Source organism: Triplophysa dalaica, chromosome 1 (assembly GCF_015846415.1).
Source record: "Triplophysa dalaica isolate WHDGS20190420 chromosome 1, ASM1584641v1, whole genome shotgun sequence".
Taxonomy (NCBI): domain Eukaryota; kingdom Metazoa; phylum Chordata; class Actinopteri; order Cypriniformes; family Nemacheilidae; genus Triplophysa; species Triplophysa dalaica.
The window spans coordinates 34,108,138-34,180,226 of NC_079542.1; the positions used below are offsets into that span (position 1 = coordinate 34,108,138).

The 72,089-nt window shown below is 40.9% G+C and overlaps 2 protein-coding genes and 2 long non-coding RNA genes across 12 annotated transcripts; 2 read left to right on the plus strand and 2 right to left on the minus strand.

The window, feature by feature from the left end:
* Window positions 1-6,687: 6,687 nt before the first annotated feature.
* Window positions 6,688-30,670, minus strand: LOC130411880 (NACHT, LRR and PYD domains-containing protein 12-like). 4 transcript variants are annotated; one of them, XM_056736911.1, is made up of 15 exons: window positions 30,535-30,670; window positions 28,044-28,139; window positions 27,891-27,948; window positions 27,534-27,738; window positions 25,683-27,444; window positions 21,372-21,545; window positions 20,891-21,067; window positions 16,846-17,019; window positions 16,367-16,543; window positions 11,657-11,830; window positions 11,115-11,288; window positions 10,793-10,969; window positions 9,071-9,244; window positions 8,592-8,768; window positions 6,688-8,300 (listed from the first exon to the last, which is right to left on the minus strand). In XM_056736911.1, exons 3-15 carry the CDS (start codon window positions 27,906-27,908, stop codon window positions 8,288-8,290), a joined length of 3,576 nt encoding a protein of 1,191 aa, XP_056592889.1. In that variant the 5' UTR covers window positions 27,909-27,948; window positions 28,044-28,139; window positions 30,535-30,670; the 3' UTR covers window positions 6,688-8,287. The 4 variants fall into 4 exon arrangements, with proteins under 4 accessions (XP_056592889.1, XP_056592969.1, XP_056593130.1 ...); XM_056736991.1 differs by having other exon boundaries at window positions 30,499-30,539; XM_056737152.1 differs by lacking the exon at window positions 21,372-21,545.
* Window positions 30,671-34,288: 3,618 nt separating this feature from the next.
* Window positions 34,289-45,411, plus strand: LOC130414724 (uncharacterized). Of its 6 annotated transcripts, none has more exons than XR_008905724.1 (7): window positions 34,289-34,467; window positions 42,899-43,403; window positions 43,483-43,533; window positions 43,640-43,912; window positions 44,343-44,476; window positions 44,623-44,711; window positions 44,915-45,411. It is a non-coding gene; the product is annotated as an uncharacterized LOC130414724 (long non-coding RNA). The 6 variants fall into 6 exon arrangements; XR_008905816.1 differs by having other exon boundaries at window positions 43,640-43,698; XR_008905718.1 differs by having other exon boundaries at window positions 43,640-44,476.
* Window positions 45,412-46,621: 1,210 nt separating this feature from the next.
* Window positions 46,622-47,574, minus strand: LOC130414327 (epidermal differentiation-specific protein-like). Its single transcript, XM_056740211.1, has one exon. The coding sequence runs from the start codon at window positions 47,529-47,531 to the stop codon at window positions 47,013-47,015; it is 519 nt and encodes a 172-aa protein (XP_056596189.1). The 5' UTR covers window positions 47,532-47,574; the 3' UTR covers window positions 46,622-47,012.
* A 21,872-nt stretch (window positions 47,575-69,446) lies between these two features.
* On the plus strand, window positions 69,447-70,066 carry LOC130415679 (uncharacterized). Its single transcript, XR_008905958.1, has 3 exons — window positions 69,447-69,564; window positions 69,719-69,757; window positions 69,952-70,066. It is a non-coding gene; the product is annotated as an uncharacterized LOC130415679 (long non-coding RNA).
* The last annotated feature ends 2,023 nt before the right edge of the window (window positions 70,067-72,089 follow it).

Genomic DNA, 72,089 nt, shown 5'->3' on the forward strand with positions numbered 1-72,089 from the left:
GTGTCAGGGCACGTCCTGCGTGGCAATATGTAGGACTGGCATCCTGCGTCTGCCTGCGAAAGCACCTCCCCACCCTCCAGCAGGTTGGGTCAGTGTGCCATCTTCCTCTAACCACAACCAGAACAGGCATTCCATCCATCACTAAGAAAGCACCCTGTGGGTTTGGCTGGGCAGAGCAGCCTTCCCCCTTAGGCCGGGAGAACATATGAACTATCACAGATAGCTCTAACCGGACCTAGTGCTACCGGACGTCTGTAACACCCCCTCTGTGGGCTGTTCTGTCTGATGTATCCTCATGATACATCACTCCTGGTAACCCATGACCTCCCCCAGATGGACCTCCACCTGGCGGTTAAATACTCAGTCCGCATGTTCCATGCGATCTCCCCTAAGGGCCAGACCATATCTATATCAACTGTATTCCTCCCCCCGGGAGGAAGTGGTCTCTGCAGCGTATCCCTAATTAAGGAAGTTGCGCTCACCTGGTGTAAGCCCGATCAAGATGGCCTCTCTCCAGTAGAGAGCTACTACTCCGTCCGTGAAAGGTTACCGGTCAGGGTGTACCCATCTTTCTCCAAGAAAGCACTGGGACCCCCCGACCATCACACTGGAAGGTTACAGTTTTGCGAAAGTCTTGTGCTGACCTGCTACCGTCGCTTCGCTAGAGATTGTGACACAATACAACGTTGTGGCATTTTCCATAGGAAATGCCACAACACGTATCATCATCTGCTGTAGTCGTGAGAGGCTTTCAGGCTCTTCAGAACAAGAGGTAAATGAATGCTGCACGCCGTCTTCCTTTTATACCGGATATCGAGGGTCGGAGACCGGCATGCAAATTTCATTAACGAAATTTTATTGGCCTCTTCTATAGTAGTCAGAATTGATAGGTTCTCAAGGGCGAACCCCATCTGTCGGCTCGACACAACGTTTCGTTCCCTCCATCAGGTGATTATAGGTTAGGTCTATATGTAGTGAGTGATGCAAAATTGAGTCTTCCTGGCAGAACTTGCGCTGAAGCTTAGATTACCATCTCACATAAGAACGGCTTCCACCTTATCAGAGTCCAAAGCCTTTTTAAAAACCCATCATTTTTCCTCTGCTTTTAATACATAGGATTATTGGTTATGTTGGTTGAGTACCTTATATTGTTTTCATTCATTGTAGACATTTATTTATATATTTGCTTTATTTTCTCTCTCACTTCTTATGCTGTGAACAATTGTACACCTCTTTGGTTGACTTGGGCCATGCTTAAATGTGCTTTATATATAAATAACTTGAACTTGAACAGGGTTTTTGGGAGATTTCTGTAAATTGAAATGCACAAACCTAAAGAAATAAAACCCAATGTATGGAGAACGGATGCCCCTTCACACAACATAAAATAGTTACTTTTTTTTATTTCATGTGTCCATTTATGAGGAATATTTACCGTAATGGCTGTGACGAACCTGAAAATGGCACTTATTTGACTATGACTACAGAAGTTAGGCTGTAGTTACGATGGCACAAGGACTTCGCAAAATCGACTCCCTGGTCTTTGACGAGAATAACGCGGACAATTGGATTAAGTTAAAGCGTGAGTGGCGCATATACAGCAACACTGGTCTTTCAGCAGCAACTGTAAATGTCTGTAAAGGTCTGTCTCCAAACAGAGGCTGGCGCATTGGATTGTGGACGACATTTCCTTGCCTTAGCAATCCAATGATCGCCCGTGCCCACTGGCAGTGAGAGCCCAATCCACCCAGAGTATGGCCTCCTCGTGGGCACTGATCCAAGGCGCCTTTACAACCTCCTAGTGGAACCAGTATCAGCCCATGTCTTATACCCTTCACTGTAAGACAGGCATCTGTCCTGGGCATACGCCTGCGGAATCGCTCTTCAGGTGGGTCCAGTGCGCTATATAGGTCAACAGGGCAACAGGAAAGTTGGTTCCAGTAACAGATACTCAGAAATAGGAGAAATAATCCAACACGTGAATCGTAGTTTCACATCTCCTTCACAAGCAAGACAACACAATGATCTTCTAAGCTCCAAAACCGTTTATCACACAAATGCATCAGGAGTAGTAGTGAATAGTAAAACGAATAAAACGGGAGAAAGGAGCGGCAGCCAAACGCGCCAGCCTGCCCTTTCAACTGGAAGTAGAATATGGGTTGACCCATAAAGTAAGTGAACTGGATGCACAGATTGCATATGGACCAGCAGACCTATTCTACTGTGAAAGTGTAGAAGTGCCAGCTGATAAAGGTGAGATATTTACTGTTCTGTCCACTTCCAACACAGGGAAGCAACTTGAGGTAAAGATTGACACTGGAGCCCGGTGCAATGTATTGCCCAGTGGAGTTCTCCACCAAATCGACCCAGGCGCTCATGTGGACCACAACCATGTTGTCATCTTTGTGGCTTATGGCGGTAAGATAATGAAGACTCTAGGTGTTACCAATGTCAACTTCACATACGGGACATTACAATTCCCTGTTGTTGACAATGATGTAAAACTGGGCCTCAGAGACAGCGTTAACGCTGACAGCGTTAACGCAGGCTTTGTGCAAATTGGTCCAAATGTGCATGCTCTCCAGCAGGGGGGCCCTGAGCTCGCAGAATACAAGGATCTCTTTGACTGCAGCACTATTGGCAAACTGCCTGTAGTATATCACATGCGCCTGGACCCCTGTGTACAACCTGCAATATGTGCTCCCAGACGAACGACGTTAGCAATAAGAGACAAAATTGTCAATGAACTCAACAGAATGACTAAACTGGGAGTCATCAAGTCAGATCAGAAGCCCACTGAGTGGGTTACTTCTATGGCGGCTGCACGTAAAAAAGATGGTGCCAAAAGAATGTGTTGACCCTGTGCACCTCAACAAAGCCCTCCTCAGGCCACATCATCCCATGAAAACAGTAAAACAGGTGATCGCTGACATGCCCGGAGTAAAGGTGTTCAGCATCCTTGATGCAAAGTGCGGATTCTGGCAGGAGCCACTCAGTGAGGATTCATCAAAACTAACCACCTTTATGAGCCCGGTGGGCCGATATGCTTTCCTCCGAATGCCGTAGGTGTATGGAGCAGGTTTTTTAAGGACAACCATGTGCAATTGTTGTTTACCACATATATGGCCCGTCCAGTGACTGTCGAAACTGATCATCAGCCCCTCATCACTATTCTGAGAAAACCACTACACTCAGACTCAGCACGTCTTCAGATGATGATGCTCAGGCTGCAGCGTTATAATCTCATCTCATTTACAAGAGAGGAAAGAGCTATACCTAGCAGACACTCTCTCACGTGAACACCTGCCCTCTACTGACTGGGCTGTAATCAGTGAAGACTATGAGGTGATGACAGTGGAAGCCATCTCCTCAAGAAGAATTGAGGGACTCGGACAGGAAACACAGGCAGACCCTCTTTGCAGCCTATCGGAGGTCATTGCCGAGGGCTGGCCTGACTCTTCAAAGAAGCTGCCACATGACCTCAGACAGTTGTATGCCATAGGAGATGAGCTTACATTTGACAATGGGTTGCTGCTCCGGGGTCAGCGTTTCATCATTCCCCCCTCGCTGCAACATTATTCAAACAGCTGCATCAACAGCTGCATCAAGGACACCCAAGCCTAGAAGCAACAAAACGCAGGGCCAGAGAAACTATGTTTTGGCCCAACATATACCAAAACAAAGACTACATCACGTAAGCACATACTATTCATATCTCTACTATCGTAATAGTTCTATTCCTTGTTTGAAAAAAAAACTATGTTGCTTAATGTTTGGTATGTGGATAAGGTTATATGCTGGTTATATATATATATATATATATAGCTGTTCAAATGTTCTATATCTGTTTGAATCTACTCTGTTCATGTTTAACATATCCAGTGTGGCAGGAATAGAGGCAACAGGCAGACAGAACAGAGTTAACCAGCCCCGGAGACCTGAGTTCTGTTTTAATTTTAAAAATGCGGTCGGTTAATAAAGATTTACAAAGAGTCTATTTCCAAATTTGCTCGGATGCTTTCGGAGAGTGAGCTCCAGGCAATCACCGGGCATTCAGTACTCATTTATCCCCCCAACGCAGTCTCGTCTCCGACAAGTGCTTCGGATATTGATTGCTGGCTCTGATGTCTCTGAGGCATTTAAACATGGGATTTAATTCATTTTGGCTATATCAAAAGGGCAATCTTTGGTTTTATAAGTCTATAATTTTACTCTGGGCAAATCGTTTTGACTTAGGGCAAAGTTAACATTGATAACTTTTATCTTTTCTTTTACTTTAGTCTAAAGGAGTGTATGGATAAACAGACCCCATTTTACCACAACTGAAATAAAACCTGTACTGAATATATACATTTAGATGAATTTTTAGGAGAAAATATTTGTGTGTACGTTTTTTGAGTGTATATGCTACTAAATTAAATTCAATTTTCTTTAGTCGGAAGAATCACTACTCATTCGGGATCAATCAGCACAGAACTGCCGGACTCACACAAGTCCCAGTAGGGGTCTACGGGGATTGGAGAAATGGGTGTGTCGAAAGGTTTTTCATTGGTCAAAGGTGCTCTTTCTTCCCAACTTGACCAACCAGCGTAAACCACACACATACGTCATTTCTTTTAAACAAGAAGATTTTGCTTAATTGCTTAATTATAAATTTCAGAAGGTAGTCCTAAGTAAATAGCTCTTACTCATCTAGAAGCAGCTGTCGTTTTGTTTTATGAGTATTTCAGTCTTTTTCTGCATGTTTTTGTTTACATATACTAAATCTTACTAAATTATAGTGGTACTAAAACTGTAGAAATGTATTTTACCGTATAACAAGTTGTTATTCTATCATGACACCAAGGAAAGTCAATTATTTTGAACTTATAAAACGCTAGTGCGGTTGTAAGTGTTATTATTTTTGAGACATTTTATCACCCTTTAAGTAATAATTGTAATTCATATTTGATTGTGAAACTTATCAGCTGTTCCTTAAATATCAGTTATTTCTAAATCCCCTGTACCTTTATTTTACATAACAATAAAACGGAACATGACCTTGACACGTGCTTCTTTTTCGATTTCATTTTAAATATGGTAATGTGATTATTTTCATTTTTAATCTTTTTTTTTTTTTATTGTAAAGTATAATAAGTTCTTTGCACAATAGGGAAAAACAATTCAGTCAAAGGTACACAGGCAGTGCTACAAGACTACGTTTAACTAATAAATACATACAGTCAGGCTGTGTATAGTTATGAATCTCTGACTGACCTCTGTCAAAATGATTAGTCTCGAAACTAATAGATTCATCAGACCAACGATTGCCCATTATGAAAAGTAACTAAAACTAGGCTAATAATCCTATTACCACTTAAGTGATATTAGAGGTAGCGGCCAAATTCAAGTGCATTTGCTGCCATCAAGCTGTTTTGGCAGTGCCAACAGCCCGGTGATCAAGGAGAACTCATACATTACATTTACATTTAGTCATTTAGCAGACGCTTTTATCCAAAGGTTAACTCCTTACAAGGAGTTTAATGAGCAATAAGCGTTATGTCATAGAGGAGCAATAATGCAATCGGTGCCAATACAAAGTTACTGGTTTAAACAAAAGCAAGAGATTAGTTTCGCAAAGAGGCCAATTTTAAAATAGGCACTACTGTCTTTTATAAAATCTTCGATACAAAAACACCACAGTGAAAAAGTGGCTTTAGATGTAGGCCAATATAGTTTTAGATGATGTTGAACAGGCAGTTTTGTGTCCAATTGAAAAGCCCTTCGGCACTCCCCTACCTTTTGGTTCGCCCAGTAATCCGACCTTTAGATACCCCTGTCTAGACTTCTCTGATCTTTTAATTGGTCATTTTTAACATGCACTCACCTGCATGCATTCACCTACAGATTACCAGTCTTACTACCTGTCCTAACCAATGATTAGTGCATTACCTTTTTTTTTAAAGGTAATAAGTTTTTGAATAAGGTATTTTACCTATTTTAAACTCCACCCTCTCATGGTGAGCTGTGGGAAATATCAGTCGTTTAAGTGTCCATGAACCTGAACTTTGAACTTCCATTGGAAACAGTAGACCACCCGGGTACTTTGAGAATACTCATTTCACGACACTACTAATTCTATTTCGAATACTATTTAGTAGGGGTGGGAATCTTTTGGTACCTTTACGATTCGATTTATATCGATTCTTGGGGTCACGATTCGATTGAAAATCGATTCACGTTTTTGCGATTTTTAATAATGATTCTTCCTAAAAATTTGATGTGATGCATGTTTAGATATTATTCCATTTTGCTGGAATGATGGCGTTCGATGGGAGTCTTTACGTTTATTGTTCGCAAAATTCTTTCTTCTTCACTTTACAAACCTTGCATATTGCATACATCTTGTCAGGATCCTTCTTACCATAGAGTTGATCAAATCCGATGAAAAAAATGGTACGGGGTGTACAGGGCTGCAGACCAACTTTTTTTACTAGGAGCACTGTAGCCCCTGACTGAATCAGTCAGCAATGCATTTATTCACATTTTCCCAAAAATAAACCGTATTACTGATACTAAAAATAGGTTGATGACAGCAGATTTGCTTCTGCTTATTTAAAAACAGGCAATGTCTACAGAGCAACTTTGTTATTGATTGGTGATTGTAGAAAGGTTCATTAAATGGAAGGAAGGAGTCGGGAACCGGAAGACATTCAAAACATTTAATAACAGAAATAAAAACAGCCGGCGGCCTCTCACGGACGACCGCCGGCGAACAAAATATAAATACAAATCACAAGAACATAAATACAAACTTAACATAACTTCGGGCCCGGTCCTCTCTCTTCGACGGTCCGGTCGCTCGTTCCTTTCATATGCTCCCTATCTCCTACATGATTCGAGCCCGGTGTGCGCACAGCTGGCGCTAATTCACAATTACTCACCGGACTCGAACCATGGTCTCACCCCGCCTACTCTACTACATACCCCCATCGCCCCTCACAGGCCGGGGGGTCCCCCCGCGACTGTGCAAGCTCCCTCCCCCTCCCTCGGGGGGGTGGGGTGGGAGGTATGCAGCGACGAGATGAGACAACTCGAACCATGGTCTCGCCCCGCCTACTCTACTACAGTGATAAATAGACAGACTGTAATCTGAATTCATTTGAACCAACAGAAATTGTGCTGCTCCAAAAGTATGATATTTAATTGTTTACCGTGTTACACATTAAAGCAAAATGGAAGGATTCGTGTTATGTTCTAACGTGATTTTATTGTGTATTAAGGAAACTTTTCCTCATGTTCAAAACGTAACGTTAAATAAAATTTAACAAAACATTAGCCTGTCATTCGTTCTTGCTGTGAATGGATTTGAAATGATTCAGCGATGTCTCAAGTTATTCAAATAAATTACATTTCCTGGACTCCTCAACTGTAAGTTTCGTTTTAGACATCTATATCAAATCGGTTGGACGTGGGCTCAGGAAATCAGTAACAGCTACTCGTAGTAATGCGCTCACGTTGTGTGTGTGTCTGTATGTGTGCGTGTAAACTTGTCAATCAGGATCTGGATTGTTCGCATCGCCCGCAGAGGGAAACATCACTGACATATGAGTGACCGAAGCACAGTTGACTATCACACACAGCCTGCACTGGTGGCGGGCTGGCGTTCCACATAAAATAAAAACTAGAAGAAATTCCAAATTTGCAGGTCTTGAACTACTAAAATGCTTGCATTGTCTTGTAAACTGGTAAATGCAAAATGCGACCATAGTGGCCGTCTGGAGCCCTGGTGTATTTTTTGTACCCCCGCCATCTCTGTTGCTGAGCTAAAGCTGTGCGGTCTCTCGACTGTATGGGTGTCGCTAAAGGGCTGAATCACGATTCATATATAAATCTTTTTTTTCAGGCACCCCTAAATTAGTCTCACTACTTTGTTGGGTCTAGCAATTAAGTTTTAACTTCTTGACACTTGGCACCCTTGTTTGTGAGATACTTTTCTGCATTGAAGACAAAGACAATTCTCATCAATCACATTTCTTAATATGCATTAATGGTCAATACTGGATACAATATATTATAATAAACCTTAAATATTTGGAATAATGCAATAACATGTCAATATAATGTTAAATAATTCTTGACGTGTTCTGATGGATTCTGAATGCAGATCTTCATGCACAACAGAACAGACGGGTGTTAATCTTATGTTAATCTCACTGCTGCTGTTCATCCAGTAAACACATCTTGTTGTTTATGACTGAAGATTGTTTGTTTTCTCATTTGTAGCTCTTGTAGATGATTGACATAGTCAAGACTCAATGCTTTAAACATTGAAGAGAAACATCAGATTCATCACAGTCATTATCAACAGACATCATGTCAGAATGATGTTTATATTTCTCATCTTCCATCACTTTAACCATTATACATTTACATTTTTTCATTTAGCAGACACTTTTATCCAAAGTGACGTGATATTGTTAGCTCGACTTGTATTATTCTCATATTTACATCAGTGACACTAGAGCAGAAGTGTCACACAATTACATGACAAATAATGATGATGAATTTAAAAACACAAGTATTACTCAAACACTAAATGAAGAACTCACTGTAGTTTCTGAAGTTTACAGTTTGGATCATTCAGTAGATCAGAGATCAGCTTCACTCCTGAATCTCCTGGATTATTATAACTCAGATCCAGTTGTGTAAGATGTGAGTTTGGGTTTGATCTCAGAGCTGAAGCCAGAGCAACAAAACCTTCATCTTCAATACTGCAGTTCATCAGACTACAGAGAGAAGAAAAACTCCTGACACTTACAGCAAATCAAGTGATGAATTACAATGAGATGTGTGTGTGACTATTATCATCAGAACATATCCAGTCAAAGAAAGAGAAACAGAGAGAGAGAAAGATTGAGATTGGTGTATAGAATCTTCATCATCAGAGAGTCATTGAATGACAGTCACTCTTGAGTCTCTTACACTATGATGAACAACATCAGATCAACATGATTCTCTTTTACTTTGACAAACATTTACATGATACAAAAACACACGTCTCATCTTATTTCTTTAAGGATTTTCTTACTGTAATGTCTTCAGTTTACAGTTTGTGTTCTTCAGTCCATCAGAGAGCAGCTTCACTCCTGAATCCTGCAGATTATTGTGACTCAGGATCAGTTCTGTCAGACTTGAGGAGTTTGATGTGAGAACTGACGCCAGTGCTGAACAACTTTTCTCTGTCAGATTACAGTTCATCAGACTGAGAGAGAAATAACAAGAGAACAGTGTGTTAAACTACAACTTTTAGTGTCACTCGCAGTCAGATAGTCAGCAGGGACACACGTATGCACACACACACACACACACTCTCGCTCCTCTGTCTCTGAGATTCAATGTGTACACAATGTGTAATTGATGTAATTCTGAGTTTTGTCACGAAAAGCACACACAGACACACACACAAATGACACTAATGTGCTGTTGAATGTTTGATTTTCATTGGCTGACGGAAGAATTTCATGATATGTCTTTATGTTTTTGATCATTATTCACTATGTTTTGCTCTTTTTGATTTGTATGAGATTCAGAAACCTACCCTGCACAGCTGTGTTGTTGATGTTTGCTAGTGTTTATGAAATCTCTGCAGTTTCCGGCCCGTTACTATGAGGACAATCTTGCATGCTGATACAGCACATTGAGCAAGGCCACAAGTTTGGCAACAGTTAAAGAGGAGAGAAGGAGGTGATAAGGAGCGGAGGAAACATCACCTGAAACAAGTCATGATGACCAATGAATTTCACAAACGTGTTCTTGAAAACCAGGCAGCATGACATAATGCTGGTGGACGAGAAAAGGATCGGTTGACAAAATAACGTGGCATCATGACTAAACTGAATCATGACTAAATGGAGATGGTGGTCTAGTGGGTTAAACCACTGAACTGGTAAATCAAAGGTTGCTGGTTCGATCCCAGCATCCACCACCAGTGTGTCCTTGAGCAAGACACTTTACTCCATGTTGCTCCAGGGGGATTGTCCCTGTAATAACTGCACTGTAAGTCGCTTTGGATAAAAGCGTCTGCCAAATGACTAAATGTCAAATGTCAAATGTAAACTTAATTGTGGAAAGATGATGTAAACCTCTTGCAAGTTTTGTATAAATGTTTGAGTCAATGTGCATTTGTAAAATGATTTCTGAGCATCTCACTTTGTTGACTCGAGCAATAAAGTCTTGAGCTTTTGGCACCTGGAACCTTTGACTGCGCGATTCCTTTTGCAATTAAAAAACGTATTCACCACAACAACAGACGCATGAGCTGATAAACGTGATGATGATCCTGAATGCATGACTCAATCATTTTCTTTCCATTGACTTGTAGAATATTTGTTTGTGTGTGTTTATATGAGAGATTAAAGTGACAGTAAACCCTCTGCTGTATTTATCATCAATAAAACAACTAAAGTCAAAGAGAAAGTCGATCACTGCTCCTGATCTTTAATCTGTGTAGATTTCATTCATACTGTAAAGAAGAAGTGTTTCATTTTCACATCATTCAGTTTCTTTCTTGAAATGGAAAAGTACAGTGAAATAAACGCACTGTACCTGAAAAATATACTTTTGGACTTGAATTATTCTTTTAATAACAAGACACAATTATTACAATAAAATGACATTAAAAGGTAAAGTAAGATTTTGGTCATATAACTAAAATCTTTGGTCTCTCATTCTTCTTTAATTTTTCATTCATCAATCACTGATATTATCAGAATAATGATCTAATAAATAAAATGATGTTAGTTTCACTCACTTTAGATTCTGTAGTTTACAGTTTGGATCCTTCAGTAGATCAAAGATCAGCTTCACTCCTGAATCTTCCGGAGTATTATCGCTCAGGTTCATTTGTGTAAGATGTGAGTTTGGGTTTGATCTCAGAGCTGAAGCCAGAGCAACAAAACCTTCATCTCCAATACTGCAGCTCATCAGACTACAGAGAGAAGAAAAACTTCAATCACAGTCACTCTTGAGTCTCTTACACTATGATGAACAACATCAGATCAACATGATTCTCATCGACTTTTACATGATACAAAAACACACATTTCATCTTATTACTTTAAGGATTTTCTTACTGTATTGTGTCCAGTTTACAGTTTGTGTTCTTCAGTCCATCAGAGAGCAGCTTCACTCCTGAATCCTGCAGATTATTGTCACTCAGGTTCAGTTCTGTCAGACTTGAGGAGTTTGATGTGAGAACTGACGCCAGTGATGAACAACTTTTCTCTGTCAGATTACAGTTCATCAGACTGAGAGAGAAATAACAAGAGATCAGTGTGTTAACTACAACTTTTACTGTCACTCCCAGTCAGATAGAAAGAAAACCTTTACTGTGAAGTAAACACTATGATGATGTGAAGTCAGTTAAGAGTGATGTGGACGATACTTGGTTGATGTGTGTTAACTGTGCTAGTGTGATGTGTAGAGACAGTAGCTTGTGTGCTCAGACACACTCACACACACACACACACACACACAAGGACTTTATTGATAACTGATGCTTTGAGCCAATTTTAAATGCAAACAAAAATGTCATGAGAAAAATGTCTGACAAAAATAGGCAGATCATCAACTTTAACACACATGTGTCATCTTATTGCTTTAAGCATTTACTTACTGTATTGTGTTCAGTTTACAGTTTGTGTTCTTCAGTCCATCAGAGAGCAGCTTCACTCCTGAATCCTGAATATTATTGAGACACAGGTTCAGTTCTGTCAGACGTGAGGAGTTTGATGTGAGAACTGACGCCAGTGATGAACAACTTTTCTCTGTCAGATTACAACCAGACAGACTGAGAGAGAAATAACAAGAGAACAGTGTGTTAAACTACAACTTTTAGTGTCACTCACCGTCAGATAGAAAGAAAACAAGTGTCAATGGATGTAGAATAAGAATCAGCTGCTGTGAATTAAGATGAAGAACATGAAATGAGTTCAGTCAGTCATACAGTCACAGTTCTCTACTGGAACACATACGCTGACACACACACTCACTGCATCTACTGGCATTTAGTCATTTAGCAAATGCTTTTATCCAAAGCGAGCTACAGTTTTTTTTTTCAGGGAGCAATAAGCATAAGTCATAAAGGAGCAATAATACAATATGTGCTAATACGAAGATACTAGCTTCACAGAAACCAGACAAATACCTGTGGAAAGAGAGAAAGAGTTTTTTTTTCGTTTATCTGTCTTAAGTATTCACAGAAGATAAGGGCTATGGTTTTTTTGAATGTTGTGAGAGATGCGATTGACCAGACCGACTAAGGAAGAATGTTCCACCAGAATTGAGTTGTGAAGGAGAATCAGTGGAAAAGCTATTCACTGCCCTTGAGAAGGCAATACCAGACGCCGCTGGTTTGCTGAACGCAGGGTTCTTGGGGGTGTAGGAATGTTTGAAGATATGCCAGAGCAGATCCAGTGATAGTTCTGTAGGCAAGCGTTAGTGTCTTGAATCTGATTCAGGCTTCAACCAGTAGCCAGTGGAAAGAAAAGAAAAGGTGTCTAAAATGAGCCCTTTTGAGCTGTTGGAAAACGAGGTGTGCTGCTGCATTCTGAACCAGTTGGAGTGGTTTGAAGCCTTTGCAGGAAGACCAGCAAGGAGAGCATTGCAGTAGTCCAACCTTGAGATCACCATGGCCTGGACAAGGAGTTGTGACAACCTTGCTCAGTGAGATAAAGTCTAACCTTTCAAATGTTTATTCATGCTTTCTATCGCCATGACTGCGTTGTCTTTACAATGTGATCATTGAAGAACAGCTGATCATTAAATATGACTCCGAGGTTCCTGGCTGTTTTGGATGGAGTGATTGTGGTATTGGCAAGTTTGGCAAAAAGGATCTGTTAAAAGGGTGGTGCAACGGTCTGTCATGGATTCTGATTTCTTTACAGAGTTGAACGTGCTGTCTGCTCATGCTCATGGTCAGTTTGTCAAAAAAACGAGTTGGACATATTACATAGTATCTCTGTGCTTAATACACACCCCAGTGTTCGTACAGGTTTCGGAAGGTTTTTTTCATCTGACAATTCTCCCGGAGAAGAACCCAGCACGCCCACGCATAAACCATGGAGAGCAGGAGAAGGAGCATGTGCACAAGTCATTTTAAATGTGTGCAGTAGAGAGAGAGAGACAGAGCATTATGTTCGCAAAGTTCAGCTGTGTTGTTTTTTCGCTGCATTTGGGTGATGAATTTTATACAAACGGTGGATATAAATCTGGATTTGGGGATCGTTTGAAACTTATAGATGGAGCGGCGGTCCGCACGCGTTAAGTGAAGCTGATGTCTGTTTTCTTGGCAATGTGTGTGCACGTGTTTTAGTTCCACCCCCCTTCACCCCACAGGTGTTGCATGTTTTTGGAAATAATCGTACAGTTGTATCTGTTTTTTATTAATGTGATCAAACTAAAGACAGCTGCAGATATCAGAGGGGTGCAATACTATTCTGCAAGTACTCAGATTAACATGAGATTTATGGATACTGTCTTAGTAAGGGCTGCTTTAATAAAATAAGGTGAAATCATGAATAAAAGCTGATTGGTGAAAGATGATGTAAACTAGTAATGCACGGGTCAGCTTTTTTCCAACTGGCGGGTCCCGCTTTTATAAAGTTATTTGGCCCGCCTCGCTGTATCTATTTTTTCAACCGCCATGCCCCACACCCTCGACCATTAAATAGACATTCTAGGCATTGTAATGAAAAAGCAAAACGGGGTTTTTTCAGCCCAAAAGCGCTTGGAAACAGCCATTAGATTACATCGCCATGTAAACTGCCAACAACATATGATTGTTAACCATAGAAACAAGCATGGTCATATTAATAACAGCAGCGGGGAAAGTAAGTATTTGACACATCAGCATTTTGATCAGTAAGGGGATTTCTCAGTGGGCTATTGATACATGGTCGTCTGCATTGCTCAAGAGTGATTCTGGCCCATTTTTCCACACAAATGGTCTTTAAATCTTGAAGGTTCCTTGGGCCTCTTTTATGAGCTTTAATCTTCAATTCTCTCCATAGATTTTCTATGGGATTTAGGTCAGGTGATTGACTGGGCCATTCAAGCAGCTTGATTTTCTTTCTTTGAAACCACTTCATTGTGTCCTTGGCCTTGTGTTTGGGATCATTGTCTTGCAGAAATGTCCACCCTCTTTTCATTTTCAGCTTTCTGGTAGATGGCAGCAGATTTTTATCCAGAATGTCCCAGTACATTTCTCCATTCATCCTGCCTTCAATAATATGAAGTATGCCAGTACCCCTTGCTGAAAAGCAGCCCCAAACCATGATGCTTCCACCCCCAAACTTAACTGTTGATAAGGTTTTCTTGGGGTGGTGGGCAGTGCCATTTCTTCTCCAAACATGGTGTGTAGAATGACTGCCAAAAAAGTTCAATTTTTCTTTCATCTGAACATACTATAGACTCCCAATAAACCACAGGCTTCTCCAAATGCTCTTTCGCAAACTTTAACCGAGCCTCAACATGCTTTTTTGTTTAGCAATGGAGTCTTTCGTGGTGAGCGTGCATGGATGCCAAACATTTGATTTATTATTCAAGTAAAAATGAGATTTAAATCTTTTAAATTACAAATTTTTAACCATTTAGTATATTATTAATATATATTATTAAATATATTATTAAATGATTTAATTTAATTTATTTATATTTTCTATCTATATATGTGTGCGTGATTAGCTTTAATCAAACACACACACACACACACACATGAGGGTTGGGGGGGCTCCGATTGTCATAAATGTACGTGGGGGGACCCCAAGGAAAAAAGGTTGGGAACCACTTGCATAAAATATAACAATATTTAAACATTTGAACATTTACACCGGCATAAGACCACTGTAGCTAAAACTTAAGACTAAAACTTAAGACTATATTCACTGCTGCTGCTCACCTCGAAGCGTGGTCTCTGTCTCCCACACCTAGACACTTGCTGAAGGTGTAAGTGCACTGTCAAATTTTCTGACAAGTCTTCAGGCCTGGTCATCCACAGCATTTCTTTCAACCGCTTGAAACATCTTTAGGGACTTAAAACGAGGACAAAGAAACGTTCCAAGCTTTTGGGCGACGATGATGGACATTTTCTCGTTTAGCTGCTGCGTTGCCCATGCCTGAATATAAACTGAATGTACTTTATCGATCACCGTATTGGGGCTCGTATTGTTTCTTCAGTTTGGCAAACCAAAGCACGACATGTTGAATTGTTGGATACTTATCAACCTCAATCTCTTCACTCGCAGTTTTAAAAGGCAACAAAAACACAGTAATTGTGTTTAACACAATTTTAAAGCTTTATTTATTTGTTATGAGAGGATTTCTTTTTTTTGGTCGCAGTTGCTTTGGCTCTATCGCAAACAATTTGCCTGTGATGGAGTACACTGCTGGCATCCACACGTCCGTAACGTGAACCAATGTTAATTAGACACTGGCAATTCAACAAGCGTCTGTGATCTTGGACTTGAAATGTGCTGGTACTTCACTTTCGAGGAAAGCAGAAATATTTAGAGACCTGTGGTCCTTTTTCTTTGACCCCCCACAAATATGTCTTGACATGCTGGAAGTGCAGACATTGCACGCAACACACATGTTTTTTTGTTTTAATGACCCGCCCTGCAAATAAAGTGACAATTTCTTTACCCACCCCAACATGACCCTCGCATCAGTAATATAAATCCCATGCAAGTTTCAAATAGATGTTGGAGTCAGAATTTGTAAAATGACTTCTGAGCATCCCACTTTGTTGACTCGAGCAATACAGTTTTGACCTTTTTGCACCTGGAACCTTTGACTGCCAGATTATTTTTGCAATGAGAAGAACGTTTCACCACAACAACAGACACACGAGCTGATAAATATGTTGAACGTCCTGAATGCATGACTCAATTCTTTTCTTTATATTTGTTTGTGTGTGTTTATATGAGAGATTAAAGTGACAGTAAACCCTCTGCTGTATTTATCATCAATAAAACAACTAAAGTCAAAGAGAAAGTCAATCACTGCTCCTGATCTTTCATCTGTGCAGATTTCATTCATACTGTAAAGAAGAAGTGTTTCATTTTCACATCATTCAGTTTCTTTCTTGAAATAAAACTGTACTGTTAAATAAACGCACTGTACCTGAAAAACATACTTTTGGATTTACGTTATTTAAAACAACAAACAATTATTACAATAAAATTATATTAAAAGGTAAAATAATAATGGCCATATCACAAAATCATTTGCAAAATGGTCTGTCATTCTTCTTTCATTTGTCATTCATCAATCACTGATATCATCTGAAAAATTATCAAATAAAAAATATGATGCTGGACTCACTCACTTTAGTTTCTGTAGTTTACAGTTTGGATCCTTCAGTAGATCAGAGATCAACTTTACTCCTGAATCTTCTGGATTATTATAGCTCAGATCCAGTTGTGTAAGATGTGAGTTTGGGTTTGATCTCAGAGCTGAAGCCAGAGCAACAAAACCTTCATCTTCAATACTGCAGTTCATCAGACTACAGAGAGAAGAAAAACTCCTGACACTTACAGCAAATCAAGTGATGAATTACAATGAGATGTGTGTGTGACTATTATCATCAGAACATATCCAGTCAAAGAAAGAGAAACAGAGAGAGAGAAAGATTGAGATTGGTGTATATAATCTTCATCATCAGAGAGTCATTGACTGACAGTCGCTCTTGAGTCTCTTACACTATGATGAACAACATTAGATCAACATGATTCTCTTTTACTTTGACAAACATTTACATGATACAAACACACACGTTTCATCTTATTTCTTTAAGGATTTTCTTACTGTAATGTCTTCAGTTTACAGTTTGTGTTCTTCAGGCCATCAGAGAGCAGCTTCACTCCTGAATCCTGCAGATTATTGTGACTCAGGTTCAGTTCTGTCAGACTTGAGGAGTTTGATGTGAGAACTGACGCCAGTGATGAACAACTTTTTTCTGTTAGATTACAGTTCATCAGACTGAGAGAGAAATAACAAGAGAACAGTGTGTTAAACTCTGCTGGAACACACAACACGACCACGCACGCACACACAATGCATCTAATGACACTGGATTGCTGTTGAATGTTTGATTTTCATTGGCTGTCAGATGAATTTCATTATATGTCCTTATGTTTTCGATCATTATTCACTATGTTTTTCTCTTTTTGAACACATGTGTATGAGATTCAGAAATCTTATACACTGCTGCGGCGGTGGTAAATAAAGGGCCCTTCTGAAAACAATCTTTTTGAGCCTTTGCAATCGGGCTTCCGTTAATTCCTTAGTACTGAAACAGCATTAGTTAAGGTCACTTATGATCTGTTAATTGCTTCGGATAGTGGCTACCTTTCAGTTTTGATACTCCTTGACCTCAGTTCAGCTTTTGATACAGTAGATCATTCTGTATGATTTACTCGTGTAGAAAATGTCTTTGGGGTCTCTGGTATTGGTTTTAATTGGTTTAAGGCTTATCTCACCGATCGTACACAGTTTGTTACAATGAGTGGTTTTAGGTCTAAGTTTGGTGTTGTGAAATCTGGAGTCCCTCAGGGATGAATTCTGGGACCCTTACTTTTTAACATCTATATCTTTCCACTTGGTCAGCTTTTGAAGTCTCTTGGTCTACACTCTGATGTTACTCAGATGTATATACATTGGAAGCCCAATGATTGTGTACCTGTTGATTTTCTTTCAAAATGTATTTCTACTGTAAAGGAATGGATGTGGCAAACTGTTCTTAGTCTCATCAGTAAGAAAAGGTAATGCTCATTGGGTCTCCCCCAGTGGTGTAGTCGGGGCCATACGCGTATACCCACTTGTTCTCCTGCTTAACGTATCTAAGCTGCTTTCGTGGCTGCATTCCCTTTAACCGTATCGCGCTCACATTTCATTCATACAATTGGTGCATTTCTTAAGAAAATTCAAAAAATTTCTTGTGGCCCCACCTCCGACAACCACGCCAAGCGCATTATTTACAGTGTTGGCAACTCGCCTGCGAGGAGCTCATCCCGTCAATGACTGAAAGAGTCCCGCTGAAGCCGTCCGTTAATATTGATAAAACTGCTCACTTTTGGTCAAAGCTGGTTTAAAGGGCACTCACCGGCAGTGGCTCCTCTCATCTGGCATTGACACTGAATTCACGGGTTCTCTTGCGCTGCTTCATCTCTTTACGATGTTGCAGTGCAACGCAAATCTTTAGTATCTGTCAAAACTTTTAATACTAGCTTTCTTTAAACGACATGAGGAAATGAAGCAAAGCACTTACATTACCCAACTGTTTAAAGTCAGAATCCTTACATTTTCTATGTATCCTCGTTCCCATTAAAGTCATTGTGAACCTACTTGTTACGTTTATTCTACATTTAAAATAATGTAGTCTGTTTTTACCACAATCTTAACTTCATACATTAATATCTCCCTCTTAAATTATTAACAAGTATTAACACAGAGATCGCAGTGGTGACAAAGTTACATCTCTATTCTGTAAAATCTTGCGTATGTTTTTACGTATTCTTGTATATGTGATGAGTTACAAAGATATGATGCTTTGTAAAAAATATTGTATTGTGGTCGACAGTACTGGCATAGACCTGTTGTTTCAACCTTATTTTTTTCATATTCATATTCCAAGCATAAGCGTAGAATAATGCATAAATATTTAACTGAAATAATTGTCATATATTACTAGAAAAACAAATCAAACAAACACACTGAACCCTGTCTTTAGGCCATGTGTGGTCGGGTTTACCATTGTATAGTATAGTACACCACTTTTTGTTAGGACTACACCACTGGTCTCCCCATCAATTACATAAGGCTGTGTCAGTCAACATAACCGTCGATGGCTCAACCACAGAGTTTCAAACTAAACTCAGAAATTTTGGATGGGGGTTAAAGTCAATTTACCTTTTGAGCTACATGTTCAAAACACTGTTAAAACACAGTTCTTTCATTTTAGTAGATTACGGCCAATGCTGACGTGTTCTGTCGCTGAGAGTTTGATTAACACCTTTGTGTTTTCCCGTATAGACTATTGTAATACGTTGTTGGCTGGGGTCTCTAAAGCCACCCTAAACAAATTGCAAGTTTTGCAAAATTCTACTTCCAGAATCCTGACAAGATCTAGGCTAAGAGTTCATATCTGCTGGGGCGACACCGCTGAGGTGGGGGAAAATACAAATAAAATCCCCTGCTCGGATGACACCGCTGCGATGGTGGGAAACACCGATAAAGGCCCCTGCTAGGACCAAACTGATGTGGCAGTGGGGAATACAGTGGGTTGCCCGTCGACGTTTACCTCTGTATTTAATCCGTCCCGTTTGTAGTGGACACACACTCTGCTATACGTTAACTCACATTTACCACGAGCGGAGGGGAGCTTCCGCAGCAGTGCCCGGGGAGCAAGTGAGGGGAGCTGATTTGCTCAAGGGCACCTCGGTCGTTGTCTGTCAGCTTGACCTTCTCGTCATGGATCGGATTCTCAAACAACTAGGCTGCGATGAGGGACGGAGTGGGTGTTATCTGATACCCAAAGGTTATACGGTATCCAGTAAAATGTTTTGTTTGCGTGTTACAGCGCTGCTGCGAAAATGTAGAGAGGGAAAAGGCACCTGGGCCTGCACGACTAGCGGAGGCATCCTCACATTATCGTTCGGCTCCTGGAGCTAAAGATGGGAGGAAAGGAAGAGAGGAGAGAAGGAATGAAAAGTGTCTGGGCCTGCACCACAAACGGGGCTGCAGTGACCAGGGAGGAAATTGAGAGGGAGAGACGGAAGGTTGCGTGAACGTGGTTGCCGCTGGCAAGCGTTTGCTCGCGCTCCCTAGGTGGCTTTGGACCTGTGTACCACCAGGGATGGATGAGCCAGGAGAAGGTTGGACGCTGGCGTCTGCATGCTCCGGGGCACCGCCCAGGCTAGCAGAAGGCCTGGTATTTCGGCTTGAGGAAAAAAGCCGGCGGCTCTTCCTTGCAGTGCTGGAGTAATCATTTTCGTTGGAGCGTGAAACTGTGGACCCGACTGGTCTAGTTGCCAGCTTTCGATGGTGGAGTGGATTTGGGAGAAGATGCATACTGCGAAAATGTAGAGTGTAGGAGCTAAAGTGATTGGACTATTTATAGAGGTTGTTCTGATTTGATAGGACGGGTGACGTGATTGTGAATGGAAGGCAAATGCGTAATTATTTGCACATGCTCCTCTCAAACTTTGTTGATAAAACATCATTTGTCAAATGACTTCTGAGCATACCACTTTGTTGACTCGAGCAATAAAGTTTTTACCTTTTGGCACCTGGAACCTTTGACTGCCAGATTAATTTTGCAATGAGAAGAATGATTCACCACAACAACAGACACACAAACTGATAAATGTGATGATGATCCTGAATGCATGACTCAATCATTTTCTTTAAATTTACTTGTATAATAATTGTTTGTGTGTGTTTATATGAGAGATTAAAGTGACATAGACCCACTGCTGTCTTTATCATCAATAAAACAACTAAAGTCAAAGAGAAAGTCGATCACTGCTCCTGATCTTTAATCTGTGTAGATTTCATTCATACTGTAAAGAAGAAGTGTTTCATTTTCACATCATTCAATTTCTTTTTTTAACTGAAAATGTACTGTTTAATAAGTACTGTAACTGGAAAAATATACTTTTGTACTTGAATTATTCTTTCATAACAAGAAACAATTATTACAATAATTTATATTAAAAGGTAAAATAATAATGGTCATATCACAAAAATCTTTGGCAAATGGTCTGTCATTCTTCTTTCATTTGTCATTCCTCAATCACTGATATCATCTGAATAATGATCAAATAAATAAGATGTTGATACTTTCACTCACTGTAGTTTCTGTAGTTTACAGTTTGGATCCTTCAGTAGATCAGAGATCAGCTTCACTCCTGAATCTTCTGGATTATTATCGCTCAGGTTCAGTTGTGTCAGGTGTGAGTTTGGGTTTGATCTCAGAGCTGAAGCCAGAGCAACAAAACCTTCATCTCCAATCCTGCATTCACACAGACTACATACAGAAGAAAAACTCCTGACACTTACAGTAAATCAAGTGATGAATTATAATGAGATGTGTGTGTGTGACTATTATCATCAGAACATATCCAGTCAAAGAAAGAGAAACAGAGAGAGAGAAAGATTGAGATTGGTGTATATAATCTTCATCATCAGAGAGTCATTGACTGACAGTCGCTCTTGAGTCTCTTACACTATGATGAACAACATTAGATCAACATGATTCTCTTTTACTTTGACAAACATTTACATGATACAAACACACACGTTTCATCTTATTTCTTTAAGGATTTTCTTACTGTAATGTGTTCAGTTTACAGTTTGTGTTCTTCAGTCCATCAGAGAGCAGCTTCACTCCTGAATCCTGCAGATTATTGTCAGTCAGGTTCAGTTCTGTCAGACTTGTGGAGTTTGATGTGAGAACTGACGCCAGTGATGAACAACTTTTCTCTGTCAGATAACAACCAGACAGACTGAGAGAGAAATAAGAGAACAGTGTGTTAAACTACAACTTTTAGTGTCACATCAGATCAGTTCAGTTAGGTTTGCAGAAGTTGACGTTTACACGCATACAGTCGACATGAAACAAAAGATTCAGATGTGTTTCTATTTAAGATTGAAAACTAAAGTCTCTACAGCATTTCTTGATACATATGATGACATCACAAACATGTTACAGCTGCTATAACATATTGTTTTGTCTATAACATTAAATGTTTAAGGTCAAAGTCCTTTAATTAGGGATGCACCGATCCGATACTGTGGATCGGAATCGGGGCCGATACTTGTCTTTTTTGCTGGATTGGGTATCGGACTGACGGGTTCCCTTCAAATCCGATCCGTTGCGTTACCCGTGGATGTTACTCAAATTTTTCAAAAAGGACTAACTATCAGCTAATTATCATAAAAGTTGTCATGCACTGTATTCGATGTTATGTATTTCGATAGCTTTATGCGAGGAATAAACCAATATAGCATAACAAAAAACTCTGACCTCCGCTGGTGCCGGAGACGGTACTCGCTAAGTGTGATGTTATAAGATTCAAGGACTGGAAGCGGTATATGTTATGCGTCATTCATACACAATAACACTTCGGTTTTACTTTAGGATGGATGCAATGTACTATAATTTAAATGCAAAACATATCTCTTCTCTTTGTGTTATAACTGTTTTGAACTTGGGAAGTAAAGATCCCCGCTACATCAGGATCATCACTTGGAATTATCATTATGCGTCCGGGATGCTGTTGAGTGAAGCGGGTGCATTAAGCGCATCATTCTGCGTCCAATGTGCATGACTTTAAATAATGTAGAAGCGAATGTATTATGCACATCATTTTGTGTCCCGGATGTGCATGAGCGAGTTTGGAGTTTTATACTGTGATAGTTTTGTTAAATAAACAGAGATTTTTTTGTTAAACATTTTGTAAGTATCTGTGCTTTATGAGACCACATTTTTGTTTGTATGTTTTTTAAGTTAATACAGCAATTAATTGCATTTAAAAAAAATCATACTTTTAAAAATAAAAATACTTAAGTAAAGGAAAGCGGTAGATTTTAATGTACTCATGGATTAAATCTTTTAAAACAACATTTATTTACAGTAAGAGCTAGCTCAAATCGCGGCAGCGGCAGTTGACAGCGACATTTCCAGGGGCACCGTGAGCTGCCGCTACAGTTTGAGGCATATGTCGCGACATATGGGAGCTGCCTTTACTGTTTCGGTCATTCGCAGGGTTTGTTTTGTTTTGTTTATATTGGTCTTTTTACGGACTACGAGTGCATATGTTGCGGCCTCAGGCACTGTACCTTAAAGTTCTGTCATCGCAAGGCGAAGGTTATGACGACTCGTGAACCGGTTATCTCTAAGAAGTATACCTTTATATTTTATAAGCATGTGGTTATATTAATTTAGCTTATTATTAATTTATAGTAGAGCTCTGAAATATTTTAAGGACCATTTTCATTTAGTTAGTACTTCTAGATGTCGCCTAACTACAGTGACAAGTCACCCAAAAGGATTGTGAAAGACTTACAGAATGTCAAAAAACTTTTTTGTCTAAAGTACTCTGATAAAGTACAGATATTTTAAAATGTACTTTAAAGTAAACATGCTTTAGAACTATCCACCTTTGGCAATAAAAGATAAAATATACTACTTTTATCAAGAAAAACAGTGCTAGTATCAGATCGGATCGGTATCGGACAATACGCAGAATTCAGGTATCGGTTCGCAAGGGAAAAAAAGGTATCGGTGCATCCCTACCTTTAATATCAACAAAGAGTCAAAAGAGTTATTTAATATATGTGTGTAACAAATCTCAATAAAATGGAAGGAAGGAGTCGGGAACCGGAAGACATTTAAACAAAAATTTAATAAAGTAATAATAGCCGGCGGCCCCTCACGGACGACCGCCGGCGCAATAACATAAACATAAATACAAATACAAACACAAGTTCGGGCCCGGTCCTCTCTCTTCGACGGTCCGGTCGCTCGTTCCTTTTATGCTCCCATCTCCTACGTGATTCAAGCCCGGTGTGCGCACAGCTGGCGCTAATTCACAATTACTCACCGGACTCGAACCACGGTCTCGCCCCGCCTACTCTACTACATACCCCCATCACCCCTCACAGGCCGGGGGGTACCCCCGCGACTGTGCAAGCTCCCTCCCCCTCCCTCGGGGGGGGTGGGGTGGGGGGTATGCAGCGACGAGACGAGACAACGGAGACGGGAGCCCTCGGAGCGACCGGAAAGAGAGAGGGGAGAGAGGAAGAAAAAAAAAAATCCGGTTCCCCGACATGCTGCCGCTCGTTCCTCAACCAGCCGGAGTACTCTCCTTCGCGGTGCCTTGCGGTGGCCCTGGGGCTTCGGTGGACGGCTCGACCGTCCGCCCCCTGGCGGCCGGCGGTGGCTCCTCCTTTATCCGGGAGTCGGGGCGGGTTCCCCGTCCCCTGTTCCTCCCCCTTGGGCGGACGGACGCAGGCTCCGGCCTCTGGCAGGCGGTGGCTCACCCGGCACTTCCGCCCCCTGCTCCTCCCCCTCGGGGGACGGACACAGGCTCCGGCCTCTGGCGGACGGCGGCAACCCCCCCGCTCCCACTTGGACGAAAGCCACCCCACCTCGACCCAGGGGCGCGGCAGCAAAGGTCGCCGTTCCACCGAAGTTTTGACGGTGGCCGCACTGTGCACTTCCTTTTCCCCAGAGCCACCGCTTCGGGCAGCCACTGGCGGACGCCCTTCGTCCGCGCTGCCCGAACTCTCCGGCACCGCGAGGCCACTCGGCGGCGAGGACTCTCCGACAGCATGTCTCTCCTTCCTCCCGGGTTTCGGCACCAATGTAACAAATCTCAATAAAATGGAAGGAAGGAGTCGGGAACCGGAAGACATTTAAACAAAAATTTAATAAAGTAATAATAGCCGGCGGCCCCTCACGGACGACCGCCGGCGCAATAACATTAACATAAACATAAATACAAATACAAACACAAGTTCGGGCCCGGTCCTCTCTCTTCGACGGTCCGGTCGCTCGTTCCTTTTATGCTCCCATCTCCTACGTGATTCAAGCCCGGTGTGCGCACAGCTGGCGCTAATTCACAATTACTCACCGGACTCGAACCACGGTCTCGCCCCGCCTACTCTACTACAATGTGAAAATGATGTCTTATGGAATATTTGAAAAGGAACATGAGAACAGGACACAGAAAGAGCTTAAGTGTTCACACTACTTCTCCTAATAAAGTTCAGCATAGTCAAATGAGAAAAATATTAGACACTACTACACAACTCTAATGCCACATTTTAATCATATACTAAACTGACAGAGAGTCCAAGTTTATATTTTAAGATTAAACACATTTACAAATATTCTTGGGTTTTATTGAGGCCATAAACCATCAACTCTTTCCCAAAGTAATAGTGCAAGTTATGTTCATATTTGTATCCTGAACCATTTTGTCACAGTCACCAGCCAGAGTGCCTTACTGCTCCACAAGAGGGCACTCTCGTCATCAATCGGACTACACTACACTTCCCATAATTCTTAGTTTAAATTAATCTGCTTCACCTGTGTCTTGTTATCGCTTACACTTGAAAGTGATGTCTGTGCATGCTCCTTGTCCAATATGGGACTAAGAAAGTTGCAAAACAGTTTTATATCTTAGAAGAAAAAAAATTCAGAAACCTGTACTATCGCTGGGGGAGTGTATTTAGTACAGAAATACTATGTAATATGCCAAACTCGTTTTTTGACAAGTTGACCATGTTAAGCCCGAGAAGACAGCACGTCTGATATTGTAAAGAAGTCAGAATGCATGACACATCGTTGCAGGGCCGCTTTAGGTTTTGACCAAAGAGTGACTGATTCAACAAACAGGTTCAGGCCACTGGGCATTCGGTTCAGAACAATATCAACATGTATGATTTGATAGAATGTATGGGGTCATTTTTATGAGAGTTCGGTCACAATGTGTAATTGATATTATTCTAAGTTTTGTCACGGAAAGCACACACACACGGAAACGCACGCACACACACACGGATACGCACGCACACACACACGCAGTGTTGATAAACTCATGTGTATTATTTAGTTTATGGATTAAATGACTCACTTAGCTTTTCTGGATGCTTTGACCACTGGCAGCAGATTCAGAAGACATTCCTCTGATGGATAATATCTCTTCAGTTCAAACTCATCCAGCTCCTGATCTGAGTTCAGTAACACAAACACAAGAGCCAAACACTGAGCAGAAGACAGACTGACTCCAGAGAGACGGCACCAGTCATCTCTTCTGTTCAGGTATGTTAGTATCTCATCCACTAGAGAGTGATCGTTGAGTTCATTCAGACAGTGGAACAGATTGATGGATTTTTCTGGAGAAGGATTCTCTCTGATCTTCATCTTAATGTACTCTGTAACACTTTGCTGTGTGCTGTCAGAGCTTCTTTCTGTCTGTGGCAGTAGATCTCGTAAGACGGTCTGATTGGACTCCAGCGAGAGACCCAGAAGGAATCGGAGGTAAAGGTCCAGGTGTCCGTTCTCACTCTGTAAGGCCTTGTCCACTTCACTCTTCAGTAAATCAGTCCATCGTCCTGATGATGTTTGTGCAGAAGATGAGAGAAACACAAATAAAGCAGCGAGAAACTCCTGAACGCTCAGATGCACAAAGCTGTAGACCTTCCCCAGGTTCAGTCCAAACTCCTCTCTGAGGATCTGAGTACAAACTCCTGAGTACAGCGATGCTTCTCTGACATCAATGTCATACTCTTTCAGCTCGTCCTCATAGAAGATCAGGTTCCCTTTCTCAAGCTGTTGAAAAGCCAGTTTTCCCAGTGACACCAGAGTCTTTCTAGCCTGCTGAAGATCTACCTCACATTTCCCATCATACTTCTGACTCTTCAGTTTGATGTGAAACATCAGGAAGTGCGTGAACATTTGAGTGAGAGTCTTGGGGATCTCTGCTGGACTCTCTGCTTCACTCAACATTCTCTGGAGAACAGTGGCTGAAATCCAACAGAAGACTGGGATGTGACACATGATGTACAGACTTCTGGATGATTTCACGTGTCTGATGATTCCAGCGGCCAAACTGGGATCTTTGATTCTCTTGCTGAAATACTCATCCTTCTGAGGGTCATTGAAGCCTCGTACATCTGTGAGCCGGTGGACACACTCAGGAGGAATCTGATTGGCTGCTGCTGGTCGAGAGGTGATCCAGATCAGAGCAGAAGGAAGCAGATTCCCCTTGATGAGGTTGGTCAGCAGCACATCCACTGAGGCTCTTTCTGTCACATCAAACAAACTGGGATTGTTGGAGAAATCCAGAGGAAGACGACACTCATCCAGACCGTCAAAGATAAACGCCATTTTGTAGACGTTTAAGTCTCTGGATGTCTTGAGTCGTGTTGTATGTATGAAGAACTGATGAAGAAGATCCGTCAGACTGATATTTGTGTTCTTCATCAGATTCATCTCTCTGAACGCCAGTGGAAATATGAAGTGAAGATCCTGATTTGCTTTTCCTTCAGCCCAGTCCAGAAGGAACTTCTGCACAGAGACGCTTTTTCCTATTCCAGCGACTCCTTTAGTCAGCACACTTCTGATGTGTTTGTCTTGTCCAGGTAAGCCTTTAAAGATGTCATTACATTTGATGTGTGTCCCCTGTGTCTCTGTGTGTCTCCTGGATGCTGTCTCAATCTGTCTCACCTCATGTTCATGATTCAGCTCTTCACTCCCTCCCTCTGTGATGTAGAGCTCCGTGTAGATCTCATTCACAAGTGTTGAGCCTCCTTGACGGGATATTCCTTCATTCATTCTCTGGAATTTCTCCTTCAGGCTGGATTTGTGTTTTTTCACACACAAAGGTGCGACTTCTGTGTGGTGTGAAGGAAGAGATATGGATGTGAACGCATGAAAGATGTGAAATGAAAGTCAAGGAATGAGTGGATGACTTCTCTCTTACTGCTCTGTAGTTTGTCAGCGAGGTCTGTCTGCTTCATCTTCATCAGGACGTTTAGTGTGATCTTCAGAAGCTCCTCTCTGACTCTCATATGATCTTCATCCTCCTCCTCCTCTCTCTCAGAGCATGCTGGGTAATCTGGTGTCAGGAGTCTCTTGAAGCTCTTCAGCTCTTTCCTTATCATAGAGATGATTTTGTCTTCAAGCTCCTAAAAGCATTTATCAAACAAAAGAAATGTATAATATTAAGTGGCGTGATGACAGAACTATAACTTTAAACCCTTGAATAACATCTGGTCGTTTTATTTTGTTCTGTATATTACACACACACGCACACAAAAATACACACATAGAATTTTACCTGGAAAACAGAATCCATTTGCTTCTCTTTGAAAGACTATGATTCATCTGTTGTGTTACTGTAATAAAACATCACATATGTATTGACATGTATGAATAACACATGTACTGCACAACAGTGAACACATGGATGAATCTGTGTATTTGTCCTCACATCACATCTGCTCTAGAGTCTCATGAACTGAACTGAATTGGACGATGCATTGACCAATCACTCTTCATGGACACACAGCTGAGTTCAGCAGATTCTCTGTCAATCAAAACACAACATTTAAACACTGTTTCATAAACAAAACTAGATCTGAGACATGTATGAAGTGTTTTAACGGTTTTAGTGCATTCTGAATGTTAAATGAACTGGTGTGTCAAGCTGAACGCTAGTTTGGAGAACTATATAATGTGTATGGAAAAAGTCACCATAGTATTGAGAAATCTGTACTGGCAATTGTAAAAACAATAATTCAACGTTAACTTACATCAATTAATTCATAAAAACGAGTCTAAATCTTTAAAGAGTAAGTAGCATTAGATCATGAAAATTACATTTCATGCAGTGTTTTATGTTGCAGTGTTTGAAAGTAAGCAGTTTGCAAAGTTGTAAGTCCTAAGGTGAATAAATAATAAAGTTATTGGCTTTTAAAAAAGTGAGTCGACTCTGAATCACGCAAACGGGACGTGAACCAGTTCCGCCACGTTTCTACGTCACTAGACATAGTCTCCGCCTACGTTTTGCTGGGATTGCCGTGAAAACTTTACTCTTTCCTCCCCCTAAACACTGTCGCACATTTGTGATGCGTGTGCCGTCTGAAAACGGTGTTCTATGTTGTGAAACTAAGTGCATCTTATTTAAACTACCAAAGGAAGAACTTCTGAGGAAACAATGGTTACAATTCATTTTCAAATGACAACAAAGGAGTATAACCCCAGGGTTTAACTGTGAGCGTGTCATTTCACCAAAGATTGCTTCAATAATCTTGGCACGTTCACTGCAGGATATGTTAAAAGACTATTCTTGAAAGGGGGATATACCAACCTTATTTGGACCTGTTAGCTCCTGAACTTCAAGAAAGATTTGTCTGTGTTTAGCTAATGCATTTAACGCTAACGTTTACATGTACCGTTATTTCTGGGGTACTACAGTTTGTTTATCTATTTATGAACCGGGCTAATTTAAGTGTTCAATCTATTATCGTCCTTCTATTATCTACTATCGTCTTCGGATGTTTCTTCATCAGACTCGGGCTCAAACTGGTAAGGTGAAATCCCCGCCATGTCTATCTATGTTTCTATGGAGGCGGTTTTCAACCTATCAATGAAGGTGCATTCCAGAACCTTGCGTTCACTGGGCCTGGTGTCAAAAACAGATGATATCTCAGTAACAAGGGAGCGTTTTCAGTTCTGACACTTACATGATGTTCCCGTGAATACGATTCCCTTTTATATAACAAAAGCTTGCCTTAAAATTTTAATTGTAATTCATGCCTCCTTTAAATGTATTTAACAGAACCTTCATTCTTACATGATTTATAGACGAGGACTAGATCACTCATTTGTGTTGTTCAAGCCATTAAATCATAAAATGGCGTAAATCGTATTTAATAAATTCAGCCCACATGGATATATATATATATATATATATATATATAAAATATATGATATTTTATCAGGTTGTTTGTTTTATATTTTTACATCCACTTAATTAACATTGGTAAACAAAAAAAGATACTGACAAAATACAAACAACAAATGTAATTGAACAATTAAAATACTCTCCTAATAACCAGAAAACAAATTCACTTACTAAATTAGCCTTACCATGCCATTCATACCAGAACTAGTGACATCTTTAAATAATTTCTCAATTAGAACTTTGTTCATTACAAAATGTGACCAGCTTGTGAAAACCCAGCAAACGTCTGTTTACTGTTTTCTACACAAAATCATCCAACAGAAAGAATATTCTGTGAAAATATATAAAAACATAATCTACAATATTGAGTGAATGGTCTCATTTTAAAGATTGAAATCTTAAAATGAATGCCTGAAATTCATCTTTGATGCTTGTTATCTAATAATTCATTAGATTCTGAGTCTTTAGCCTGGGTTTTCACAGGGTCAAAAATGTGTACTGCTGATCAATAAAACTGATGCGAGATGTAACGTTTGATAAAAACGTTAAGGTTCATAAAATATCACACATACGGTCGAAAGGTTGGAGACATACAGCAAACAGTACACAGCCTGACAGATACAAATACTAGCATTTTCTTTACTATTGTGTGTCCATTACCTACTGTTGTTAAAAGGTATCTTTTCATTATGCGTATCTTTGGCTATAAAGAAGCAGCGCGCGCGGAGCGGAAAGGGTTCAAATGATGCGCGTTTTGCGCAAGTAAAAAGTTATTAGAGAATATAGCGGCAAAAGATCAATTACATTAATGTTCCTGAGAGCGCGTGTGATGGGATTCCGTTGTGTAGACGAGCGGCTTAATTTAAACAACCGAAAAAGTTCAATGTTTTAAGCGGTTAATTTGTCTGTCTCGCGGTCTGGATGGAACGAAGCAAATATGCCATATTTTGTAAAGCATGCAGACAAATGAGGTACACACCGACATCCGCCTCTGTGTCGGCAGTTCACTTCTCACCTCTGTAAAGCTGTTGATCGCTACAATATCACCTGCGGAATCATTTACTCGTCGCTTTTTACTTCTTTATCTTGTTATTGACGAAGCTGAAGTCTTCTCTGCTCATGTACGCTTCTGTTCTGATCTCAAAATGTCTCCTGGTTTTATAGTTCCACTTTTACCTGTTCTACCTGTTTTACCTGTTGACTTGAGGACAGGGTTGCCAGATATGCGAAACAAATCCAGACAGCAGACACATATGAGTCAAGCATAAATGAATGCAAAACTGAGTATAAAAGATAACGAACAGAACATTCAGCGTGATCATCCTGCATTTATCAAATGTGATGCTTCAGTTAAATATTGTCAATTCATATCAACATGTTTATAAATATTGTGTCATTGTGGTTTGTGACAGGTAGAGGACGCTGTGTGACTGCAGTGTGTTGTGATCGGTCTTTTTCAAACACGTGACTTTCTTGTGTTTTATTTCTTCAGTTCACACGTCAGAAAATTGTAGGTCTGCGTTATACGGCTGGACAAATATCACAATACAATGATCCATATGAGTCAATATCGATATTATCACGACAAAAAGGTAAAATCTTTATTTCTGGTCAATTTTATGGCATATTTTTGCTCCAGAGACAAAGTTAAGGCCAGACAGTAAACTGTGTTTTTAAACAACTATTTATTGTCAGAACATCCTGAAGAAAACCCAAAATCTCAATTCAGTCTACACCAACGATACTGAAATCACAAATGTTCACTCGTGATCATCTTTAGGAAAAGTCTCTCACTGAATTGTCGCTGTACATAAAAGCTGCTAAATGAACACATATAAATGGGAGATCATCACCATGTCCTTCTTCTTTTAACCGGAATCGTCCTTAGTAATGATAAACTGTGAAAGTGTCAGTGTGTATGGATGACTTTTCATTTGATCAAGCACTACTCATTGTTACACTCAAACTACACACGTGTTTATCTGAATACTGACAGACATACAGGGATGGGCATAAATACATGTAAATGTATTTAAAATACAAATACAAAATACTGTGTGGAAAAGTGTATTTAAATACAAATACAAAATACTGTGTGGAAAAATGTATTTAAATACAAATACAGTATTTTGTATTTTGAAAATACACAAAATACATGTGAAATTGGTGATTCAGTGCAGGTACCCCTATTAGGCTGAAATCTATCTGGGCCTTTTCTAAATGCCAAAAAGCATGATGTGTTTAACTGCTAAGAAACTATCGTTTTCATTTTATTTACCGCTTCCCTTCCCCTGCCCGGTAGGAAATACAAAACTACAAAAAAATAAACTTTATAAATGTTTTTATTTTATTATGTTTTATCACCATCATAACTTCGAACTCGGTAACAAAAACTCAATAACAGTCAATTATATTTTAAATAACTGATGGTGTACTCCTCCAGGTGGTGGACTTGTGTGTTTCAGACATCCATCTATTCGATACCCTTTAGCACCACCAGCTTTTCAAAAAGATTGGGTTTAAGGCGTCGTCTGTGTGGCCTATAGATTAAACCCGTAAAGGAAATCATATATGTAGTGCAAAATAGCAGCCATTAATATACTTATGTCTGACCGCAATGTAGTCTTAGTAGTATTACTTGTGGTCAACACTATTAACAAATATCATACTTTTTGTAATACTGTGGGAACCTTTTCTGCTATAGCTAAGGAAAGGGATGGGTGATATGACCAAAATCTTAATTTTACTTCACAGTAAGAATGTATAGAATGGTTTCACAATTATCAATAAGTTATGATGTTGAAACACAAAAAAAAACTGCCTGTCAACTTGCGAAGTGAGAATTTGAATTTCCTTTCGCGGCAGTTATAATAACAAATCACAATTACTCATTCACACTTGTTTCTTTTTCCACTCTCATGTCTCAATTATTCCTGCCCACTAAAAGGTGCACATGTATATTTACTTACCCCAATAGCTCTATAAACTATTTAAAAAAGTTAAATCAATTTATATAATCGCTATGAATCTACGACATGTTGATGTTGTCATGACATCACCCATACCTAACACGCAGAAACGTTAAAATTTTAAACACAAATAAAATTGACCATGAAATCCTCACCTTATTCCAGAAAAGTCGCAGATCCAATGCTGGGTTGTAGCTACAGCTGAAGCTCACGTGCATGAATGTTGGGGCTGGGGGAAGGGCGTGTCTGGCCTGAATTATGTTGGTTGATGCTCGAAAACACCCTGATAAAAAGGTTGACTGGCTCAAAGTATTTTGAGTATTTTGAAAATACAAAAATACTCATCTTAAATGTATTTAAATACAAATTACATTAGATTTTTCCAAAGGCTTTAAAATACAAAATACAAAATACTATTTTGTATTTCAAATACGTATTTTAAATACATGTATTTGAAATACTGCCCATCCCTGCAGACATACTACTCTTATCTCACTCATGTGTCTGAGGTTAACAAACAGAAATCTCTGACTTCTGAAGTGGGATTATCAGTCTTTGAAACATCAGGTGGTGCATTTAGAACAGCAGAAAATACCTTTTGAGATGAATCTTTCTGATGCTGGTTCGGACATCATGGTTTCACACTTGGGTGATGCTTTTACTCAACATCTGACCTCTGACACTTGACCACAGGAGATGTGACTCTTAACTTTTCAGTCTTTACTTTACAGTTTGCAGGACATTCTTGGAAGAGATCTTTTTGAATCTGAAAGGTCTTGTACAGAAGATCAGTTCTGTTATTTTGCACAATCAATCACTTGAGATTTCTAATAAACCCTAAACACGTCCATCAAAGTGTATGACTGTATGATTTACTGTAGTGATATGAAGATGGCTTTCCGCTTGTAGAGATTCTAGTGATTAGATTTCAATGTTTGATGTTGTGAGAGAATCTGTCCGACAGCTGAAAGACAAACTGAAGGATTTCTGCAAAGAGGAGATAAAGAAGTTCTCTTAAAACAGAGCATGCTGACATTACGAGCGAATGTATTATTACTTACCAATATTATCCACCCAAAACAAAAACAATAACATCATAGATGCGAAAAATATTAATTTTATATCGTAGAAGTTGTTTCACACATGATTTATGTGTGTTTGAACAGATATTAGTGAACACAATATTTCACATTAAACTGGTCTAATAATTCTATCATTCTTCATGTTACAGTGTAAACACACCTTATTTTTACATCAAACTGTTTTATATGATGAGCGTCCTTTCACAGCTGCTGCTGAAATATGTAAAGCCTGTCACAAAACAAATCATTCTTTGAAAAATTACTCAAACAGATGAACAACATTAAATACATGAAACTGATCTCATAGTATCAGATCAAGAGGAAATGTTCATTAGAATCACAGAGATGAAGGAGACGGAACTCTACCAAACTGATGAAAAGAAGCACAAACAAAAGATAAAGAATCAGACACTGAATGTAAAGACAGATACACGTGAAGATTATAATGTCATATCTATTAGAGATCTCGAAGCATGATAGAAATAAAATGAGACACAGTGTAAATTATTGACTTATTCAGAACACAAGATGTCTGTCACAAATAGAGGACAGACCCAAAAGCAGATGCGTTTGAATAGTCTTTAATAAACTCAGAAGGTTCAATAAACAAATATAAACACTGCCTTAAAAGGCCAAAGATAAACAGGAGTGAGCCAGAATCAGAGTATAACGGGCGAAGGTCAATCGAGGTGCCAACCGGATCCGTGGGAGTGAAGAGAAGTCTGTGTCAGACTGGCAGGGTCAGGCGAGGCGCGAACGTCATCCAAGGGGAAATAGCAAAGCCGTAATAGAGCTGACAGAAAGAAGATTCCAGCACAGGTACTGAAGGGGAAGACCCCGGCGAGACGACCAGCCTGTGAACGAGCCACCACCAGCAGAACGACTGGAGAGAAAAAGGTTAGAGACAAGACAAGACGAGTAATGGTAACGATGAGAGAATGAAAACACTGGCAACGGAAAGGAAAGCAGAGGCTGACTATAAGGTGTAGGCAGATGATGAGAAAGTAACAAACAGGTGTGCGAGAGTGTGAGTAAAAACAGCTGCGTGGAGATCGCCAGGAAAAAGAGAGGAATGTTATTCCCGAGACCTGACAATATCGTCATTAGATCTGAAATACCTTGAATGTCAATACAAAGACAACATTTAACATCAGAGAGAAAAATACATGAGCAATTCTAGACAGAGAATCATGAAGCACTTCGAGTTTAATACATATGATTTATGAAAGAAATAAAAACACATTCTGAGTGAATTTGAAGATTTATTCACAGGATGTTTTTGGGTTAACAAGCACTCACATGACAAAGCCTAAGAAAGCTGTTACAAAAGACAATGAAAGCTGAGATGAGATACTTTTCAGAAGTTTGTGGCTCACATCAGAGGCGTTCAGTACATGAGATGAAATGAACTGAACTTCAGATTCTCTAATGAATGATTCATGATGTGATGAGATGAAATGGAATGCTACTATCACTAATGTAACCTGATGTTTGTTCAACTGAAATGCTGTCAGTGAAGAAGAGAAAAGTCTTCTTCTTGACTTTAGACATTATTGAAAGTGTAGATGAATCACTTTGGGTCGCTCTGAAGAAGTCTGGTGATATTCACATGTGTGTTGACCTCCGAAAACAAAACAAATCTGTGATCACAGACAGTTCCCTTCTGTAGTATTGTGATGAATTGATGTCTATATATACTGTACGTTTTTATTCTTCAATCCACTTGGTAAGTGTCTCCTTCAGCTCTTCTTACATGAAGAAAGTTGTGATCTAAATGTTTGAGACAACATGCTTCTGGCTTCACTACTGTTTGGATGTTCTTGCTTACTGCTCTGCGCTTTGCTCCATGTTTCTGAGCTTTTCTCGGATTTCACTACGATTTTTACTTCAGCAGATCAGCACAGAGATCAAACAACACATTTTTGGCACAAACACTAAAACACAAAACTCTTCAGGACTGAAATAATACTATGAAGAAGGGCACTTTTGCCTCCCACAACCAGTCGTTTACATTCTGGATACAGGAAAACACATCTGCCTTCATTCAAACAGATGATACAGAAAATGTCTCTTGTGGTGGAATCTATTTGCTGCACAAACTGCAGTCAGAACTCCTGAAGTGAACTCATCCAAACACTTCAGAGTCTTCATGTTCAATGCATGCAAGTGTTATTTTGTCAGTACTTTTCTTGTGAATTTCTAGGTATTGTGCTGAAAGGTGCACCACACATTTTATTTATCATCATTTACAGGCCTCCAAAATATTCTCCAGCGTTTGTTGAAGAGTTCGCAGAACAGCTTATCAATGATCAAGAGTATCAATTTTCTCAGAGTTTGACTGTTTTGTTATTGCAGTGGATTTTAATATTAACAGAGCTAATGCAGAAATCAACACTACCGAAGAAATGATAACTGTTTTAAACACCTTTGACTGGATTCATCGAGTGCTCAGGAGTAATCGTAAATCCTCAAGAAGACAGAGTTATGAGGACACCTGCAGGACAACTGGAGAATTGCACCTAAACTAACAGAAGGCAAAACTTATAGAAACTAAATGCATGATTTGCTGAGAAATTGGACAGATGAGATTTATTGTTCTCTAATTGCAAGGTTCATATTCATGAGGGTTTTGTCTTTTTATAGTGTTGATTGTGTAATAAATCCCTGTTCCCATATCGTCCATGTCTCTGCCTGCAATTGGGTTCCCTTTCGAGAGCGGTCACTTCGACATTGCGGAGACCGCATATGAAACTCCTCCTCTTTTTCACTTTTCCTGAAATCTTATAGGATAACGCCAGTAAAAAAACTGGCCAATTGTCGCAAGAATGCAACCGTATGCAAATACTGACGAATCCAGACAGTATAAATACAGTGCATGTGACGACAATCCTCAGAATCTTCTTTTTCACGCTGCCATCGTTGAAGACGCAACTGGATATTTTTCACCGCATCCGATGGCTTCATACTGTCGTCTTTGCGCGGGTCCCATTGACCCGCAGGATACGCACGAGCACTGCATTGCCTGCCTGGGCCTGGCTCATGCGGAGGCTGCATTCTGCGAGTCCGATTGCGCGCACTGTGCGGACCTGCCGGCGCGTGTCTTGAGAACTCGCAGGAACATCGCTCGTGGAAATATAGGGTCAAGGCTCACTGCCACCAACGAGTCGCTGGTGAGTCTACCCGCTCCAAGGGGGAGCGGCGACGACACGGCTCCGGGCCGCTGTCCTCTGCCGTCACCCCATTCCCCAGTCCTCTACGCCGACGAGAGTCTTCGTCCCCCGCCTTCCGTCTTGGGCGCCGTTTCCTTCGGCGCTGAGGAGGACGACGACTCCATGTCCATCTCGGCTTCAGACAAGGACTGGGCAGGGTCGGAGCGGGATCGCCCCGACCTAGAGAGCACCCCGGACCTCCACGAGGAGTTCATGAGGGTCCTCGAGAAGGCCGTCAGCGAGCTCGACATCACCTGGAGTTCACCTGAGGAGCCGGCAAAAAGTAAGCTCGACTCGTGGTACCTTCAGGCGGGCCGCCGTCAGGCCACATCAAAGAGGAGTGCGCCATTCTTTCCAGATGTCCACGAGCACGTGGTGAAATCGTGGTCTGCTCCTCAGTCGGCGCGCGTTCACGCCGCTACGCAATCCATGTTCGCCCACGTGGTCGGAGCGGAGGCCCACGGTTACGTGCGCATGCCACCCGTCGAGGAGACCCTCGCCGCTCATTTGTGCCCTTCTACCACCTCGCTGGGCTCGGACCCAGGCCTGCCGTCGAAGCCGTGCAGGTTTACCGCTCATCTCGCCGGTAAGGCTTACGCATCCGCCGGAGAAGCCGCTTCCGCCTTGCACGCAATGGCGGTGCTGCAGGTGTTCCAGGCTAAGATCCTTCAGTCGCTGGATAGCGGCAGCCTGGAGGCGGACGCCACGAGGGATCTGAGGGCAGCGACCGACTTCGCTCTGATGGCAACGAAGCGGACCGCACAAGCTATCGGCCGATCCATGGGGTTCATGGTCGTCCTACACCGTCATCTCTGGCTTACGTTGGCGGACCTGAAAGACGCTGACCGTAAGTCTCTCCTCAACGCCCCGATCACTCCCTCCGGCCTCTTTGGTGACGTCGTGGAGTCGGTGGTGGAGCGCTTCGGGGAGACGCAAAAGCGCGCCAAGGCCATGAGTCACGTGCTCCCGCGACGCTCTTATCAACCGTCTCCTAGAGCCCGTTCTTCATCCGCGTCGCACTCCGCGCAGAGGCCGACCAAACAGCACGCTGCTTCCGCCCAGGCTTCTCGAGGTCGTGAGCCGGATGCACGGCCTAAACAATGGTCGGGCCCGCCTAAGAAGAGGTACGGGCCGAAGGGAGGACCGCAGAGAGGACCGCCGCGCCACGACGGTTGGAGCGTCATCGTCTGCCAAGCCGTCATCCTGACGGACCTATAAAGAGGAGGAGAGAGTTTGTGAGCGTTCCGGTGGCCCCCAAACGCCGCTGTTTGCATCAGTTTTCCCCCGCGGTTGCGGGCGAACATTGCAATGTTGTAAATGTCTGTGTAAATGCAATAAAAACACATACCTGTTCACAAAAAGAGCTCTTTCCCCCTCACACGACCAATGCTGCGTTCCTTGCCCTGCCACGGTGCAGCGCGAAGCCGCAGTTAATCCCGACTATAACCAGCCTTCCCTCGTCCACGGTCTTTCCCGTGGGCGAGAGACGGCTGGAGTCTCACGCACGGGCTATTTCCCCGCCAGTGCAATTAGCCTCGCTGCACCAGCGTGCTTCCCTAAACGGTCCGCTGACGGTAACGCCCGAAGAGATTCGGCCATTATGTCTGTTTCTGGACGCGTGGAAGGCCATTCCGGACATTTCTCATTGGCTACTAAATGTGATAGAACACGGGTACACCCTGCAGTTCAGACGAAGACCTCCCCGCTTCAGCGGTGTGGTTCCGTCGCTTACGTCAGCGCAAAATGCGCCTGTGTTGAGGCAGGAAATCGGCAGCCTGCTCGCGAAAGGAGCGATCGAGCGTGTCCCTCCGAACGAGCGAGAAAGCGGGTTTTACAGCCGGTACTTTGTAGTGCCCAAGAGAGATGGTGGTCTGCGTCCGATTCTGGACTTGAGACCCGTCAACCGAGCCCTTCACAAGCGAGCGTTCAGAATGACAACTCTAAAACAGATCCTGGCACAAGTGCGTCCCGGGGACTGGTTTGCATCCGTGGATCTGAAGAATGCGTACTTTCATGTTCAGATAGCCAAGCGCCACCGAAAGTTTCTGCGATTCGCTTTCGCGGGTTCAGCGTACCAATTTGCCGTACTCCCGTTCGGACTGGCATTAGCACCGCGCACATTCTCGAAGTGCGTGGACGCGGCGCTTTCCCCTCTCAGAGCGAGCGGTATGCGCATTCTGAATTATCTGGACGACTGGTTAATTTTAGCCCACTCACGGGAGGCGCTATCCGGTCATACGCAAATGCTGCTTCGTCACTTGACATCCCTGGGGCTACGCGTGAACATGCAGAAAAGCAAGCTCACTCCGAGTCAGTCAATAACGTATCTGGGGGTATGTTTCGACTCAGTGGAGATGCGCGCTCGCCTCTCTCAAGAGCGGACGGAGTCCATCTCTTCAGCTCTACATCTGCTCAGATCGGGTCGGTCTGTTCCACTGAGGGAGTTTCAGAGGCTTTTGGGTCTCATGGCGTCAGCCTCGGCGGTCTGCCACCTGGGTCTTCTGCACATGCGACCGCTACAGTTTTGGCTGAAGGCTCGTGTTCCATGGAAAGCATGGTCCTCGGGTCGAGTGCGAGTCCCGGTTACACTCAGTTGCCTCAGTGCCCTGAGCCCATGGCGCGACCCAAGCATGTTCAGTCGGGGAGTTCCCCTGGGGCTGGTTACGAGACGCATAGTCGTTACGACGGATGCGTCGTCCTCGGGATGGGGTGCAGTGTGCGAGGGCATGCCGGCATCCGGCCTTTGGACACAGTCACAGAGAAAATGGCATATAAATTGCTTGGAGCTGATGGCGGTGTCTCTAGCTCTCCATACTTTCCAGTCGAGACTGGAGAAGAAACATGTCCTGATTCGCACCGACAACATGTCCGTGGTTTCGTACATAAATCGCCAGGGAGGAGTCCGCTCAGGAACTCTTTTCAAACAGGCTGCGAGTCTCCTACTGTGGGCAGATCGGCATCTACTCTCTGTCAGGGCAGCGCATATCCCCGGTCGTCTGAACTGCGGAGCGGACATGCTTTCGAGGGAGGGTCTTCCGCACGGAGAATGGAGGCTTCATCCAGACTCAGTGCGGTCAATTTGGGAGCGCTTTGGGACGGCGGAAGTGGATTTATTCGCGACGAGCGAGAACGCGCACTGCCCGCTGTATTTCTCGCTGACCCATTCCCCCATGGGGAGCGACGCTCTGACGGTGCGATGGCCGAACGTTCGGCTTTACGCGTTTCCTCCGGTGAAGATTTTGCCCCTGGTGCTGTGCAAAATCAGAGAGGAGACGGCGACGGTGATCCTCGTCGCTCCGTTTTGGCCGAATCAACCGTGGTTTCCGGACCTAAGCGAATTGTTAACGGCACCGCCGTGGCGGATTCCCCTCAGGAGAGACCTGTTGTCCCAAGCGAACGGCACGATATTTCACCCCAGCCCGCAGCTGTGGAGTCTTCATGCCTGGCCTCTTCGGGGGTTTTAAATGCACTTCCTCAGCGTGTACTTGACACTATTTCGGAGTGTCGAGCGCCTTCCACCAGGCGTTTATACGCTCTCAAATGGGGGGTGTTTGTTAAATGGTGCAGTAGTAACAATATCGACCCGATGTCCTGCCCCGTGTCTGATATTTTATGCTTCCTGCAGCACAGGCTGGACAGCGGCGGACTCCCGTCAACACTGAAGGTTTATGTGGCTGCTATCGCCTCGTTTCGTTCCCCGGTTGATGGGCAATCCATTGGAAGGCACATGCTGGTAGTCAGATTCCTCAGAGGAGCGAGGAGACTTTTTCCACCGCGATCCCCTTCGGTGCCGCCTTGGGACTTAGCGCTGGTGTTGAAGGCTCTCTCCTTTCCCCCATTCGAGCCTCTGGACGCGGCTTCCCTAAGAGAGCTCACTCTAAAAACCGTTCTCCTTCTTGCCCTTGCTTCGGCTAAGCGCATAGGGGATTTACAAGCGCTCTCAGTCGGCGCTGATTTCATTCGTTTTGGAACCGGCGACTGCAATGTCACTCTCCGGCCGAAATCGGGTTATGTGCCAAAGTCTATGTCTACCCCATTTAGAGCACAGGTCATTTCTTTGCCCGCTTTGTTTTCCGAGTCGTCAGACTCGCAGAATGCAAACGCTCCGAGAGCGGTCTGCCCGGTAAGGGTTTTGCGGGCTTACATTGATCGCACGGCCGGTTTTCGGCAGTCTGAACAGCTCTTCGTCTGCTATGGTGGGGGAACTAAAGGTCGGGCTGTTTCAAAGCAGAGGCTCTCTCACTGGGTGGTGGACGCTATTACCTTAGCGTATGAGAGTCAGGGACAGAACTGCCCATTCGGTATCAGAGCTCATTCGACTAGGGCTATCGCCTCTTCGTGGGCTTGGTCTAGGGGCACATCTATTCAGGACATATGCTGTGCGGCTGGCTGGTCTTCGCAGAACACTTTCGCCAGGTTCTACAGATTGGACGTGTCCTCTTTGTCGTCTCAAGTCCTCTCGGTGAGTGCTGATGACTCTTTATCTTCTACTTTATAATCGCTTATGCTACACAGTGGTTGCCGCGTTGCTGTTTATGCTGTGCTTGGTGTACTTTTATATCTCTGTTATATCCGCCCGGGATACCGTGCTGGCTCTTACTGTTGTGGTGTCTGCCCTGTTTCAGCGCAGCCCGCTGCATTCGTTGGGTTTGGATATGCAAATTTGGCAGGAGCCCGATATAGCAGTTCATTGGCCGGTTCAGTGATTTAGCAGTTTATTGGCCGATTTAAGCCAATCAGCTGTTGACGCTTAGCGACCTCGTGAATGGTTAAAATAGTATGCTTCCCATGCTTGTGTGTTTTAACCCAGTTTTTCTGGCTGATTTTGCAAGCTCTCACGGCGGGATTGTACTACCGTTCCATATGCGGTCTCCGCAATGTCGAAGTGACCGCTCTCGAAAGGGAACGTCTCCGGTTACTTTCGTAACCTCGGTTCCCTGAGAAGCGGGAACGAGACATTGCGGAGAACGCCGTGTTCGCCGCTTATCACCGTGCAGGCGTTCTCTCGTAGATTCTGAGGATTGTCGTCACATGCACTGTATTTATACTGTCTGGATTCGTCAGTATTTGCATACGGTTGCATTCTTGCGACAATTGGCCAGTTTTTTTACTGGCGTTATCCTATAAGATTTCAGGAAAAGTGAAAAGAGGAGGAGTTTCATATGCGGTCTCCGCAATGTCTCGTTCCCGCTTCTCAGGGAACCGAGGTTACGAAAGTAACCGGAGACGTTCTCTCCTCCGAGTTTCATGACAGGCACGTCTGTAAGATGTCTGCTAAAGATCTGGAAAACATCTTTAGATAAAAAAACATCTTGGAAAAGACCGTTTTGCATTCATTCAAAGTTATTAACATTTAAAGACATCTTCTAGATTTGTATCGTCCATAATGTAGCGCCTTTGCGCTTACATATGTATTTTTTCCGGTTTCTTTTTCTAGATTTCTTTTGTTTCTTTTTATATTTCAAAAATTGTATGATGTTTATTTTACTTGTAGAGTAAAGGACTATTTATTTTTTGCTCAATTTATTTATTATTTCAATTTTTGGGGCGATTTTACTTATTCCCATAATCCCTTGGTCACATATATTTCTCCACTTCCTGCCTTACCACCTCCACGACAAGAAGCTGCAATGATTAACATGTTTGTCAAATTATTAAGAAATTTGATATAAGTAACTCGTGTAAGACTCTATATAACATATTTGAAATAGGCCTTATGTTTTGCATAGAGCCTATACTGTGGCCAAATTGGTACCCCAAATAATGTCACGCCCGTATTGATGATTGTCCTCCGGTTTTTTATAAATAAAATAACTCTCAGATTCAGTACATTATTGTTGTAGCCTCTCTTTTTATACATAAACGCAATACCTATATATAGATAATAACCTGTCTAGTTTACATCATAGGATTTATATAAAATGCACAAAAATATTTAAATGTTATAATTACTTTTAGATATAAATCTTCCCTGCTGTTTTCTTATCTAATGTATTGTTATGTATTTGAAAAGTTCATTTTTAAAAACAGATTTTTTGGGTTAATAAACTCCAAATTTGTTCTTTCAGTGTCATGAATGAAAGTTTAATTAGAGCACCTGACATGCGTTTTTCTTCCAGCAGATGGCGATCAGGAGCAGTGATGTGATGTTGTGTGTCACCACCACTGCGGAGCGAGTGACCGAGCGTCTCTTTTCATGACAAAGATGGAGATATTTTCTCTCAAGAGTCTCAGACCCTCCAAAATCATCCTGCTGGCTTTGAGTTTCTGTGACTTTATTGTATTTATTGTCCCTGCAGAACAACACAACATCTGGGGCCCGTTTCAATAAGGAAGATCAACCAAGACCGAATTAAAATCTGAACTCGGAGTTGATTTACTCAGAGAATCACTACTCTGAGTTTTCAGTTTCAGACCAGCTGATATGAGTTAGTTCAAACCACTCTGAGTTTGTTCACCCTAAGTTACGCGCGTGCACCATGGCTATAAAAAAACCATCATCAATTGAGTAAAGAACGCACGCACACACAAACACACACTTTGGCCTTTTTCTTTGTCTCCGCAGATTCTGATGGTTTGGTTGGCCTTGTGGAACCTCTTGTCACAACAGAACCCCAGGCAGTTGTAAGTGGCCTAACCAATGCAGAAAAATGTATGGGCATTCTTAAAAAGTGAATACTACACAAAATGCACATATTCACAGGATGAAGGGGATGAAGAATCCTTGTCTGCTGACACAGAGAGGCCTACAGAGGTAATGTTCATGTGATGTATCTCCAAATCACACACTCTGTAGTAGACCTCTAGAGTTCTAGTTGGTATATGTGCACGAACTGACATGCTTCTCATTTTTTGAACAGAGCATGGCAGCACAGGAGGAGGGTCCATCAAATTCTGACACACAAATTAACGCAATTCAGTAATGTTCAGTAAATGTCATTGTCTGAATCTGCAGAACTTTTTAGAACTTGAACATCTAACCTCAGTCTTGTGTTTTTCAGTTGCAAGTTAAGGAGCTATATAGGCTCCATCTCGTAAAACAATTACAAAAGACTGATAAATAACTTGTGTACTTGGACCATCAGATTGTAAAAACAGATTTGGAAATTGAGTTGTTTAGGCACAAACTAGAGGTGGGTGTACAAAATAATGGAACAGTCTTACAACCTTTTATTGTAAGGATGATTTTAGTCATCCAGACGATGTGATACAAAAAGACATTCTGCACAAATATTAAAGTCACTCTAGTAAGTGCAGATTCAGTTTATTTTATGCTTATTGAACATATGTTATTGAAATGTACGAAACTGCTTGTTATTTCTTTTCTTTTTTTACTAAAGATTTGACATATTACTACTAGAATAATATTTATAACTCCTGTTTTTGTTGAATATCACATCATGACTTGCTTTTATAACATTCACATGGCATGTGTACATCATGAACTATGCTCGCACTAAATTCACATGCTGATAAAACAAAGTCTTGGTTAAATGTAGATTTGTATTTGTAAGATTATGAGTCACTTTCTGACTTTTTCACATGTGGTTGTATTTCTAATAGACAGGCATCATTCACTCTGGAGTTATACTGAACTCATATCATGATGTGAAGTTTAATCTCCTGGGGAGGGTCTTTGCCACACTAGGGGTCTTTGTCACATCCGTGTTTCAAGTGTGTTGTCAGAGCTGTCAAAGGTAAGATATTTGCAAATCCATTGAAAAATAATAATAAAGATTTATGAATTTAAATCATGAAAATTGAGGTTTGAGAAGGACAGCAGCAATCTTAAGTATTTCCAAAATGTCCAATTAATGATTTTTATGAATTGTTTCATTTACAGGATCTTGTGATAAAAATCCTTAACCTGGATCCTTCACACAGTCATTTCACATCTAAACGTTACAGCCCAAAAAACATGTAAACAGCCAGGTACAAAGATTATTTTGGCCTATATAGGCAATTTTGCACTTTCATGACAACTGTGAAGGAGGAGTTTTTGTATCCATAATATCATATTAAGTGAATATCATTTCACTGTGTGGCAAGGGGGGCCTGGTTTAGCACGGAGAGGGAGTGTCGGGAGAAAGACTGCAGATCAAAGGCTAAGTGAAAACACCTGCTTCTTATTCCAGTAATTGGCGAGGAGACGCATTTAAGGCGGGACGGAGGAGGCGACAAGGAGAGAGAAACCAGGCTGGGAAAACGTGTGTCGGGAGCCAGAGAGACGGCGCGTCCAGGAATACCAAGAATCTTCAAAGCAGAGAGTTTTGTGAGAGTGAATGAGCGGGTGTGCAACCCGGAAGTATTGCAAATAAAAAGCATCTACGGTTTCCCAGCTACACTGACCCCAACTCCTTTCTTCCTTATCTCAGAACTTGTTATACACAGCAATGCATTTTACACATGCAAGATCCTTTTTTTTTTTAACTTTTTTAATTTACACTTGTTTATATTCTATATATTTGATATATTAATTTTGCTTGTCAAATCTGTTGTGTTCATGAGTAATGTGGAATGTTACTATTTGTGTATACTATTTTTAAATAGTAATGCTGTGCTGTTGTCACGTGATGAGACGTTGTGTAGGGGAAGAGAAGAAAGTTGAGTAAAGAAAGTTACGGATTCACTACTCTCGTGTGGCCTGTTTTATTCTTACTTTATCTTGATTACACCACAAAATCGTTTAAATCAATTCTGTAAATGTTAACAGTTATGCTAATAAAACTGTGACCTGCAAAAAACAGTTTGTGGGATTGAGTTTATTGTATCTCTCTGTTGTTTCTATTATCTGTGAGTGGATTAGCAGCTTTCTCCTTTGGTCTACTAATGATACAATATTGTCATGTTTCACAGTATGACATGAGAACATTAAACTCTTTAACTACTGAAGTATAAAGATCTGTTCACCTGGTAGTCATTCTGAAGGTGATGGCACACAAAATCAAGCCTCAGGTATTTTCATAATATCTTTTGCTGATATATTCTGTTTGTAAGATTTAATTTCCGCATAAATGAATACAAGCCTGCAAACTAATGGATTGTGAAGTTTTTAAGCTCACTTAATACATTCCTGGCTAGATAGTTGGAGGAAGGGTTTCCCTCTGGCTATATGAGGAAATTACTTCTAGGCTAAACATTCTTTGTCTTACCTGCTATACCTTATTTGCTCATTCTGTGAACCCCTGTACATATGAAACCATCCAGAGGTGTTTTGGTACCTATATAAAGACTTGTAGATTCTAAAATAAATGACTTCAAGATCTGGATGCCTTGGTGTCTGATTCTTGTGCTCCCAGATCTGCAGAAGAATTCCCTAACAACCTATTTTTAGAGTTCGAAAGGAACCTGAAGTTTAACACTGTGCAAAAGATTTTTCTCAAACAATCTATTAGAAAAAACATAAAATCAAAGCTCAGTCTTAATGAACCTGATTTGTATAAACTAAACTAACTAACCATCTACCTTCTGGCAAAAGCATTGAACTGGTTAATGTTTTACCCTCTGATGAATATTTTACTCTAATAATGCCAACAGTCTAATACCTATCTGAACTAACTGAACGGTCTTTATAGATCTTTTCTAAACTTATAGAGACGTTCTGTATAGATAGATGGATCATTCAACGCCTCTGAAAGCCCTTGAAACAGAGCTCATCTGTGTCTCTCGTGTTTCTGAGTGTTCATTTGCAGTCAAGCACATTTACGTCAAAAATAACGATACTAAAATGTATTTGAAACACCCGGCTACATGCAATACAATTACATATTTATTTAAATAATACATATAAACTAAATCTATTGTGAAATAAATGAAGGCTAAAATAATGACAATGAAAGCAGTCAGATTTAAGGTGTCTTTATTTCTTGAGGAAACTCTTGCAAAGACACGGTTACTTCTGCAGCATAAATGTATTTTCTATACAAACAAGGGAAATAACAGTATGATCGGTGATTATTACAAAAATGACTCATAAGTTGTATTTTACTGCACACTTTTACTGATGTTGATCACTTCACCTTAAAACAAACAGCAACAGAAGCACACAGTGCACTTTTTTCATTTAACAAATTGTGTGTCTTCAGACGGTTGTTTTTAAGTTGCAGTCTTTGTTTTCTTTGTCACTCATTGTGGATTTTCTTCAGATCAAGTCATTCCCCTCACCTGCCTGATGCTTAACAAAAGGGTTTTGTTTACATTCAGCTGCTACAAGAGTGTTGTGAATGAGGATTATCAAGCTTTTGACAGCAGGGGACGAACATGGCTGATCACATCATTAAAGCCGATCGCAACATAATTGGGAACTTCTTGCCCCGGGAAGGAAACAAGCTGCCTCCCCTCACGATTGGTATGCTCGTACAGAACCCAAACACCACTCTTCACTTTATGGGATGTAGCTGTGTCACCAAAATCAATATGATGAAGATTTGTCTCCTGGTTCAGAACTACATCTCCTCCTGCATAATTTTTGTGCTGAAACAGCTGGATTTCAGGGTTCCTCAGGTCTTCTGTGATTATTCTGAGAGAAGAAAATTTCCCTTTGTCCACAAGGGTAGGGTACTCTCCTTCCTCAAACACCCGTTGATTTCCGTCATAATTGATATCGTGATATGCGACCCATGGTGCGCCGATGACTTTCAAAGATGAGATGCTGTCGTTCAAGCCTTTCTCTACCAAGTTCAGCACATTGCCTGTGAATTCAACGCTTCTGCCGGAGAATCCTTCACGTGTGTAAACGATGATCTTGTTCATGTTGAATGAAGGCTGGAGAACACTACGTTTATAGCTCGAGGTTGCCGTCTTTTAAAGCAGCAAAGTGGGCGTTGACAAGAATGTGAAAATGACAGTTTCAGGTTTGGTGAAACCCTATAGGCCGCGGTCGCTTGAGACCCCACTACCTGGAGGGCGACACCAGCTCCCGTCCCAGAAAGTTAGCTTTAATAAGTTTACTTTAGTAACGGTTTCCGCCCCAAAACTTTGGTGAATGAAACAATATAAATGAGTTAAAGAAAATAAGAAGCCCTGATGTAAAATAAATAGACAAATAGTGATTAAATTAAGTGAGATCAAATAGTTAGGTTCAGCTTTTTAAGTTTAAAAAAAATAACTTGCATGTGTTGACCCCTATGTGCATTTATGAAACCCCTTGTTGTTGTTCAGGAATAGTTTTTTATAATTTCCAGAACTTGTTGTTTCAGAATCCACCCCCCCCCCAGGGTTTGCAGAAGAGATAAGGATTTGGTTTCAGAATGGCTGTGAATGAAGCAATACAAGATGAGTTAAATGTCTACATAAGCCGTGGGAAATGTCTTATTGGGCAATTCAACTGTCCTGAAATAACTAGTCCTATTAAGAGAATCTAAGAAGCCCTGATGTAAATTAAAATAGATAAATAGAGATGAAATGAAATGCGATACAATAATATTTTGAAGTCAGGTTTTAAAAAGAACTTTACTGAGTGGAAGTGTGATGCATGCAGTCAGTTGTTAAAATGAAAAAGAAGATCCAGCTATGTTTGGGGATCATCTGTCCCTCTTCCTACCCAAACACCCCTCCACTCCCAAACCAACACGCTGCTTTCACCATGGCTGTCTTTTTACCTGCCAACATGTGCTGTGGGTGATTTGTAAATTTTATGTTTCAGGCTCTGTCTCTAGTTTTATTTTTCTATTTTATTTTTCTATTTTATTTTTCTGTTTGTTCCCTTTTTAACTCCCTCCAGTCTGGTCAGAATTAAGATACTCACATCATTATTGTTATCACTTGTTTCCCAGCGGGAATATCTACCTTTTTCTGGAATATTTTTGTTTCATGTTGTTTTAGGAATAAACTTTGGTTGTTCCCCAACTCCCGCATCTGAGTCCTTACCATATTGTGACCGTTTGTTTATACGTGTGACGTTTCTTCTAAGAGCGAGTTGGTTTTGACTTTTTAGTGACATAATGAAAAGTCTTTGAGAATTTTTCTTCTGTCTCAATATCAACGGGTTCTAAACAAAGTTTATGTTTGTGTGTTTTTATGACCTGTTGTTGTCCCCCCACTGTCACTGCCTGTATCTACCCCCACTCACCAGCTAACCTAACCTGTCTCCCAAGACAGTGTGAAACCTGTCTGTTGTGTTTATCATTTAGAGAGATTAATTAAATGTTTGTGTGATTATCTGAAAAATAAGTATTTGAGACTTTGAGTCTGCATTCTTATCAATGTGCCTTAAACTCTCCTGCTGAATGGCTACAATGTGGTTTTGGAACTCGGCCCGACTTTTGAGTCTAAATGTGAGTTTTTGTGAGACTAAATAAGGCGATGTGCTCTGAAAAAGGTTTAGAGTTCAAGGGTTAAGGCAAATATTTGTTTAACAAATGTGTTTTCATCGTGTCTGATTCTTCTGGAAGATGTCAGGGTGTCTGCCAGGCATGTAGTGCAAGAATATACTGGTCCACATTCTTAATAACGGTGAATTAGCTTTTGATGAAAACACTTTCCCAACATGTTCTCTCTGCTTCTCTACATGTTCTAGCAGGCAGACAGAGGATCTTCTTGGCTGATTCTTTTGATCCTCACCTTACAAATCAAACATGTCAACAACTTGTTAAGTTTTACACATTTAAACCTGGAATTTGGAAAACTTGTAAATATCTTTATCTTTATCTTTGTTTTATTAAATAAATGTTTAGGTTGAGTTGATATTTCAAGATCTAAAATAAGGATAGTGCTAACCCCTAGTTTATAGGTTAAAGTACAATTGTTAAGCATTCTTTTCAAAATTCAAGATTGATAACCTTATTCTTTAAAAATAAAAATAAACATAATAGTCTAATAACTTCTTCGCATGTTGAGTACAGACAGTCACAGTGTTTTTTATGTTTTTGTTATATAAATTGTAGCTAAGGATGTGTTTATGTTAATAGGTAAAGAGTGTTTTGGGGGGGGACCGCTTCAACACCCCCACATCCACTTTTCACATCTTAACTCCGGAGACTTCCATAGACTGTCATGAGACTTGAGTAACTGTTTCTTTTTAGTATCAATTCAAACCTCTTCATCACCATATTTTGTGTTGTTCATCTGACTAGCCAGGAAACCCAAGAAGTGGGTTCTGTTTTACATTATTTTAAGGACATTTATTTGTAAGAGTTAAACAAATGGTTAAATGTTTTTAAAGGTTTGCTCTAGATCTAAAACTAGTTTTATTTAATTTAATTGTCAGCCTTTTCACTCAAAAACATGTCTAGAATATTCTTCATTTTCTGACACATACCAACTGAACGGATCAAAAATAATACTAAGAGAAGATCACTCCCCACCGATGTTTTTTAGGACATATCAGATTGTGAGCTGGTTTGTGAATTACACGTAGTTACATTTAAGATTATTTTTTACATGTAAAAATCTAAATGTATAATTCAATGTGTTTCTTAAGCAGATAATGTGTCTTGTGAAACGATGTAAATGGGGTTTAATTGTATTAAAAAAATATAGATGTGCTCTGGTTACAGCTTTTAGAAAGTTCTTCATTTAAAGGCTTTATAGTTTTAGGCTAGCTTTATCTGATTCAGACAAATGTTTATAGTGTTTTCATCTTCTTTTCTTAATTGCTTTACAAGTACTGCAAACGTGCATATTAGTAGCATTTTCATTTATCGTCACCTTATGTGTTTCAGTGGTGTAGAGCTGCATCAACAAACGCTAAATCCATGTGTATTACCCAATCCAAAACATACGTGTTTCTTAAGGTGAGGATGAGATAGTCATATACTCTATAAAGATGTGCTTGTGTAAATGCATCAGTTGATAAAAAGCAAAATAGCTTTGAACTCATTTATTTTAGAAACTACAAGTCTTCACAAAGGTACCAAAAGACATCTGACGGTTTCATATGTCCAGGGGTTCACAGAATGAGCAAATAAGGTATAGCAGGTCAAACAAAGAATGTTCAGTTTAGAAGGAATCCACTCTCTTAGCCAGAAGGAAACCCTTCCTCCAACTATTTAGCCAGGAATGTATTCAGTGAGATTAACAACTTCACAATTCATTATTTTACAGCCTTCTATTCATTGATGTGGAAATTAAATCTTACAATCACCATGTGAATGTCAAGATCACATCTACATATCTCAAGTTTTTCTCCTCTGGTAAACATTTGTATAGATGTTACCTCATTTACCTCATTTATACCTCATAGATATAAATGTACCTCATTTCCGATGGGGTGAATGGTTGTAAGATAGGAGCTGTTTCCAGTAGTGTATTGTGGTGCGTTTGTGCTTTACATGAAGGCTTCCTGGGTTTGTTCCATTTGAAGGGGTGGACTGAGGATCCATGCCGGACGCATTTAACAATTGCTGTTGCTATGAAAATGTGTTCATTTCACTGCAGTTTCTGCGCATTGGGAGTCACACTACAGCTAAATGATGTTGGATTGATGCGTTTTAACCCATGTTATGCCAGCTCAGGGGTATTCAACTAAAGTTCCAAAAGGTCCAGTCTTTATTTTTTCTTCCAAACAGGGGTCCAGACAACATGTTTTATGAAAATAACTAAGAATACATATTTAATCAATTTAGCCAACATAAATATATTTATATAAAATAAATATATCATATTTTATCAGTTTTATATTTTTACATCCACTTATCAAGTCTGATAATTAATATTAGTTAATAAAAAAAGCTGCTTGATAGCAAATGTAATTTAACAATTAAAATGCTCTCATAATAACCAGAAGGCAAAGTCACTTACTAAATGAGCCTTCCATGACATTCAAACCAGAACTACTTCTATCTTGAAATCATTTCCCAATAAGAACGTTGTTCATTACAAACGTGAATCTGCTTGTGAAAACCTAGCAAAAGTCTTTTTACTGTTTTCTACACAAATTCATCCCACAGAAACCAGGTAGAACCGGGGAGGGAATAACTGTTTGCTCGATCGTGTCGTGGATCAGATGGGCAGACCAGTGCTATTAACTCTGATGTGGTCACATGGTGTCGCTGTAGCTGGATTATATCGTCATCTTCTTCTCCTAGCGTCTAATGGCACATTGTCTTCTGGATCGATGTTGTGGGTCAGAGGCGTGTTTCCAACATTTAATGCAAACAGCGGTTCTGAGTAACAAACTTTAACTTTAACAAACTCTAACCGAATCCTTGTGAGGCACGTGACTAGGACCGGTCACCTGACTCTCACCAGATACATCTGCAGGGTTTCTTTGTTTTGTTTTCCCCCGAGATCGTTCGGCGGTGTTTAAATCACTATTTTTTTGTTTTTTCAATATTTACAATACTGAGTTATTTTGTATTGTTGTATGCAAATATAACAATAAAAATGTATTTTTCATTTGTTTAAGGTTGCTGACTGTGTGTTTGGTATATGTCCCAAGACATTGTTGGCTGCTCGGTCTGTCCCAGCCAGCGAGTTGTTGAGGTGACCGGATGTGGCATCTCAAGTGAATACTGCAACTCGACTTTATTTACTCTTTTACCAAGTTATTGTGTATACGATGTGTCTTATGATTAATGTGTCTTTACGCTGAATTAGTGTGTCTGTGATTTGAATGTTTATTTCTTTCTCCCTTCAGAATTTGGGTAGCAAGTTGCAGAGGACCGGCGTCCTCCTGTTTGTGGTGAAGGTTCTTTTCTTGCTCTTGAATGTTATGCTCACGCTGAGGTGTGAGTATACGTCTGAATGTTGTGTCCCTTCTGTTCAATGATGCCTGTCCCCATTCTGAAGTGGTAATGTGCGTTTGTTGAATTAACGTCCGACATTGTTTTCAAAAAAAGGTTTATATTGTCTTTTCTACTCAATCTCCATCTGATACCCGACTCAGCCATAAACCAACCTGTGAGCCTCGATTTATGTGACTGGTATTTCCTCGCACATATGTTCTGGGGTGCTCTAGTCTGTAATAGGGCAGCAGCCCGTCAAAGTTTGGGTCTGTTTACCCTTGAGCAAGTGTGTGAAGACATTTACATTTTGTCATTTAACAGACGCTTTTATCCAAAGCGACTTAGAAAGAGTTTAATGAGCAATAAGCGATATGTCATACAGGAGCAATAATACAATTGGTGCCAATACAAAGTTACTGGTTTCAACAAAATCTGGACCATTACCTGTTGAGATAAAGAGAGGGTTAGTCGGTGTGTTGTTTTTTTAAGAGTGATTAGTCTTTTTACACTGTAAATGCCACACATTTTATGGATGTAGTTTTCTTTCACACTGTTTCATGAATATTTACAGAGGACGTGTGATTTGTGTTAAGAGTAACTTAATGTGATGTGTCAGTAACATTTTGTTAGCTTCATTGTTTTACATGGTCTGCATTTGAACTGCTAGCCAGTAAATGTTGGACAGCTTTTTCACTTTCTGATGTAATCTACAGAAAGCAATAACACAAACACGGTAAGGCTATGGACTTTTATTTAAGTTTAGGAAAATTGTTCATTTTAACTTTTTCATAAGGATTCCATCTGTATTTCTTTACTATTTTATTTATCATGGTTCAGATGATCTTAAGTTTTCACCTGTTCATTGTTTTGGGTTCATGTTCAATTGTCTCAATTGTGTGAAACCTGTCGGTGTTTATAATTTAGAGAGATCAATTAAATGTTTGTGTGTTTATCTGAAAAATGGGGGTTTCTGCCAGGCATGTAGTGCAGGTAAATACTGGTCTGCATTAACAACGGTCGTAAATAAGCTTTTGATGAAAGCATTTCCCAACATGTTCTCTCTGTCTGTCTACATGTTCTAACAAGTTAAGCAGACAGAGGATCTTCTTGGCTGATTCTTTTGATTCTCACGTTAAAAAACAAACATATCACATTTAAGATTATTTGACATGTAATTTAATGCTTTAATCAAAAGGTAATTTATGATCGTAGTTAAGAATGCCGATTGCTATATACTTGCACTACATACCTAGCAGACACACCCGACATCTTCCACAGGCAGAAGAAAATCAGACAGGAAGAAGAACACATATTTGTTAAATGAATCTTTGACTTAACCTTTGACTCAAACCTTTGTCAGAGCATTTTGCCTTGCTTAGTCTCCCAAAAACTCACATTCAGACCCACTCTTCCATGACCAGAAAGAATATGTCGGGCATTTCCAGTAATTAAAAGGTAGTTTAAGGAACATTGATAAGAATGCAGTCTCAAACACTTTTATAATTTTTCATAAAATCACACATTTAATATATCTCTCTAAATTATAAACACAACAGACAGGTTTCAAACTGTCTTGCGAGCAGGGGCGTTGCCAGGAATTTTGGGCCCCATGACAAAAAATCTAATTGGGCCCCCTCTGTGCAGCTGTTGTCATCACATCTCTAGGACCTAACTGTCCCATCAAAAGCTTCACATAACTCTAATTAAAGGCTTACAACTGTCCTGCTTCTTGTAGTTCAATATTTACTGCTGGTGATTTGTCCATGCATGCAAGTCTATTATTAAGTTCACTATTTGACGCAAGATTAAAAGCAACAATAAAACATTTGCTGAAGGCCATCTTTTACAGTCTCAATGTATTTCTATCGTAAAATTTGACAAAACAGAAAATTCTCTTAACAAAATTATTATCAATTATTGTTATTAATTATTATTATAATTATTAATAAAAGATAAAAAAGAAAAACGAACAAACTTAAAAATTAACATCATCCTCTCAAAACAATGAAAACGGCAGATTTCTTTACTTAGCTGCACATATATGCCAACAAGAAAATAAAGTGGATATGTTAAATGGAATTTCCACACCAGGCTTACTGTAGTGCACAACGTTTCCCTGCACTGATTAAATGGTGATTAAATGTAGGCCAACACTAGTCTGTTGCTAGCTAGCTTATTTCACTATGGACATTAAGCCAACGGGTTAATACCACTCACACACTATAGGCCAGTGGTTCTCAACTCTGGCCCGAGAGATCCATTTTCCTGCAGAGTTTATCCCCAACTGATATAAAACACCTGAACAAGCTAATCAGCGTCTTTACAATAGATGCGTTCAACCTAATGTAGCGCTGCGCAAATCTATCATCGTATGACATTTAAGTACCGCAAAAGAGATTCAAGTGCAGATTGTGCGGTACGCTTTGAAACGCTCTCACTGTACTTTAATGCGATTTGCCAAACAATCTGCGCAGCACAACATTAAATTGAACACGTCTGTTCCTGAAGTCACTGATTAGCCTCTTCAGGTGTTTTATCAGAGTTTGTGCCACACTCGGCAGGAAAGTGGATCTGGTGGACCAGACTTAAGAACCACTGCTATATGCTACACACCTTTCTTGGTGAAAAACTGGGTTACAGTTTGACACACTTTCCTTTGTCTTTCCCCTCTCTCTCTTTTCTCTCTTTCCTTTTTTGAAAACCAGATTTTGATTAGGGAACATTATCGTCACTGTAGTTCTGGCGTATCTACTGACTTCAACTAAACACCGTCACTGAGAGGGCTAAGGCAGGACCAAACCATTTCATTCAGATACATGAATGATGGTGGTTGGTCAATATGGATGTTTACTTTTTGGTCAATGGGAATTATTTACTTTTACTGCCAAAAACAAAGAGATTATTAATTGTATCATTATATAAATATATATAATGGATGATGGTTTGAAAATGTTATATTAGTTTTTACTTATTTTTGGGGCCCCTGTCAACCCTGCACTTGGAATTGTCCTAACTTTTCCCCCCTATACAGCGCCCCTGCTTGCGAGACAGGTTAGGTTAGCCTATGGAGTGGGGGTAGATATGAGCAGTGACAGTGGGGGGACAACAACCGGTCATAAAAAACACAAACCTAAACTTTGTTTGGGACATGTTGATAAGACAGACAAAAAAACTCAAACACTTCATCATTTGTCTGAAAAGTCAAAGCCAACTGGCTCTTAGAAGCAGTAGCGTAGCCACGAGGAGGCTCACTCAGATTTTTGATTGCTTAAAATATAAAATAAGGAATTGTTGATTTGTTACACTGGTTGATCAACCAATCACTGCATCCCGCTGTTTTCAAAGTTATTGGTTTGATTATGTCACATGTTGTGCGTCAAGAGATTTATTTGTACGCTGCGATGGCGAGTGCGCCCAATAATATTTTATTTTATTTTTTATTAATTACGAATAGATGAGCAAGACAGAATGAGTAGACTGCTAAAATTAGCTATTACACTGCATTTGACTTCTTGTAGTGTGGAAAGACTTTTCTCAACAGAAACTTTTCTCACCCTCGAACACTCCACCTTATGTTAAAGGTCAGCCATTGGTTTGACTGATAGCCACCTGGTTCTTAATCCTGGGGCATATTCAAGCTCAAACCGGTGCGGAATGACTAGTTTACTGAGAAAAAAGTGTGCAACAGGGTTTGAGATACAATTTCTCTTGTATGGTGGGTGTGTCAAGAATGTCAGCCCCAGGTTGTCATTTAACACCAACAACAAGTTGAGAAAATTATATATTTTTTCCTGAACAACAACAAAGGGTGTCATACAAGGTTATTTTTTTAAACTTAAAAAGCTGAACCTAACTATTTAATCTTATTTAATTTAATAACTATTTATATATTTATTTTACATTCAGGGTTAGGGTAAGGGTGGAGTGAAAGAGAGAGAGAGATAGATAGAGAGACAGAGAGAGAGTACGAGTAAGCGAGTAAGAGGGACAAATCACAGTCTAAAAATATAATAATAAATATTACTCTTTAATACTTGCATCACAAAAAATATGATTATAGGATTATTTATGTTACAATTTCTTTCTTTTTACGTGAAGCTGAAAATAAATGTATCAAATTTGCATATATTTTCAGAGCCATCTGAGACCACTACGAAAGTTCTATCTAGACCAACGCGCTGAATTATTCAGAAAGTCATTTCATTGAAATCTACTATTGGATCTGATTCCTGCCAGATCATTACGGAAAGCAATGCTTTGGCACAGTCAAGCGCCTCTCAGAAAATCACATGGGGATGATTTTGATGTGGTTTTTCCCAGGCCTGTCCTTGCTGTCCCTTCCAATAACTGGTTTCATGTAGGCTATTAAGATTAAAGCGCATGTAGACTAAATAAGATCCACGGCTGTGACGGAGGCCTCAGGGGGCAATATTGCTCCTCAATGTTATAAAATGAATCTTCGATGTAGCACCACCGGCGCGGACTGTCTGCTGCCTAAATGGAAAATGACGCTCTTGGATTCTCATCGTCCTGTGCAGAGCATTCTAATGCAGGGGATGGCTAGAACAAAAGCTGTCTTTTCAATCCAATCCACTTCATTTATACAGCACAATTTTAACAAACACAGGGTTTCCAAAGTGCTGCACAAAACGATAAAACTGAATAAATGGAACACAATATACGCACCATAAAAATATGAAGTACACAATAAAAGAAGATAAAGATTTCAATGTATACACATAAAATCATCACTCTACCCGGTGTCAAAAGCTGAAGAGATGAGGTGGGTTTTAAGAAGAGGTTTTGAATGAGTCAGAGAAGAGGTCTGTTTAATGTACAGCGAAAGTCCATTCCAAAGTTTTGGAGCTGCAAAGGCAAACGCTCCATCCCCTCTGAGCTTAAGTTTAGCTTTAGGCACTGTCAGGAGCAGCTCGTCAGCTGACCTGAGAGATCGGCTAGGAGTGTAGGGGTGCAGCAGCTCAGAGAGGTATGGTGGGGCAAGGCCATTCAAGGCTTTAAAAGCAAATAAAATCATTTTAAAATGAATCCTTAAATAATCGGGAGGCCAGTGGAGTGAAGCTAAAATAGGTGAAATGTGCTGATACTTGCTTGTGCCAGTTAAAAGGCGTGCAGCAGCATTTTGTACCAGTTGAAGACCAGCAATGAATAACGCTCTTACCCCCATATAAAGTGCATTACAGTAATCCAGCTGAGCGGTCACAAAGGAATTGATTACTGTCTCAAAGTGCTGTCTTTGAAGGACTGGTTTGATTTTTGTCAAACGTGTCGAGCCGACAGATGGGGTTCGCCCTTGAGAACCTACCAACTCTGACCACTTTAGAAGAGGTCAATGAAATTTGGCTAATGAAATTTGCATGCCGTTCCTTTCAATGCCAAATTCTCTAAAAAGATCAAACATGTAAACCCTTCTGTGGTCATCTAATAACCATGAATTTCTTTAGAAAACACCTGTGAGAATCAATGCGATTCAATTCTGAGATTCATGGAGCCAATGTGCCGCCATGTTGATTGTAGTTCTTCCTAACTATACATGTTTAAATTCAATCTTAAATTTTACTCACAAACATATAGTTTCATTTAAGATGACATTTATTACTCCCGTAGGTCATGGTACTTTTATGATAGATATACCGTGTGTGCTTCCTGAAGCTTCAAAGATTTACGTGTATTCTCATAACTTTACAAAAATAAATACATTATTTCGTTCCAAAATGTTCCCTGTTTAAGAGTTTATAGTCCTGAACACTTTGTAGAACAATGTCTACACTGAGAATTACTGCCTCAGTATCATTCTGAAACTCATTATTGACTTTTTAACAAACAAAAAATAACATTCTGCAAAAGTAACAAAAATGATAGATATAAGTAACAGGAAAGATAGTGTGCACGTGCACACATAATAACACTGACCTGAACTGCTACTCAACATCAGTGATATGAATCAATGCATTTCAATAAACTTCTGAAATGTTTGACAAAATTCAACCGAATCACTCTTTTCTGATTCTGTTTTCCCTGAGTGTTTCCCCTTGTATGTAAGCCCTGTGTGTTCCTTAGTTCTTTGTCGAGTATTGTATTGTAAAACCTGGTTGTGTCTCCCTTGTTAGCCTACATGAATAACTTTACAAGGGATTGTTGTTTCCATTGTTTTCCAGTGAGTTTCCAATACGAATCTCTGCTCCACTGGTTTGTTCAGGAGAAGTATCTCTGTTAGTGATGATCACTGTGCCAATCTCATATTCACTCAGAAGATCCAGCCTCCACCATGAGTTCATTTCAGATAATGTAATGGAGCAGTATTGATCTTTATATATTACACTGTAATACGATTCAAGTATGGAAGGAAGGAGTCGGGAACCGGAAGACATTTAAACAAACATTTAATAAAGTAATAATAGCCGGCGGCCCCTCACGGACGACCGCCGGCGCAATAACATTAACATAAACATAAATACAAATACAAACACAAGTTCGGGCCCGGTCCTCTCTCTTCGACGGTCCGGTCGCCATTGTTTCTTTATACGCTCCCAATCTCCTACGTGGTGCGAGGCCGGTGCGCGCACCACTGGCGCTAATTAACAATCACTTACCGGCCTCGAACCACGGTCTCGCCCCGCCTACTCTACTACATACACCATCTATGGCACGTTGAGCTACCCAGGTGTTGAGATATGTGGAGGACTGTGTAACTGTTCCTTTAAGTGCTACATTCTCTGAGAGAAAATTCAAAGAAAGTTGATCAGTCAGTCTGGAGATGTAAAGACACCTGTGATAATCTACAAAATAATCATTTAAATCTCTTTAACCATCACACTGAGTTTGCAGTTTGATAATTTAACATAAAATATATTTTATTTCAAGTTAACAGTGACCTTACATTGACCTAAAACCCATGTTAAACCTTTCTGAAAGTACACGTCTACATTGAAATAAAACTGATAGTTTCACTACTAATGTCAACACAACATTCACAAAAATTAACCTTTAGGGAAAGATCAGAAACTTAAGACAGAGTTAAACTGTATTCTAACCAAGAACTTTAACAAAAAAATCACTTAACATTTTTCAAAGATAAGATCACAACTTCACATCATTCTACATTTGTGTGAGATGTATGTAAAAATGTATTACCTTCTGAAGTGCCTAAGTTGCTCTGAATGGAAACAAGACCTGTTGAAAATTTTTTTTTAATTAAGCTGTAAGATTTATTTCTTACTTTTAAATGCTGTGTTGATGGTTTTAATAAATAATGACTGACAGCATGTATAATTTTGAGATGTTTGTGTGTTCTTTCAGATGATGTGATATGTACTAACCAGTAAGTAAAAGCAGATGAAAAAGTTTATTCAATTCTGTGCTGAATAAATGGAATATTAGAATCGAGAATAGAAGAGAATTGACTTTCTTATGTGTTATGAGCAGAACTTACCTCTGGGGTTACAGATGAAGATTATCACTCAGTGTGAGAGTCCTCCTCTCTTCTTCACTCTTCTTTCAATACATTAGTACATCCCTCTGGACATCTGACTGTCACTCTCTCCAACCTCATCATGACGTCACCACTGAATGGTTAAACCACTTAAACAACGCTGGTCTAGAAGAACTTCCTGTTCCACTATTTAAATGTTTGAACAAAATACAACCAAAAGATTCTTTCTAATCAATTTAAAATGTTAAACAAATATCTTTAAGATTTATCTGTGTAAGATTTAAAATAAATAAATAAAACTGAAACTGGAAGTGCTACTTGACCATTGTTTGCATATTGCGAAGTGGTTCTATAGAACATCATGGGACCTCATAAAACGTCTTATCAACGTTGTAGTGTGGTAGGCGGGGCGAGACCGTGGTTCGAGACCGGTGAGTAATTGTGAATGAGCGCCAGCTGTCGAACACCGGCCTCGAATCACGTAGGAGATCGGGAGCATTTAAGAGAACGAGCGACCGGAGCGTCGAGGAGAGAGGACCGGGCCCAAACATGTTTTACGTTTGTATTTATATTTATGTTATTTCGCCGGCGGCCGTCCGTGAGGGGCCGCCGGCTGTTATTATTTACATTAAAACTTTATTTAAATGTCTGCCGGTTCCCGCCTCCTTCCTTGCTTTTATTGAACCGTGTTACAAACGTCTTATACAAAAAACTTATTTACAAATCAAATCTGGTTTCACGAACATGGAATGAATTGAGGTTTTGGTACCTGGAAACCATATAAAGAAACCACATTTTTTTTGACCATTTTTAAAGTTTGCTGGATTGATTTAAATCATGAAAGACTCACATTATGTCAATGAAAAGCCAATGAAAGGCTGAGAGAATGTTTGATTTCTTCAATATATTTCTTCTGAACTTACAGCAATGTTTTTTCTACCTAATATTCACTCTCATCATGTTTTGTGTTATAATTTCAGAATAAAGACACTTTCATACAGGCAATTTCAGACCAAATAACAACAATCTACAAGCAGAAGTCTGATTAAGATCATACAATAGATCTTTAAAAGATGTTTTGGGTCACCTGAATTCACAACTCTATTGGCATGGCTGAGTTGTTCCATCTATCAGACACCTGATTTGTTTTGGATTGTTTTGTTTAAGACTCATTTGTTAAGAAGATCAATTCAAATGAAGGATGCATCATGTGCTTCTGCATGAACGATGTCGATGAGTGATTGTTATCTGTTAATCTCATGCAGTGTGTTTAACTTTTCATTACTCCGTTGTGAAATATAATGTACACTTGAGACGTGTCATTGGATAAACCATAAAGGACTCTAGTAAAGTGGTGAAATGAATCAGTGTTATATAAGTGTGTAGGGCGGGATGTGTTTGGGTGTGTTTGTAAACTGCTGACTGGAAAATCGAAAGACTTTCACTTTGAACTAAAATCAATCAAAACCTGAGAAATATTCCTATGATCACACCTGCTGATTCTTTTAAAGTTTGCAGGAACAACATATATCACAGAAAACAGATATTACAGATGAACAACTTTTATCAACAGTTAAAGTGAATGGTAGTGCTGAAGAGTGTTCGGGGCGGTTTCCCGGACAAGGATTTGCTTAAGCCAGGACTAATCCTTAGCTTAATTAGGATATTTAAATTGTCTTTAAAAAAAAAGCAGCCGAGAGCGCCAAACTGACCGGAAATCATTAATTTTCAATGTGAGCCGGCAGCGAGGAGCAACGCGGCGCGTCTTGGCCATTGAGGACGTCAAGGAGAGTGGAAATCAGGTTAACTTTATGGCAATGAGCTATGACGCGGAACGTATAAGTCTACCGCTTGAGAAGATTCCAGAGAACGCAGCCCTGTAAACTGTGGTTCCGATCACATTTGTTCCCAACCAAAATGGAGGAGAGGTTGATTATTGCTGTGGCGGATTTCCCAATCATATACCACATGCCCCTGTTTGCGTACAGTGACATATAATAAAAAAATTAGTGGACAAAGGTGTCTGAGATTGTTTGTGTTCTTTGTAGGTTGCTGATGATGTGCATTAACGTTATACATTTTCTGTAAATAAGCGTGAATTTCATCCAATCTTTAGCGCCAGAGCATGCACAACAATGTTACTGCTGCAGTTACAACAATAAAGTTCTATCCACCGATCAGTTGGTCGGTGTGCACAAGATCAACAAGCTTGTTTGCTTTGCGGCCCCTTTAAATGCAAGATAAGATCTTGATTTGATCTACGTCAGAGGGTCAGCGTTCCCAAGACTCTTTCTACAGCGTTGTTGGCAGGGCGGCCAGAGCGATGTTTGACGCTCTCGACAGCGGCAGTCTAAACAATCAGTATTGCTTGCCTACAGGACTATCACTGGATCTGCACCGGCTAACTTTCACACTCTCCTGCATTCCTACACCCCATCAAGATCCCTGTGTTCAGCAAACCAGCAGGGTCTTGTATTGCCTTCTCATAAGGATAGTAAATCACTTTCCCACTCATTCTTATTCAAAACTTCTACCTAGTGGAACATTCTGCTTAACTCGGTTGGGTCAACCACATCTCTCAAGTAAAACCCATCTCTTCCTTGTATACTTGAAAGACAAAGAAAAAAAAGACTAGCCCTTTCTCTCAACAGGTAGTGGTCTAGCTTTTGCTGTAACCCTTATTTTTGTATTGGCACCTATGTATTATCGCTCATGTATGACATATCACTTCATGCTCCCTAAACCCTTTGTAAGTCGGTTTGTATAAAAGCGTCTGCTAAATGACTAAATGTAAATGTCTTAATGTAATGTGCACATGCACATTTCTTGAGTAATTTTGTAGAATACAGTTGTTAGAAAATACTCTTTTTATCCGCTTTGATCAGTTCCTTGTCCAAGGGGTTGAGACCACTGCACCGTCACATTTAAAAATCCTCTTCTAGTCAGAATAGATCCCGACTGTTAAAAAATGGATTAGCAAGTTCCAAACACAAGATGCATGAAAAAACATTAAAAAGATTGCAATAAGACAATCTGTTAGGGCATAAGTATAGTTTGGCCGTTCACGCTGCCCCATGACATTATTTTGTTGACGTACTGCGCAGTTGTGGCCTTTGGGTTAGACAGTCAGACTCCTGACCAAAAGGTCACTGTTTTGATTTTCAGGGCGGAGGCTGAAGTTTGGTGATGGAGAGCGAAAGTGTTCCCTGTGGAAGTTGGCTGCAGGGGTTTTGTTTCCAATTCCACTATAAGGCTGATTAAGAAAATTTGGGATCAGAGTACAGACCCAACAGACAGTAGTCAAAGAACTTGCCACATTTGCTGAGAGAAGCAGCCACTGGCTGTGGTTGAAGCGGAAGGGCGCAATATGGGCTGCCAAATGACTACCTTAATACAATGGTGTTGTGTCTTGTATTGTTATGCCATACGGGACCTGGGGCACTGAGCGAGCATTAACAGCTTGTGTAGTCAAAGCGTAATGGTTAAAGAGTCGGACTCATGACCTGAAGGTTGCCGGTTCAATTCTCTGGGTGGGTAACAACTGTTGTGGCCTTGAGCTGCAGTGATAGTTGCCAGATGACCTTGTAACAATGCGACACACACCTAGGTCTTATCAACCTCCCCTGGCTGAGGATGTTCTGTGATGAAGGGCCGAAACACCCAATAAGGCTGAGATGCACTACTGACGATGTGTCGCGTTGATGGGAAAGATACAAAGGGCATTATCAGCAACTCAGCGGATGAGGTAAAGTAATAAAGTTTTATAAATGTTGCATGTATTTGTGGTCCATAAGTAAGTTACTGCTTGAAACAAGCTAATGGCTTGCTAGACACTACCTCTGCATTTGTGTGCGACACTTGTCATGCAGTTTCTACGTCAGTAAAGATGTTAACAAAGGGTAACACAGATATGACGCCTGTAGTAAGGTTCAATTAAAAGGAAGGAAGGAGACGGGAACCGGCAAACATTTAAACATTTAATCAAAATAATAACAAAGAAAATAAAGAGCTGCCAGCCCCTAATGGACAACCGCCGGCGAAATAAAACAAACCACCACTAAAATCCAGCCCTAGTCCTCTCTCCAGGCGACGGTCCGGTCGCTTGTTCTCTTATGCTCCCGATCTCATCCGTGATACGAGACCGGTGCACGGACAGCTGACGCTCATTAACAATCACACAATGGCCCCAACTCACGGTCTCGCCCCGCCTACTCCACTACATACCCCCATCGCCCCTCACAGGCCCCCGAGACTGTACTTGCTCCCCCCCTCCCTCAGAGGGGTCTCCCAGTCTCAGTGTACCTTTCCCCTGGGGGAATGTAGCGACGAGACGAGACAACGGAAACCGGTGCCTTCGGAGCGACCGGAAAGAGAGAGGGGAGAGAGGGGAAAAAAATGTATAGTCCGGTTCCCCGACATGCTGCCGCTCGGTCCTCAACCTGCCTGGGTACTCTCCTTCACGGTGCCTTGCAGTGGCCCTGTGCGCTCGGTGGATGGCTCGACTGTCCGCCCTCTGGCAGCAGGCGGTGGCTCCTCCACTAGCAGGCAGAGGCGAGTACCCCGTCCCCTGGTCCTCCCCCTTGGGCGGACAGACGCATGTTCCGGCCTCTGGCAGGTGGTGGCCGTCCTCACTGCTCCTCCCCCTTGGGCGGATGGACGCAGGCTCCGCCCTCTGGCAGACTCCCCCACTCCCGCTTGGATGATAGCCACCTCGACCCAGGAGCGCGGCAGCAAAGGTCGCCGTTCCACCGAAGCTTTGGTGGCCCACAATGGCTCCTCCTCTTCTCCAGAACCACCGCTTCGGCCAGCCCCTGGCGGACACCTTCGTCCGCGCTGCCCGAACTCTCCTGCACCACGGGGCCACTCAGCGGCGATGACTCTCCCACAGCATGCCTCTCATTCCTCCCGTTTTCGGCACCAATGTAGTAAGGTTTAATTAAAGAAGGAAGGAGACGGAAACCGGCAAACATTTGAACATTTAATCAAAATAATAACTTCACGAGTTCGCCCTCACAGATAAACAGCTCCGCTATAGGGATAGATTGGTAAAGCATCGGTATGCATGTTATGCGTATTGGCGTGTTGTGCAGGGAGTGGGCTCCGAGCTCACCGGATCTATCCAAACCCGGAGCACTCTACCCTGGTCAGGGCAAGTGCGCCGGGCTCAGAACCGGCTCGAGCCCAGAACACCCCCCCCCGAGGGTCCAGCTGGACTGAGGAAGGTAAGAGGAGCCGGGGTGGAGGAGGGATGTTTATCTGGCGAGAAGCATAAGGTAAGACTGCTTGTCTATTTATAGTAGAGCTTGCTTGAGCTGATAGGGTTGGTGCTGTGATTGCGGATGATGTACCAGCCGAGGTGGTGTGCATAGATTGCATGCTCGGCTGATAGGTATTTGCTGGTGATGGAACGGCGTGCTGATTATATGCTTAGGTTCCTCCCGAACTTTGTTAATAAAACATAATTTCACGAGTTCGCCCTCACAGATAAACAGCTCCTTTATAGGGATAGATTGGTAAAGCATCGGTATGCATTTTATGCGTATTGGCGTGTTGTGCAGGGAGTGGGCTCCGAGCTCACCGGATCTATCCGAACCCGGAGCACTCTACCCTGGTCAGGGCAAGTGCGCCGGGCTCGGAACCGGCTCGAGCCCAGAACACCCCCCGCAAATGCTGATAAAACTGAACATCCGCCGAAGTACGCATACATCCCCCACAAACCCTGCTTGGCGTTACGGAGGTGCAATCCGGAAGCAGGTAACGACGAGAGGATGGGGCCCCGCTGGGGCGGTTACTGATGTGATGCATGCATCATGATGACTGGTGTCTGCTGCTGCAGAACACTTGTTAGAAGCTCGGGCCACTGCGGGGCTCTTGCTGCTATGCTGCAGGCTTCATGTCGTTTGGTGTCTGCTGCTGCAGTGAACTAGCTGAAAGCATGGAGCGCTGCTATACTGGCTCTGTGATGAGTAATGTCTGCCGATTCAGATTACTAGATGGGATTTCTTGCCACTAAGGGGCATTCGCTGCTGCGGTACGGGCTTCATGACGGGTGGAGTCTGTGCTATGGCACACTAGTTGGAATCTCGAGCCCCTTCGGGGGCAGTCGCTGCTGCGATACTGACTTCATGGCTAGAGGTGTCTGCAATGCGAAGCATGATTTGGAGCGTGGGCCCCTTTTTCTTCATGACGAGATGTGACTGCGCTGCAGGTCACGAGTTGGAAGCTCGGGAAAATAAGACATTAAGAACCTTTCAAATTGCGCATTTGGGATATTGTTTAAAATAAACGCTGTATACGACCGCTGAAAGAGTGCAAGTATGAATCAGAACTAAAGTGCTTAGCTCGCCAGTACCCACTTGATGATGCCACCGATGAGCAAGTTAGCACTCGATGTCATCAGGCGACATTAAACGACTTTTCGTGCAGGTTGTAGCTACTTCCAAATGAAAAGTTTGGCAATACTTGTGCGCTGTACGGCACGGGTTTCGGAAAAGTCTGCTCGGGCTGGCTAGCGACATCCCATTCTCGAGGGGAGCCGTGGCAACGGCATCACGGCGGATGAAACTGCATGTGGAGTAAAAAGATTGTACTCACCCCGCTTCTTGCGCAACGGCAAGTTCAGCGTTTCAAACACAAGCAAACACAGTATAAACAATGCATCATATAATACGATTAATCGGAAATGAGACCGTGAATTTGGGGTTGAATATATCGCGTGACTGCATGGAACAATAGAAAAAGCGGGGCTGCAACGATTTAGAGATACGTAAGATCCTTCGAATACATAGTGTCCTTCCTGTGTTGATGAAATCCTGTAGAGTTTGGGTTCCATATGTAATTAGCTTCATGAAAAGCCAAAAGAAACGTGCGATATAAACAAGCTGCTGTTTTGCCTGTGCGTCTATTAGCGGAGCTTGTTGCAAAACGTCCGAGGCATGATTAAAACTTGTAGAGACTCCTCGGACACGACATCGAACGAAACGTATCGATGTTTATCTGGCGAGAAGCATCAGGTAAGACTGCTTGTCTATTTATAGTAGAGCATGCTTGAGCTGATAGGGTAGGTGCTGTGATTGCGGATGACGTACCAGCCGAGATGGTGTGCATAGATTGCATGCTCGGCTGATAGGTATTTGCTGGTGATGGAACGGCGTGCTGATTATATGCTTAGGTTCCTCCCGAACTTTGTTAATAAAACATCATTTCACGAGTTCGCCCTCACAGATAAACAGCTCCTTTATAGGGATAGATTGGTAAAGCATCGGTATGCATTTTATGCGTATTGGCGTGTTGTGCAGGGAGTTGGCTCCGAGCTCACCGGATCCATCCGAACCCGGAGCACTCTACCCTGGACAGGGCAAGTGCGCCGGGCTCAGAACCGGCTCGAGCTCAGAACACACCTCCCCGAGGGTCCAGCTGGACTGAGGAAAGTAAGAGGAGCCGGGGTGGAGGAGCAATGTTTATCTGGCGAGAAGCATAAGGTGAGACTGCTTGTCTATTTATAGTAGAGCTTGCTTGAGCTGATAGGAGGGTATGTGCTGTGATTGCGGATGATGTACCAGCCGAGGTGGTGTGCATAGATTGCATGCTCGGCTGATAGGTATTTGCTGGTGATGGAACGGCGTGCTGATTATATGCTTAGGTTACTCCCGAACTTTGTTAATAAAACATCATAAAGAACATGAACAACCGCTAGCCCCTCACGGACAACCGCCAGCGAAATATAACAAACCACAACTAAAATCTAGGTCTGGTCCTCTCTCCTCGATGGTACGTTCACTCGTTCTCTTATGCTCCCGATCTCCTCTGTGATACGAGACCGGTGAGCGCACACCTGGCGCTCATTAACTATCACTCACCGGCCTCGACTCACGGTCTCGCCCCGCCTACTCCACTACAACGCCATTGTCAGGCGACTGCACAGCCCCCTGTCACTGTTTAGAATGTCAATTTTTTTCATGATATACAAGTAGTTGGAAACATTTGAGGTATTGTATGTACTCATCTGAACAAAATATGTATCACTGGTCTAGTGGTTTTTGGAGATTTTACTGCAATATTGTTACAAACTGCACCTTTAAGCCTGGAATATGCGCATGGGCCCAGGAGTTTTGTTGAAAGAAGAACGTGATGTTGTTGTATGAACATGACATTGTTCAAAAAACGCAACTGAAAAACATTTCTACATTTTCACCACTTCAATCTCCATATCAATCCCCTGAGATCGAACCCATGACCTTGGTATTGCTAGTGCCATGCTCTAACCACTGAGCCACAGGGCCATTTTATCCGGCATAAAGCACAGCCTCTCTTTTTGCTATACTGTACAGGGGGTGCTGTTTAAACGACTCAAATCCTAAGATCTGTCAATCTGCTCCTGGTCAAAAGATGTGACAGAAGTTAAGGATGGTCGTATGATGTAAGTCAAAAGCTAAGAGTCAGTATTAGTATATGTAAAACATTGACAACACTGGTTTAATATGAAGCGGCAGAGATGCGTCACCTGACAGGTTTCTTATCGCATCATTAATGACTGTTAATATATTTTACTTTGAGAATGACCTCTTTATATCAGCTGTTAGAAACAAACAAATACAGGAATACATCAAAAGAAGGGAACCGCTGGGTGTCCCATCTTGGTGACGTCAATAAACAAAATAATTTGAATGGTGTAAATGTACTTATAAACGTATGTTTCAGATTCGAAGACATATGGGACGTTTGTTAACTATGATACCCATGCATAAATGCAGGAGACACAAGTAAAAAAAGTATAGAAAGCTTTTCTCTTTTAGGCGGTTTTAATGACATGAACGGTTTGATGCGACACATTTACTGTATTTGAACATCATGTGTCAGATCAACTGTCCATGATTATAGTGCTAATGATATATAACCATCACACATCATCAACTTGTGGTTGGTTTTATTGAGTTTTTTCGTCGTTCGTGCACAGACACAGGATGCATCCTTGATTTGAATCGATTTTCTTAACAAACCAGGCCTAAACAAAACAGGCCTAAGTAGTTGATGGACGGAAGTTTTAACGCTCTGTGAGCACGCTTCAGTTGTGAACTCAGATGACACCTTGCATTTTTTAAAGCATCTGTTGTGTAATCGTTCTCTGCTGTTCCAGAAACTATACATTCACTTTTGATTTCTGTGTCTTTATTCTAAACTGAAAATACAAAACATGACAAGAGTGATTATTAAGAAAATATTTGGTCAGTCTTTCACTGGCTTGTGACATGACTTAAATGTATGTTGTCTTTTCTTGTTTTCTTTATGTTTATCCGGTGGTTTCCAGGTGAGAGCACAAGATTTACATGTGCATCGTTATGACGACAGATTTGATTTGCAAATAAGACTTGAAATGACAAAGGTGAGTTAAGCGTTTTAGAGGTCCAGTGGTGTCATGCACATTGATCAACGTGACAGTGAAAGTGTGGTCAGGGTGGAAAGCGAAAGACAAATCTAGAAAGGGATGTGTTGATGTATTGCTAGAAGAGTGAAGAAACGAGGAGGACTCTCACACTGATAATCTTCATCTGTAACACCAGAGGTAAGTTCTGATCATAACACATAAGAAACACAATTCATTTCTCGATTCTCATATTAATTTTTTTCAGTAGTGAGATGGAAAAGCTTTTTCATCTGATTATACTTTCTGGTGCGTATATCTCACATCATCTGATACAACACACAAACATCTCAACATTATACTTGCTGTCAATCATTCTTCATTCATATCTTTAAATATTAAGAAAAAACACTTTCTTAGACTTTAAGACAATCTTAATATAATGGATTTCTTTTTTCAACAGGTCTTGTTTCCAGTCAGAATAATTTAGACCTATTAGAAGGTAAAACGTTTGACTGGCCATGACTTAAATATGACCAATTTACATTAAGATGACAGATATATGTAATGTCTTAACCAACAGCAAGGACATACTGTGAAAGATTAAAAAAAAACATGTTTATAATCAGTTCACCCTAAACCAAGCTCTCAGACAGAACGAAGTGAATGATTTGTTGTCTTTGATTTCCCTTTTAGAGAATTTAGCATTAAAGGGAACGGCTACACAGAGCTCCATATATTCTCCTCACACAGCTGGAAGATCTAGTGATGGTCTTTGCGGACACTGCTCCATTACAGCATATGAAATGAGCCCATGGTGGAGGCTGGATCTCCTAAATTCTTACAATATTAGTACCGTTGTCATTACTAACAGGAACTGCTGTCCTGAACAAACCAACAGAGCAGAGATTCGCATCGGAAACTCACTGGAAAACAATGGAAGCAATAACTCCATGTAAAGATCAAATGAAATGAAATCACACTTTTATTAACTGACTGTTTTGATGAATTACATATATTTTTCATTGTCTCTCTCTCTTTAGATGTGCTGTGATTTCTGGTCTTTCAGAGGGTTCTTCTGTCAGTTACTCGTGTAATGGGATGGAGGGACGTTATGTAAATGTGGTCATGAATGGATGGAAGTCTTATCTCAGTCTGTGTGAGGTGGAGGTCTATACGACAGGTAATTTCTGTCTGTTCTTTGTAAGTGCTGGGAAGTTTGGTTTATTTAAAAACTTCAACTACGTTGTCACAAAATAATTTGACACATAGTTTACTACTTACTCTTTGGTCAATTTTGCCAAATTGCTGAGTGTGATGTCATAGCCTCGGTCTACCTGTTGTCTTGGTCTCATTGCTTCCACTGCCTGCTAGTGAAATATAGAAAGTTGCAAACATGCAGAACGGTAAAATGCAAGCACTGTTAATGCAATGTTTTTTTTTTCATTTTGTGCTATTCAGCACCTTTTTTTGCTTTAAATACAATTGTCACTATTTTACTTCCAAAGTATACATAAAACAATCCAAAAATGTTTACAAAACATGTTCTGCATGAACAGCCACTGAGGGGCATGTTTAAACCTGATATTAAGATATTAGGATCACATAGGAGACGACTACTCGTTTACACCTGAGGCCAGATTTACTGACAGCTTGTGTCAAACGCCTAAAAAAACTACTGTGGGTATTCACTAATGACACGCAGTTAAAACAAGCGCTTTAAAGGCGTGGCCACTTTTTTGCATATGCATTTGTAGGAGTTTCCTCTTCAGACACAAACTTTATGGAAAGAGAGTATTGAAATGAAACACGCAACGTGATTTACTAGGGTTTGTGCTCATCGTTTTACTGGTATTTGAGGCTTAATTTTAAGCCCAAAAAAGCATGTTTTAAATACTGTGCTATTTTATCATGCTCTTATTAGATTGCGTTGGTCATTATGGGAAAGTTATATTGCATCTGTGTTTTTTAACGTGTGCCTTGTTAGAAAATCACCTGCAGAAAGTTTAATATGCCGCTAGCTCCTACGACCCACGTAAAAGGAGATGCGGAAATGTTTATCACAAAATTACAAGATGCCACCTTCATACTATTTTCGTGAGATACTTTTATGCATTAATTTTGTGTTGCTGTATCATTGTTCAATCTGTGATTCTGAAACGTTTTAGATTTTTTGCAAGTATGAACACATTGTAAATAAAAAAAGTAATTCTTTATGGTTAATATCCTTATAATGCCATGAAATACTTACATTATTTTCACGTGAGCAGCCATGTTCACTGTAAAAAAAATTCAACTTAATGTTTTCCTAACAAAATCAATTAAGTATCTTGAACGAAGGTTTTTAGTAAATGCAATCACTTTATTATTTTACGTATACTGAACAAAATTTGACTAAATTTTTTTGGAGTATTTTAACTAAACATAGATATTATATTTTTTGTGAAAATATGGCAATAAGTTTGTGCCCAACTTAACTTAAAAACTGAAAGTTCCCAGCATTCATTGTGCCATTTTCAATTTAACAGTTCAACTTACCAAATATTACTATTTCACTATTTGCAGACATTATTAATGTTGTAGTTGCTGTTGACATCGCTAGTTGGCTGATGTATATACATGTAGATTTGTTTTTTAATGAACGTTGAGTTTTTTAAAGGTCACCATGTTTGAGGTTTGTGTGTTCAGTGTTGAGGGATAAGTGCATGATGCAATCCTGCCACAACTAAAAGTGTCTTCAACACAACTGTGTGAGCAGTTACTTGATCAATATTCTGATCTGTTTTGCTTAAAATCTAGATATTATGTTATCTTATAGTAAAAGATGAATTTCT

Excerpts from the sequence above, each read along its gene's own strand:
- LOC130414327 (XM_056740211.1), bottom strand. The coding sequence starts at position 47,531 with ATGAACAAGATCATCGTTTACACACGTGAAGGATTCTCCGGCAGAAGC.
- LOC130411880 (XM_056736911.1), bottom strand. Across the intron at positions 11,289-11,656 it reads TGTAAACTGAACACAATACA|TCTGATGAACTGTAATCTGA; the intron begins GTAAGTAAATGC and ends TTTCTCTCTCAG. Across the intron at positions 9,245-10,792 it reads TGTAAACTACAGAATCTAAA|TCTGATGAACTGTAATCTGA; the intron begins GTGAGTGAAACT and ends TTTCTCTCTCAG.